This window comes from Melitaea cinxia, chromosome 1 (assembly GCF_905220565.1).
Source record: "Melitaea cinxia chromosome 1, ilMelCinx1.1, whole genome shotgun sequence".
Taxonomy (NCBI): Eukaryota; Metazoa; Arthropoda; class Insecta; order Lepidoptera; family Nymphalidae; genus Melitaea; species Melitaea cinxia.
Window position 1 is genome coordinate 4,560,495 of NC_059394.1, and position 72,089 is coordinate 4,632,583.

A 72,089-nucleotide genomic window follows, 5' to 3' on the forward strand; every position below is an offset into this window, starting at 1 on the left:
GGGGAGGAACTTCCACCAGTATTACTTATCACTCAACATAATATACCATTTATTTATAAATGTATTCATACCATTTCTACCCTTTGGTATAAAAAAAATTAATGAAATAAAATAAAAAATTCATTCGGTATATTAGATAAATCTGAAAAAACGTTTCTGTTAAATTGCGCCTTTATTACATTCTTTTATTTTCTTATCGGTGTTCGACTTCTGAGTTCCTTCAAACGGGAGTTTCTGTAGGAACCCATTTAGAAGTCGAACATCCTGTTTATTCTATAACAAATAATATTTATACTTCAAACACAGTATAATTTGTAATGGATAGAAAAATAAAACTTCATAATTATTGTAAAATAACATCTTGTTTCGTTTTTATATTTCACAGAAGCAATTTTGCATACATACACTTATATTAGACAATACTCGTATCTAGACACGTAACATGTATACAATCACATTCATCTGGCACTCCATGTCAATTATGACATTTATGAATCACTCATGTCAAATTAATTATTACATTATTTCTTTAATTTCGGAATAAACTTGGAGTATAAAAAAGACAATATTCAATGTATACAAGTTAAATTTTATAAACAAAAGTGTGTGTGTACTTGCGTACGCACGTAAGAAGTTATACTTCATTGGCTAGCTAACTTGTCGTTGGCTAACTTCTTCTTCGTTGACTAGCTAACTACAGGATGTTTGTTTTTTTGTAACGGTGTGCGCGCGCATCGTTAAAATTTACAAAAGAAGTATAACTTCAATAATACGTAGTTTTGTCATCAATCTCCCGCGTGGTTCTACCTGCTTTAAGTTATTCAAATATCTGTCCCAATAAAAAGGGCCAGCTCATGCAATTTCATTTTCTACTAGGTCCCATAGACTTTATATATCTCTAATAGACAGTTCTGGGACATTCTCATTCATACAAACAATTTAATTTTATATTACATAACACATATGAAAATATTGTATCAATGTCAATATATATACGTTATCTAACCTTAGCTTATTATATATAGTAATACAAATATAATATGAGCTATTTAAAAAGATTATAGATATGAGGTTAAAGAATAACAACTGTTAACAAAAACGGAACAATCAAAATAAGTTACATTAATCGAATAAAATAGTCTTTGATGTATACTGTACTGTAATACTTTGGCTCAATTATTATATAATGAAATAAAGCATGCATATTATATTTATGGCGATATAATAATACGTTTTAACTAAATATTTTGCTTCGTGTAAAATATACTATATTTTAATAAACCACAATATACAAATTATTACAAAATTATTTGAGACATTATTAATTAGCTACTTATTTATACCAATTACATGATTATAATAATAGGTAGCGTATAGCGCATATTTAATTTACAAAAGACATTAATTTAATGACAACGTGTGCATGAAACCGTCCAACAAATCAAGGTTATTAGTCATTAGTACGTAAAGAAATTAAGATTGATTTACTTCGATTTACTAACCGAGATATAAAATTGATAAAATGATCAGAAGTGCGAAGCGAACTGTTGATCGATGAAGTTTTCACGCCGTTAAGGAAACCATTTTAAGTATTGAGCAAGACCGAACTATTGCCTAGATACCTATTAGTAGATTTTTAACTGTGGATAACGGTACAATATATTTACAGGGAATATTTTTAATTTGTAAGAAAGCATGGAGTTTTTATGGATTCATCTAAATATGTTATATATATAGATGGTATAGGAGACGTGCAAATATACTTTAAAAACTGTAGTATGACTTAAATAATTCAGAAAAAATAGTGATGGCAAAATTTTGTAAATAAGATAAATTGTTTTTATTTAAAAGTGAAGTTGTTACGATTTCGAAACTTAATTTTGGTTAGAATCAAATAATATTATTGCAGTAGATAATAAAAGTTGAGATAGTCTTATTGTAACGTTTAGAGTACACATAATACTTAAGGTTTGTAGTAGTACATAATATTGACAGCGCTTCTAGCGATCTATTGCGGAATCTAGAATAGAAAAACTTTAATTACGAAGATATTTATAAAGACATTTAAACTACAGTAATACAAAACACCGATTTCACGAGAAACATCAATCTTATATGTTAAAGCGCAGATAAGCGCAAAGTAATAATCAAAATCCTACCGTTTGCATGAAATGCCTAAGAGTTAAACACCCTGTATAATCCATAACGCGTTTTAAATATTTCAATAGCGTTCACAAACTATATAATGAGAACAACGCCGACGAAACGTATAATACACTAGCGTGAACAAAAATAATCTGATAAAATTATATTAACGGTCAAATTTAATATAAACATGAAATTAAAATAAATTGAAACGGGTAAAAGTTTCAACTGTTTCAGAGGTAGGATTTTGTAATAACAATTATACAAAGTTACGGACGTTCGTGAATAAGCAAACTAAAACAATAGATTTGTTTAAAATATTGCACAGAACAAGTAGGTAACGACAAAGTAAAATTATAATTCGGTATTTGCTTATCTGCAAATGTAGACAGCAGTGACGAAGTTATGAAAATATAACAAACAGGAAAAATTAACTTTCTAGAAGCATCTCTCACACTCATAACAGATATATACGAGATAGGAGATGATAAACGACGTGAACTACACATATATAAATTCGAAATCGATCAAAAACATCTACCAATTTACTAGTGACTTTCATTTCTTCACAAAATGTACACAATCGAATAGTATAGAATAAATATCCGAATTTCTTACAAGATTATCGTAATTGTGTTAAATTTAAACAAGTGACATCAAATATTTACAACATTCACTATTGATTAAATTATATAAATAACCATAATTTAATGTTTATGTATAATATTTGATTAATAGACAATTATTTCTTGTTCACGGTTTACGTCGAAATATGGCTTCGAGGGATTATTATTACGAACGACTTGTACGGCATCCTATTGATTTCCATTCATTACTAAACATAAAAGTATTTTCCTCTTTCAAATTTATTCTTATTTACACTTCGAATTTTAAAAACAATATCTTTATTAGATTTTCTTTTGTGTGTACGTGATTTGCGTTGCTTCAATTATTTTCAGAATTACACTAATATAATTCTTATGATATATTTAATAAATGTTATAATCCATTAAAGCCAAATCAACATTTAAACCGTGACTAACTACTGTTTTGGTGTTTATCCTTTTGTTGACCTGGACGGACTTGAATGTCCTCAGGAACTCTAACCTAACTTAAAATTAATTCATTCTATAACATCAATACATTTAAACTATTAAATGCATTATTTTGGTTTATTTGTTTCATTTAAATTAATTCCGTTTGCATCGACTTTGTATGTACATCATCTTATGTAGTAGCATAGTTTAGTTCATTTACTTAAAGGAATACAATGTGTTCATTATTTACACTTACATTTATAATTAATTTCAATTCATATTCATGAAATATATTTCATATATTTTGATCTTTCAAATGTTCATTAATATTATTTTGCTTTTGTTCCTGTTATTTATTTTCAGTTACTCCATTACGATGTAAAAACAAAATGTTTTTATTTATATTTAATGGTTATCAGAATTCTAAGAATTCTGTTATGTAAACATACAATTTCATATCTATCTAGCTTATTTTATAAATGTAATTATCGCTTTATACATCATATCATCTTTTATTCAAAAATATACAATTTCTTTTCTTATTTGATTATTTTCGTAGTCCTGAATTAAAAAAAAAACTAACCAAAACTATTTCGTGTCATCCTTTTTTGTTAAAACTTTAAGATATTACAATTTTTTTATTAATTATTATAAACGGGAATGATGAGTGTCACCATTATTACAAAAACAAAATGTAATCTTTGAGTTGGATCTTCAAATTAACTGTAAAATAATGTAATAGGCACATTGGTATCATTAAGTAAGGTAATAAAAGCAATAGAAAGATTGGATTGAAACTTTTGAAAATTTTCTGTCAAGAAGAAAAGGTAAGAAAAGGTTTTAATACAAAGATCAATGGAACTTTCCGTACTCGTACATGACTTTTATTATAATATATAAACTAATCAGTTATAGTGTGCGTAAGTATTTTGGGCATCTTATAGTATTTTATAAGTATATCAAATAGAGCTTAATATTCGAACTCTACCCAATTTCAAGTATCTCTTAAATGAAATGGATGATAGTTTAGAGGTTTTGAATTTAGTACTTAGTATATAGTTTAGTTTGATTGTGACCTAAAATTGGGTAACGTTTATGAGTTTGGTAGTAAGTGTTTTAAATATAAGTGCTAAGTGCTTGTCTGAAGTCATGCAGTGCTGCTAAAAGTTGAGGGGCGGTCGGTCGAGCTGGAGCTGAAGTGGCCCAACACCAAGACATTAGGCCGTACCTGATGTATTAGATTTTAGACCAGATTTATTGCCATTTCTTAAACATGTAAATACTTGTAATAAATAAAAGCGTTTGTGACTTTGATGAATAGAAATATTTTATGTAAAATCGAAGGATAGTCTTTGATTTCGTAAAATTGGAATTACTTACAAAAGTATTGATAATAATTGGCCATCCAATTAGGATAGTAGTAAAGATTTGAATTTGTCCATATTTAACTGCTGATAAGAATTCCGAACAAGTTAATAGGCTACCAGATCTTGTTAACCATAAATCTTAATTTTAGACATAATAATACATAAACATTTATAAATATGAATTAAACCGTAAAACTCTTAATCATTGGGCAAAGTAAAAATTTTAAGAAATTGAGGGTAGTTTAATTTTTCTACTTACAATTCATCAGGACAGTTGTGCGGTTGTGATGGCCTGTAACCGCCGTTAAGGAAGGCGCCCACATCCGCTGCGTCTAGTTCTGCTAAAGGTGATGCACCGAGCGTTGCCAACTCCCATAGCGTTATACCTAATGACCACTGTTTAGAAATAATAAATATTAATCGTAACTGTTAACCTTTACTGATAGGGGTTTAAGGTGGATCTGTTAAAACCTCGTTATAATTTGCAAAATTAGTTATGGCTGCGTCTAGTTCGACTAAAGAAAACCTTGCGAGCGTTGCCAATTTCCACCGTTTTAAACCTAATTAGCCACTGTTTAAGGATAAATATTAATTTATTTTCGTTCACTTTTCTTCGAGATATTAAGAGTATATTTGTTAAAGTCTAGTTGTAATTTGCAACATTATTCATTTTAGAGATAGATATTTTTTATTTATTTATTTGTACAAAAAAAATTGAATCGGAAAGTTTTCGTGTTTGGATCGATGGTATATCTAGACAAATAAAATATCATACAAGACATTAAAAGTCTGTAATTAGAACTTGTTATATTATTAAGGGAATCAACACACAAAATTAATTGTGTAGAAGAATCATTAGTATATAATTATCCTAATAATGTCAGTTTTATGACTATATTTCGATAGTATATCTACATAAATAAAATACCAAACAAGATTACTAAACTGAGTAATTAGCCTCTTTTACACGAAAGAAAACAACAGAAGCTAACACTGTCAGTTTTATTGGAATCATGAATCATTATAATTAATATTACCGATAATTAACATTTTGATTTGTGAAATGACGATTCGAAGGCGCTTTTGAAGTTTATTTGAATAAAGCTATTTTTGATTTTAATTTTGATTCTTACCACATCAGATGCTGTCGTGTACTGGTTCTGCAGTAAAGATTCTGGAGCCATCCATTTTACAGGTCTATTTTCATTATCACCTAAACAATGGTAGTCGTCAGGGAAGAGATCGCGTGACAAACCATTGTCAGTCACCTTCAGTCTCAACTTCTCGTCCACTCTAGATATATTGATAAATATTACTTTTATATTTTAAAAATAAAAATATTTAAGCTTGTTTTTTTTTTTTTTTATTTAATGATAAGCGTCGCTAGTAACATTATGAAAATAGAATCAGAGTATTATTGTAAGAAAAAAACTGAAAATTTGTATCTTTCTTATCATAGTTCGAATAATAATTTCAAACAAATAAAGAAAAACACCTGAAAAAATTAAAAAACAAAGCAAAGACAAGACCTATGGATATTGCTATGCTCAAACAAATTTTGTGGACTAAAACTCCTTAAAAAAAAAAAAAAAAAAAACCATTTCGCAACATACTTGACACTATTGTTTACCATTCAGTTAAATGTCTTCGTCTACTTACATACAATTCCTGGCCGCTATATCCGCGTGTATGACTCGTTGTACGTGCAAGTACGCGAGACCGCAAGCTACTTGAGCGCCTAAATCCACTAGCTCTCTAGTTGCTGGGGCCGCTTGGTGACCGAGACGACACGATGTTAGGAACCTATTTTATAAATAATTTATTATTAAGTAAAACTTCTATACGCACGCTTGACTTGGGGAGTAAGCTGGTGAATGAGTAATGAGAGCGTTACGAAAAGTGTGATCGGATAAGGCGAACGGAAGTTGAAAGGGAGATATAAGTTAGTGAAGATATAAAGAGAGATAGTTACGTTTCGTATGTTTTATTTCAGTTGTGTGGTTTAAACCACATTCGTTTTTTTTTTATTTACGTAGATATTTATTTTTTTTAATTTATATAGAGCAACTTTCAAAACGTAAAATATATTGAAATTACAATCATGTGTTACGATTGTGTGCTGAGTGTTGTTTTACTTACAAGTTGGTATGGTTATAAATTTATTAGTTAGTGTGAAAATACTCGTATTATTGTTGAAATTTTATCATATTGAAAATAATCTAATTCAGTTGCGTCAAATAAGGAATTTTAAAGCTATTTTTTAAATATTTTATTTATTTATGTAACGTAATTATTATTTATCATACAAAACATAACGCAAAATATTAATTGTGTATCATTAATAGAAAATCATATCAAAATGATAATTATGATTTCTTTCTAATCAATGAAAAGTTAAAAAAAATAAGATGTAAACGCTTATTGACAACGGACATTATGGATCTGTTGCTAAGCCTGATTAAAAAAGTAATTTAAACAAAGTTACCAAACAACTGCTACTGTATTCAAATACACTTCTTAGTAATAAATATTTTAAAATAAAATCAATCTAAAAATATACAATAAAATAGTAATTTTTTTATTGTAATAATTGACAACACATATTCAATCCAATTTTGTGGACAGATGAGAATCGTGTATTTGATAATTTAACAGAAAATACATTCAATGCGTATGTGTTATAAACGAAAAACAACCGCACTGTAACCACAACTAAAAATTAATTTTGCTCTAGTTTATAATTGCATTTTTATTTCATATTGATTATAATATTATATTATTAGTACACACATCCGGCTATATTTTATAAAGAACAAATAAATCTAGGAACTTCATTTAAAATATCATTACAATTTTAGATTAAATTAATATTTAGTTAAATGTATTATTTGGGTAAAACATGCTTTCAATATTACAAACCAGTATTCTACAATTAATAAATCGATAAATTCAATTATAAAATTAATGAACACAAAAAATGCGATAAGTTTAGATAATTGTTATAAATGCGAAAAGTTGCGAATGGATTTTCATTAATGTTTTACGCAAAAAATACTCGAATAATAATAATCAAACCTGGTACGTAGATAGCTGGAAAACTAGATTAACGTACAGATTACTTTTTATTCCGACATTTCCACTGGATTGGAAATTACCGGAACACAACTGTACCTTAAACCGCGAGGCGCAGCTATGTGTAACTAGTAATCCTTAGAAATTACAAAAAAGTGAAAATTTTGTCTGAAAATGTATTTACCTATTTTTTTTTTAAATAAGACTTACCGTTTAAGATTAGAAGAATGTGAAACACAACAGTACACTAGCAATGGTTTCCTAGCTTCCTCAGCGCAAGCCGCCATCGGAGCCAGTACATTACCATGTACAAGGCCGCATAGTCTTAATCCTTCAGCTACTAACAAAGCCGCTTGCATCGCTGATGCTGCTTCTAATGTATTAGAATTACAAAGATTATCATAATAATAAAATAGTTTTGCATCTAAATAATATTTTATTTTAAAATTGCTAAATTTTATGTTGAACTATCCGCTTTAAGGATATATTTTATAATAGTAAGGCATCGCTAAAACTAAGCTTAGACACGGCCTTTGACAATAAATTAAAACGCTGTGTTTGTATTGACCAGTTGATTGGCTATACCATTCAGACTGGCGACAGACGATGACTCACTATTTTCTTATCGCAAATAAAGTTTTTTTATTAACAAATTAAAATTTTCACTACAGCAAGACGTGTTAAATACTATACGTCTATTTTTTATTGAATAATATAAAACTTACTTTATTAAATAGATTACCTGAAACAGTCTTCACAAGCACTTCCTCATACGTGTCCCCTCGTTTGAATACACCTTTATAGATCCGTCCAAAGGTACCCTCATGAACTAAAATTTCTAGACGTATGTTTGAACGCGGTGTCGTCAGATGACGCAATTGTTCTGCTGGGTCCGTTATACGATCTTTTGTGATTGTTTGCTGTTGGGTATAAAAAAAAATTTCAATCCTTACACGCAAATAAGTCAGTGAAATACTTATATGCTAGTAAATAAATGTACAAAATCAGGTCTTAGTGGTCATGTATGCCCGTGCGATAAAAACTAACATAACTTTATCGGTAGTAGATTTAATATTTTTAATAAATAAATTATAATAATAAACCATAAAACCAAGAAATTTTATGGGTATTTAATTTATAGTAGTAATGTAAAATAGGCTAATATTGAAGTATAATTATGGTATTTGTAAGATTTAATTATAAGCTGGTGTAAATGTGCTTTTGAAGCAAACTTTAAGATTTTGGTAATTTGAGATTTGAGACGTGTGAGAAATATCTAAACTTTTTGTTGCGTTATTTACGGCGAATGGCCACTAAAGCATATTATGTAAAATGTGTTTCTATATATTACCATTGTAAACCACTTGTAAAATTTATTTTAACCAGGATTTTTTTCCAAGGTGTACTCGTTCGTCTAACCTCATTTGATTGTATAGTTACAATTAGGTTACAATGGGACTGGCACATGCCAGTTATGTGTAAAACTTATGTATAAAAGTCTCTATAAACAAAAACAAAAAAAAAAACAAAAAACTAGTATTTACATTTACATAAAATTAAAAGCTACAGTAGAATTTACTCGAAGTTAATTTACCCCAGGTGGTACGGAGGAATTCTTCATAACGATTTCCGCCTTCGTTAGCGCCTTACCTATAGGACACTAATTCATATTTCCTACTAAAGACTTTCAACGTTGCGATAAATTCATGAACAAAGGGGGTTGCAAATTAAAAACTCCGTTCCGTGCCAAGGCTTGTAATCTAAAGATATGCTAAACTAGATGCGGCAAGTTGTAAATACGAGAACTTCAGTAGGACAATAAAACTTAGCTGTTAATTGTTCTGAAACTTAACTCTATATACGAGTAACTATTGACAAATTACTTAATAACGAAGTTAGTGTTATGCAATTACTCTCACGTTTGAGTCATATTTTTTTCATTAAAAATTTAGAGTAAAATAAGAAATATCAATTTTCTTAAGAAAAAATCCAAGAACTAGTTTGTAAGTTTGTATTCAAATGCAAAGTTACAAATAACTTTAGATTTTTTAAATTTGTTTATATGCTGACTGATACCAAAATTGCTGAAATTCAAAAACCAATTTTCAAAATAAGTAAAGGTTTATTGACCTACCACAAAAAATTGATAAAGTGTATTTTTCGTTTGTTCACCAAATGAAAAGTTATTATTCATGAGTGTTAGAATACAGTGTACATGTGTACACTATGCGCGTTCCGTGTTGATGAGATCAAGAAACACCTTAAAAGTAGTTGAGTGAAAAGAAGTTTAAGTGAGTTGAAGATTATATACAAAATTGAGGTCAGCGATAGTACTTCCAGCAAAACACGAGACATGGAGGCCAAGGAGATCACTAATTGCATTACGTTTGTATCACCTGAAGGGATGTCTGCAGCTCGCTTAAATTGGATCCTTAATGAGGTAAAGGGCTCATTTTCTGCGCAATTAAATCTTTCTAGGATGCTCAAAAAGTTTGAAGAAAGTGGCTCTTATTAGATAACGGTTACAAAGCTGACAATATTTGATTATAAAACATATTTAAAATATGCAGCTAATAAAATTTCAATATACTAGACTTTGCTGTGCTTAGAAAATGTTGAAATTAAAACCTTGGTTTTTTTCTATGCATTGTTAAGTGATAATTTCTACTATCTTTGATTTGATATGAAATTTCGTACGAATTGCTTCCAAGTTCAATATGAAGTAAGTCAAATTAAAAATGGATAGATTATTGTAATCGCTTCGAATAGAATAAAAATTATAAAATATAGGTATAAAATATGAGTTAGGTTTTTTATAATTATATAGTTGATGAAAACTACGACCCATTTTATTAGAAATTACGAGGTAAGCTCGACAATTCAAGGAGTATTTTTCCAGAAAAAACTTGCGTTAGTTGGATGGACAAAGGTTGAAGGAATTTATTGCTTACTAGCTTCTTGGAAACAATTCTCTGTTACAAAATAGGTCTCTATTTCTCAAGTTTGTAAACACTTTGTTTATTTACTATCGTATACCTAAATTAATTAAAGTCTTAGTAAACTATATACGTTCACTCGTGTCAAAATTTTATTTTCATAATAATTTATCAGTTCATTAATGATGATCTATAATTTATGTTAAGGTCTTGCTTTGTTTAATAAATGTCCACATACATTTTTTGTTTTATATTTTAGTCCAACGAGATGTATGAGCGTAGTTTTTCATTTTATTACTTCTTTTTGCTTAAAATAATCACTCATCATCACTTCAGCCTATCGCAGTCCACTGCTGGACATAGGCCTCCACAAGTTTGCGCAAAAATGGCGTGAACTCTTGTGTGTTGCCCATAGTCACCACGCTGGACCCGTCAAAGCCAGCAGTTGGATGGCTACCCCACCATCGGTCGGACTTTTAAGTTCCAAGGTGATAGTGGAACTGTGTTATCCCTTAGTCGCCTCTTACGACACCCACGGGAAGAATGGGGGTGGCTATATTGTTTGCTGCCGTAACCACATAGCACATAATCCTTAAAATAATACGTGTATATAAATGATAATACATCAAACGAAACAACGCTGTGTTTGATGATGTATTTTATGAATGTGCGTGTTTCGATGTGTTCGTCCAAAATTAAAAAGCAATAAATCATATCGTTATAATTAATCAAAACATTCAAATTAGCGGTGAAGAAAAACCTTAATGGAAAACTAAGTAAGCGGATATATCGTAAAATTTGTGTTAATAATTCAAGATAGTGTAGAAGATAAGATACGATAATAATTAAAGTAGAATTTGTAGGTCTTAATTGTAAGAAAGTCCGTGTAGAAGTATAAATGATTGGCTTAACCATTTTACCAACTGAGGTACAGCAGAAAATATCCTGCTCAAAATGTGGATCAGCCCTACTGGGAAAGTGCCTCAATCATACAGAAGATCACAGCTAAATAATACTGCTTTTAACCAGTTTTGTGTTCTTGTGGTGAGGTGACCAGAGCTCCTGGGACTTAGAGTAACTTGCGGTGATTTCTGCTTCAGGTGTTGCAGGTGTTAATCTAGGGTTAATGGCTTACCATCAGGTGAGCCGTACGCTCGCTAGTTATATATAAAAACTTGGTGTGTACTCTAGCTTTTCTTTCTACAATCAAAGCCACTTATTTTACATACTAATGTTTGAAATAAAATAAAAAAAAAAACTCAAAGCGTTACATTTGGATTACAATCGAGTTGTAATAGTTGACAAAGAAAATTCATTATGCAAGATTTTGCATTTGTACTTCACTGGTACGTAATCAGGACATACTTTTGTCATGATTAATATTACAATAAAAATTGTAGAAGCATAGTAATATCTTGCAAAACAATTATTTCAAAGCTATCGATCGACCACTACTCTACTACTGACATACAGTTGTAACAATGGAATTTTCTTCCATGCTTAGATAGAAGGCAGTAACCATTTTTTTACTCGAAGAATAGAACAGAAAGGATTAGTAAGACAACAATTGTAGAATGTTGATTTGAAACCATTGAACTTAATTTATTTTATCTACATTGATATTATAAAAACGGTTTATTTATTTTCTTGTTACAAACACATAATATGAATCAACATTTAAAATAAAAGTTTTCGCTATTATTTTATTGGTTTTATTATTTACTTCAAACAAATACAAAATTGAACTGAATTTTTCAGATATTGATATTTATGCTTTACTGCCTTTTACCTAAAGACTGCAGTATTGGTAATGTAAATCCTTACCTGTGAAACGTGCGTGAGGTTGGACGCAGCGTAGTATGAGACTCGGGATTCCGGCTTAGCGTAGATATGTTCGCCTATGTGTGTCGTCGCGTAAGGAGAAGGGGAGCGTCTACTACCTATGTAGAGGTTTTTCAATTTAAAAATTTATTTTCCTTAGGGAGATACGATGTTAGGACAAAGAAATGATAACGGTAATCAAGAAAGGTTTTACTATATTATTGAATGAAATAAGTATGACTATATTAAACAACTTTAGTTTTTTTTTGTGCTTTAACCAATAAAATAATTTTATTTTAATACATCAAAAGGATAAATGTTATAGTACCAACGAATAATACTATTAACCAATATCCAATGGATGAATTTTATTCTAAAAATAAAATAACCTTAATACAATAAAATGATGTTTTTGGTTTAAATTTTTTGACTATTGTTAAGCTTGTTGGTATTACGCGCTCACGTTAGTATTATAAACGCAGTCGTTTTAACAATTTAAAACATATTGATGAACTGCATTCTACCGAAATCGGACAAAAGAACCACAGACGAATGCAAATTGATTAATTCGTTTGAAAATGTTCTCATTCAATAATACGATGTATTGTTGGCTGCTGAAAGCGATAAAGGATGGCATTTAAACTTAATTCGCAACGATTTCCAATAGTCATAGTCATTAATGAATTATTAGAAATCGATTTATATGGCCGATTTTTAATTAATTTGTTCCTTTTATATTTACACGTGAACACAAATCATGAAAAAATATGTATATTGAAGTACAAAATAGAAACTACAAGTAATTTTAAGTTTTTGTAAATGTACAGTCATTTATTACTATAGTTTAACAACATACATTAAATCTTAAATAAGAAAAAGTAAACTAAATGTGTATAAAGAAACATAAAGTAAATATATAATTATATTAAAACTATAGTTAAAGAATATAAAATCTATCTATGAAAATCATATCAGTTTTCTTACCAAAAGGAAACTTATGTAAGCTAGCAATAGTTGCATATGAGCCAGTTGAGCTGGGAGGTCGACCGAGGTTGTCCAGACGTAGCAACACGTTTTGGTGGCTACCATACGCTGCAGTGGTGTATGAGGTACTGAAATATGATATATCGCTTAACATGGGTGGATATAGCTACAAATTATATAGCTGAGTCACGTACGGAGACTAAGTGATTGGGTTTTACAGCACCTTTTTAGCTTGGTTGGGGTAGGGTCAAGCAGGTTTCAATCTTGTTTAAATCATGTTTGAAATTCGAAGCAGGACTGTACGCTTGTTCAACACATTTGTGATATAAAAAAATATGTAACCGGCTACTCTTAAATGGTTATGGCAATTACGCAAATATTACATGACCTATCTTTTTGTTGACATAAAATATCTTTGGGAGGTCTAAGGCTAACAATATGATCTATACATAAAAGTTTCACCCCAAAAAATACTTTGTTTTTTATTAGAGGAAAATAAATAACAGACAACCCTAACTTAACAAATATACTAGTATTAATAAACTTCGAAAAACACTTCGACTTCGATGGTATATTAACGAAAAACACATACATAAATAATTTACGTAACTGTGAAAAAGTCGAAGAACTTAAATCTTAATATGAGTTGAAAAAAAAATACATCTATTTCAGTTAGTTGAGTGAAAAGTATCGCAAAATAGAAAGTAAGTAAATCGCTAATAGGAATGCGATATGGGAAACCGTTCAAGTCGAACGGTACAATTTCAAATCCAGACAAGCCGCTTGAGGTTTGTTCTATCACATCTAGAGAGAAAACAATATTCCGAAGTAGATTTTTTTCACGTTTGATTATTTATAAAAAGAACGTGAGATAAAGTATAAAATTTATCTTTTTTAACTTTCTCATTAAAGAAAACTTAGTAATTGTTTAACTATATATATTCGCTTAACAACTACCGAAAACTTTTAAATAAACTAATGTTGCGTAAACTGCAGTGGAACACCACACAACAGATGAGCTTCAACCCTTTTCTTGAAGTAAAGGGGAAGTTATATAAACAGCAACGTATGTTTTAAAACCTATATATGGAAATAGGTTCTAAGAGATTTTACATAATAACATCACTCTTATCTCGATGAAACGGATCATTAAAATTAAATTTTATCAAGCCGGGTGAATTCCATCAGTACGCACAAATAGAAATTGTTATTTCAACAAAATAATAATAATTATTTGAATCATAGAAAATCGCCTTAAATATTTAATTAATATCTCACAAATAAGTCGATTGATTTTCGTGTTTTAGCCTTTATTTACTTCTATTCTGAGAATAAATCTTACATAAGTTTGATTCCTTCCCTCAGTTACTGACTATGTATCTTATCTGCCATCTACGTAAAACCATTTTTCATTTACAACACAGCCGAAGCGCAATTAAACGTCGCGGTATAATTTATTATCTACCGATAAAATCGGGATCATCTATCAAGAAGACTCCCCTAACAACACGTATGTTGAAAGACAGGGTAAGAATGATAGTCTAATAGTTTAAAATATTAAATAAAACGTTTAACTTTAATCAAATTCTCTAATATTTATTTAATTATTCTTTACTATACAACACTATAATATTAATTACTACACACTCCTAAAAATTTGATCAAGTTTATTTTAAGAGCGTTATACTTTCCATGCATTAAACGGTTTTGTATGTACAGAAATTAAAAGAATATTTTGTTTATGACGATCTCCTATCATATATATTCATTATGTAGACCTTTAATCGTGATAAATAAGTATTTAATAATCGCTTCAGCCTGTCATATCCCACTGCTGGGCCTATGCCCAGGTCTCTAAAGAGGTCTATCCTCTTTCCCGATGTAGGAGAAGGATTAGTTCTTAATCCACCACGCTGCTCCAATAAGGGTTGGCGGATATATTCCCTACTATGAGTAACGATTGTTATCAGGTGTACAAGATAACAACCGGGACCGATGGCTTAACGTGCTCTCCGAGGCACGATGGAGAGCACGAGACACACAAGGACTGCACAAACACACAGACCACGGAAAACATCTTTATTGCCAACACAAATCTTTGTTACGTGCAGGGATCCAACCCGCAATCGCCAGCGCAACAGCCTCAAACTAGTTCTGTGACCGTTACGCCAACGCCTCGTCAAGTATTTAATAATATCTGGGTGTTATTTCCGGGTCCTGCAACAGAATCAACATACTAGTAGATCCGTTAAATGTGAGACATCCATTTATGTGCTTGTGTAGATACATATTCTAATTTTATTCACAATTATCACATTTACTTGGTCAGTGTTTTTTTTATCAAAAAAGTAACACATTTTAATGGACTGTACTGCTTTCATTTTTTATTCCATACAAACTCTATACTGTAATCTAGGGATGAACATTTAAAGTATTTTTCTTTAATTTAGTTTTGTGTTTGGTATACATTTTATTCTTAAGTTTTACCTGGTACTAGCGGTCGCCCGCGACTTCATACGCGAGGAGTTAGTTATTTGCACAAAATGTTTTAATTATATTCAAAAAAGCTTTTAACTCCAAAAGGGGGTTGATTTCTAAAGATACATTATTAATACACCTTCACACCATCTATAGAGCATATATTTTAAATTTCAAGTCTTTTACTCCAAAAACATAGGACTTCCATACAAATTTCCGACCCCCGTTTTACCTCCTTAGGGGTGGAGTTTCGTAAAATCCGTTCTTAGCGGTTGTCTACACCCTATAAAGAACTCACCTGCCAAATTCCAAGTTTGTAGGTGTTATAATTTCTAAGATTTCATAATCATGAGTAATCAATCAGTGTATTTCGTTTTTATATATCGACCCGCCCCGGCTTCGCACAGATTACTAAATATAACATAAAATATAAAGTAAATATTTGCAATATAAGTTAAAAAAAAAAAGTTTTTTACGACATCACATTCAGTCACATCAGTGTTCCTCTACTATATTATACATGTATTATACATATAAACCTTTCTCTGCAATCACTCTATTTACTAAAGGAAACCACATCAAAATCCGTTGGGTAGTTTTAAAGATCTAAGCATACAGACAGCGGGGAGCGATTTTGTTTTATGTAATCATGTAAATTGTTATCACGAATCGAATCGTCACAAAAATTTTGGAAACAATTCATTAATTTAGCAGAATAGCTCGTTAATCATTTTACATCACAGATTTTTTTTTAAGGGAGTTATATTTTTCCAATGTAATTAATAAGCTATTTGACAGCTCCTCATTACGGAAATAATAAAATTTTCAACGAACTTTCACAATTAATTAGTTAAAAGCTGAAAAGTGAGATAACTCTATTTGAAACTCGCCGTTTTCTCATTTTCTTCAGGAACAACGTTTAACTCCTTCTAAATTACATTCTAATAGCCGCCGAGATACTACGAAACCCATTAAAATTTTAATGTTAGATAAATAAGAAAAGTTTTTGAGCGCTGATATTTTTATTTTAATAGCTTGTCTGGTACGCATAGTGTTGTTATTATTAAGTGATTACGTGGATTTTTTAAATCGTTTTTAGACTTTTATTATTATCTCAAATAAAATAAAAGTCGATATAATGTTTAATTTATTTTACTATTATATTGTATTTTTAAATTACGAAATTTATTACATTATTACGTATTTGTATGGTTTATTTGTGGGTGTTTGATTAAAATGTTGAAAAGTTGGAGGATTTTACTTTTGTTCTTCTTTGAAGATGATTTTCTTAAACCCGACGGAATAAACGTTGCTGCCAGGAGTCACTCGCAATCATTCTTAATTTTTTTTATAACGGTTTATTACACAACTAAGCGGGTGGCATGCCATTCGCGTGCGGAGTCTTTTTTCATATATTTTTCAACACAAACTGATACCCAATAGTTCACGAGTCGACGCGAGCGTCGTCGACTAATCATTATCTGTTGTCCTTTACTTCCCTCGGGCGGAGGTACAGGAGAGGAGGATAAGGGAATCTGGGTTTCGAATAATAAATATTAATAAAAAAACAAAGAGACCATGCAATGTGGCGTCAATAGTTATGAACAGAAAAAAATTCCATTTATAAAATTTTAATTGTGATTATATCTATTATGAAATCTCGTAAAACTTATAAATATTTATACCCTTTATTTTAAAGGAAAAGGTGATAGTATTTTTTTATTTACTTACTATTTGCTTATGAACTTTCAAGAGAAACCTAAAAATTATGAGACATTCGATTAACCGGCAAAGTAAAACTAATACTTTTAACACCGTAAAAAATATGAAATAATAAATAAATCCTTCATTTAGAATTAGAATAACAATTTATAATCGCCTACAAAAAAGGACGAGGTTACACAATTCGGCCGTATAATTTTTTTTAATGTATGTTCGGGGATAATAACTTCTTCGTTTATGAACCGATTTTGATAATTCTTTTTTGTTGAAGATATCCTAAGGGTACCATGGTAAGGAAACCAGGATCTGATAATGGAATCCCAGAAAAATCGAGGGAACCCTCGAAAATTGTAGTGACGACTAGTGCGTTTGTTAATTTTTTTCGTCTACTTACGTTGTATTATTTGTCGATGTAATTTAAATCGGTTTTTTCATTTGCGATCAAACAGGATTATATTCACTAGTAACATAAAAATAATACATCTGTCTACTTATCAAGTAAATGTAAAACTAACAATGTATACAAGATACGAAAAAATAATTCGATTACCCGTCAACGTAAAACTAATACTTTTACCGCGTTAAAACAATCATAATTACTTACTGTATAGAGTCGTGATGCCTAGCCTTATTCCCTCGCTTGTACAACGTCCCTGCTGCTGCAACACCTGCGAGTAACGCTAATGCTGCTGCTGCACAACCCCCAGCCGCGAACAACACTCCACCAGATCCTCGATTTGTGTCTCCAGCGAGTCTTGCTGTTTCGTTTTGAGTTACGATTGTTGATAAGCCTGTAGCGAAAATTAAAATATGATATATTTTGTTATTTTAATGATTCTTTGATGTCGCTTTATATTTTTATAATAATTATATGTGTATTTTCAATAAACAATCTAAATTGATGTGTTCTTTATAGGTATTAGTAATATAATATGTTATATTAATAATATAAAAAACAAGTATTTTATTCGTGCTATGGAATAATGAATTAAATTATTAACGAACATAATATCAAAAAGGAAGATGATGTTCCATTTATCTAAATTAAATTAAATTTAAATAATATATTCATTAATACATAGTATCGTTACGACTCATCAACATTTATCTAGAAGTATTCAATGACTAATCCATTGAAGAATATTACTTGGAACCCACTCAATAAAATATTAGGAATAATAGAAGAACTTTCAAGAAATGGGGATAGAAAAAGGCGATGAGCGAATATAATCTACAAAGCCACACACAGCATGTCTCGTCTCACACTTCAGTTATTTAACATTCTTAAATAAAAATAAGGATGCTATGCTTTTGTTAACTTTTACATTACATTTATAACAATGGTACATATTATAATTATTTACAAGGAAAGAATAAAACTTAAGCGTCGTCATCTTATCATGTCTTTTAAATATTATAACAATGTTTTAGAAATAAGTCCTTTATGTTAGGACTTGCTTCGACTTAAGAGGTGGACTTAAAAAATATTGAGTGATTTAAGTTTTTTAGTACCAATGATACCTTTTTTTTAAGCAAAATAATCTTTACAAAAGTGCTACATAAAGTTTTCGTCGCAAAAATATATCTATGCATATATTTGTCCTTTTTTAATTCTCTATTGTTCCTAAAAATAGTATGTATACTATATTTTCCTTAATTCGAATTACATTTCCATGGTTAATATATTTTGTTATTACATTTAAAATAACACACTAAAAAGAGTCCAGAAGTCTCAAGGGATGATATACTCGGATCGAAATAGGTTGTCTTGGTTTTAAAATTATTGACCACTGCTGAATTTAAAAGGCCCTGAATTCATGTTTAAAATTTATTTCGTACTCGACGAAGAACATATCGTGCTGAAATTTTTAATACATCTAGAGAATTCTCAAACACGTGTACATTCATCCGGAAGCGTCAGAAGTCAGCAGTAGAGCAGCAAAGTAAACTAAGCACCTAAGTCCTTTTTTTTCAATGTTACACACATCAAAAAGGTATAAAATTTAAATTCCAAATTTAAAATACAATGATAATAATATTGAACAAATAATAATTAGAATATATACAACTCAAAAGCTGAAAACAAACAAGGCAACATAACACAGATAAACGATAATATAAGCATTACATCTATTAATATTTCAAAAAAAAACAAAGATATCTATTTTAATGGAGTAGTCGCGTGGTGTGTAATTTACTGCTAAAGGCAAAACGTATCTAAACGTATCTAACAGGGCGGTAAAAATAGTTCCCATTGAAACGCATGCTCTTGACAAATTTGTTAGTTATAAAACAAACTTTTGGCGCCGTTGGCAAAATTCTCATACACCAAAAACTATCTTAAGACATGTTTAACTGTTGAATCGGAGTTTAATCATATGATGTAAGCGTATAATGTGTAATGGAAGTAAAACAATAATTATCAAAATATTGCTGGAAATTTTCACATTAGAGAAAGTTAGATAATTTAGCAAATTAAATTTAAACGAAGCTAAACTGTAATTAAAACATTTTGCACGTATTACGATTTTAACTTTACACGTTAATTTTAAATAGTCACAACATTTTACCTAACTAATAAAACTGGTTTGCATTTCAAGTTACTACTTCTATCGAAAATCGCCCATCTACATACTATAGTTTCTCTGTCCATAGGAATAACGTTTTTATTAATTTTGATTTATTAATACTTTCTGATATATATATACTAATAATATAATATTATTATTTCAAGACTATTTTATATAATTTTATTAATTAAACTTGTAATATTTTTTATTTCCATTGCATTAAGAAACGTACTGTTCCACTATTTTATCACTGTACCGATTGGATTTTTTTATTAAATTGCATACATTCGAAATTCAAAACACATCTAAAGCTAAATTCATGAAAACGTATTAAAAATCTAGTATATTATAAATTTAATTGCTGCATTTCATGAGCCTGGCCGAGAAAAATAAGCAAGCGTGTTAAAAGAACAAGGATTCAAAACTAAGTGTGCACTTAACCCATATTTCCCGTGGCTTGATTTGAAAAAAAAAATGTGATTACTATATTGTTTTGCTTATAGTGCCATTAGTATATTGACTTATGAATTTAATATTAAAAAAATTCCAAACTACAATATATTAGTTAAAGAAAAATATTGTCTTACTGTTCCTAGAAGCTAAATTCCAAAATATTTCTGATACATAATAATAATATACTTTGCTAAAATATAAGTAATAAATACGTCTGTGTGTATATATGAGTAAATCGACAAAGATTTGGTAATTATGTTAATGTTGGCTATTCTGATATAAAATTTAAACGGAAAACTTATTCAGACAACAGACATCCAATCATTTCCCAATTTGCTTACAATTACCGACATTCGAATCGCGAATTTGATAAAACGCACAATAAACTTGACATAGGGAACATAAAATTTCCAAGTCAAATAAAAGTACAATAGAACAATCGATACTTCCTTGTAAACACATTAAAGAGGGGTTCGAGTACCGCCCCTCATAATACGTCTTCATCCCTCGCAAAATATCCTGTTGCGTCTACTGATTCGTCTACACGCTAATAAAGAATGCGAGGGAGTGATTTGTGGAGTGAACTTGTATCCGTTCGAGTGTAAGAGTGAAATGATTTTGTAGCTCCTTAGACGGTATCCGTTGTAAAAGAAACTTGATTACCTTTTAGGGATCACTTATCTTATTCATTTTAAATCAATTTCTTTGAAAACGCTTTTACAGGTATAATTGGTGTTATTTGTTTTATCATCTATGTTTGTACGGTGCATGAAGCTAATTCAAAGAATAATTTTGTTTTTCATACGATTTAAAATATTTTAGACTTAATATATTTTATATAGGTATTTTTTTATACAGGTAAATCTAAAACGGAGTTTGTATGAACGAGTTGTTCGGTTTATATAAAATTTATTATTATAATAAATAAATTTACTCAAAAAAAACAAGTGTTATATTTATTTGACAGAATGCAAAACTCGAAGAAATCAATGTATCCAGATAATTATTTTCCGCGTTGACTGGAAGAAATAATGCTGGCAGCATTTCGGCTTCGAATCAAAATTCCAACTGTCACCAGAGGAGGCCTTGATTCGTGGAATTCCACTTTATTAAGTAATTTAAAATGTTATTATTCTATGTCCTAATGTTTTGACTTCAAACGCACGAAATTATGTATATTCTCGTTATTCAGTCTATTCAGTTTGCATTATTGGAGCCTTTGACACCGTCATTCTAATACGAGACAAATCCAGATAGTTAACGCAGACTAGATCCCACGTAAGTATCCGTCACCCTTGCCAAGAAACCAGAATTTACCAATCAGCTTTCTTACCATCATCGCCACAATAGAATAAATTTCATGTCTAGACGTTTTTACTAGGAGTAGTTCCAGGAAATTACAACCAAATCAACTATAAAGTTTATGTATTAAGTAGCTGTAAAGGTCCTGTAGCGAACTACTAAAGAATCAAGTAATTTCCTTGTTCTTACCACTAATACTACGAAAATTAAAAAAAAGTTATGTCCATAATTTGCTATAATATGCATACATCAAGGTACGTGACTAGACCTACAAATAATATTTCATTGCTTAAAATTTTACCTGATTTTATAACAACTGTTGTTGAAATAAGTGCAATTGTTATGGTAATACGATGTCAAACCATCAAATGCTTATCTGAGCCGAATTATTCGCTTTATCGATAATGAAATGCGAAGTCAAAATATTTCGAGATAAATATCCAGATATTGAAGTGATATTTACTTGAAGTTTAAATTAGAATACGTTGATGATAAAATTATTTCATAAATAAATAAATAAATCACGTTCGTGATAACGACTCTAGGCTTATGGGAGCGAACATCTTTAATGTTTAAATGATACATTATGATAAACAATTAATTATGTAGATTATTTAATTGTCCTACTACTACTCTAAAAATAGCTATAAATTATTTACTCTGTTAACTCTATTAAAAGACAAGAAAAAATGGTGCTAGAGTAATAAGTGTGTTCTTGTTTTCTTCTATAAATTATGACAATTTATTGTCCTCCTACAATAATACCTACAAAAGAAAGAAAACTAAACTTTTTTCCATTAAGCTCAATTTTTATTTTCTTTATACTATTGAAGTACGTATTCAGCCATTACAGTGGATTGCACGACAGCTATTCTGAATAAACACAGGATGATAGAAACCCCCTCTTCGAAAGGCGGTCGGAGTCGACAAATTTATTGTTATTATTATTGCCACAGACAAAGTGTTCGAGAAACTCCAGTTTTATAATACTTTATGTGTTTTTAGTGTATCTATTGGTTGTTATAAAGAGATCGGAGGGGAGGATATGGTGTAAGTTTCACTATTTTTCATATAACTTTTATAAGAGGTATATTTTATCCATTGAATATTATCATTATGGACTTGAAATGTATACGATATTTATTCAGTAATAGCTTTACGAGATAAATTCAATTGAATCCTTTTGGAATTGGGTTTTAGTTTAACTACTTTTTTACGTAATCAAATATTTCAGTAGTTTTCATTTATATGCTAAGAAGAGAAACAGATGTGTTTGTGTGTTGTTTATGTTTCCGGGCCTACAAAACGGGTGTTAATTTTACTGGAGGCATTATTTACATTAACCTATAAATTTTATGTTATATAAAATCTATGACTATGTCTAAAAACAAAAAAGGTAAAAAATCTCGAGAACAGTCAAAAAACAAGGAAATATATTACATTTACATTTTACCTAATAAATTACGGTGCACAAATCTTACCTTTCAAACAAATCTTGTTCCTTTTGAAAGTGAGCCGCACGTCTTTATGAGCGCGGTCCGGCGCCGAAATGTTCAATTGCATCGTCACCAGTATTTCTGCACTTCTTGATCCCGTACACGGTAATCGAACCCTAGATTGAAAGCATATTTTTTTATAATTAATGAAATAATAATTTTAGCATATCCTATAATTATATTAAGCTTGTAATTTTAAAGAATACTAAACATAAATAAGACTCAAAACTCGAAAACAGCAGAACTTTAAACTCTTGGTTTTAATGGTCAAGTGTTATTTAGTTTCTTCTGAAACCAATTAAAATAGCTATGAAGTATACACAGAAAACGTTTTCTTGGGATAAACATGTCCTTCATATTTGTATTTCAATGTCATGTATATTTCTAAACTAATGTATATATGTATCACACGTGTAACGGGTATGTAATCTAACGTATACGTAAACGAATAATAAAATATTGCTGTGTGCGTCTTTAATATGACAAACAAAAACGATACAAAAATACATTGTTTCAGGAGTATGTGGCGTTTAACCTTAAATAAAATATACATTGTATGTAGTTATACAGATGAACAAATTTTATTTACTTTGATATATGCGTAGAATATTACAATACAATAACAATATTATATTTTATTTAAATATTTAAGGGTAAGGTTTTGTGGTAGGTTATATTTTTAGTGGATTTGTACAATACATGTATATTGATGACAGAACTTATATCCTGCTATACCAGTCCAGTAACTCGTAATTTATGTGGTTTATGTAAGCCTAATTTTTACAATTTCAATGTATACCTTAAATATTCCATCAAGTAACTAAAAGAAATAACAAAAGAGATTCACATGAAACCGGTCCTAAAACAATATATACTTGAAACACATTTAATAAGATAAAATAAATACCACCAGCAATATCACGGATATAAAAAAAACTTCAGAAACAATAACAGTTACGCCAAAGCTCCCGGATATCACGAGGGAAAACTTTGACCTTGAGCCGAGCTACCTACCTAAACGTCTGCAGCGTGGTAGGCACGTAGCCTCGCTCGGATATATTGACTTGCGGCGGCAGCATGGCGCCTCTGCTATCGTAGTCTATACCCATCACGTACGGCAACTGCAAACAACACTTGTATGAATAATGAATGGTTCTTATCATATTATGATAGTATTTGATATATGATATACAATTATATTTTATTAATAATAATTAAGACGTGATTCAGTAGAGCTTTTCACATGTTATTCTAATAATTTAAAATAACAGTGTAAGTAAAATTTAACTATTATTATTACATTATAACTAACCTATTACATACATTAAATATTGTTAAGAGACGTAGTTATTGTCGCATTTATAAGTCATCTTATAAAAATTATAAAAAAAGGAGAAAAATAGAACGCAACGTAACGAAGTTATAAAATCGTTAGTAAAGTATTAGACTTTGTAATTAAGTCTTCTCTACATTCATCTATATGCATAGGATTATAAACAACGTAGATAAATATTTTTACACGTTTTATAACATTGCTGACATATTTGAACGAAAAATATATTTTCATTGCACGTTTCAATTTAATATAGTGAAGTATAACTCGAGAAGCAATATTGCTTTTATGTGTGGAACAACCAGAATGGCGTTCACTTAAGAAATTTCATTTAGAATAATCAACTTTTCTGATAACATTCTATGCAAGTCAACTAGGCCACATTAAATTAATACTAGATTTACGTAGCGGTTTTACTTGCATTCAGTTTTAGTACATTGACATTAAACGTTTATATTGCCTGTTTCAGTCTTTATATAAATTAAGTAAACAATATTTTCTAGAAAAACAATATTATTATATATATCGTATTCGGACGTATAATATAACGCTTGTTAAAAACGTGTATCTCTATATATTTGCGTAGAAACTACTGAAGAGATTGTAATGTAATCAGTTTCGCATCCGAGCTTGTAGTATAAAATCGATTTTATACCAAGAAACGAAGTTTTTGGAATGTTATCATAAAACTATAGCTCCGTAACAATATAAATTTTACCACATGTATGGGTACTTATTTGTATACGTTTTTACGTGTAGTAAAAAAGGCACACAAGTTAATGAAAATATAAAAAGAACTGATTTATGACGTTATTTTCTAGTGAAAAAAGTGTTGTTTAAATAACTTTGTCTCGTTCCATATATGCCATATGTGTCATGAATAGCAAACATTTATGAAAAGCGTTTTGATCTAATAAATTCGTAGCCAGACTATAAACTGCAGTATTCAGACTGCGACTATCACGAAAAGCAAGTGCGCAGAATTTAAAATGTCGCAATGAACTAGCAAGAAGTGGTTCCATTAAAAGTGAGAAATACTGTTTTCTTTTCAAATTGGGTTTCAAATAAAACAGTCTAAATGACTTATGTACGTCATTATATAGTTTTAAAATACTTTTTTGTGAAAATTTTAAAGTTACAATATTTGAAAATACGAATTTATGCTTGCTTAAATTTACTAACTATTACTAACTCTCTTTATTTCATACTTAAGCGAATTATAACTAAAAACACAATATATAAGACACAAAAGTAACAGAAAGGCGACAAATTGATGAATACAATTAAATTTCAAACGCTTTTAACGAATTACTTATAACGTCTATTAAATAAATCGTACAACGAACACTCGCGACGGAACACGGTTCAGAATTTCAATGAAAAACGAGGACATAATCCGGTCTTTTGTTTCGTAAAATTAAGCGATTTAAAGCCAAATTTGAAAGTGGGGAAACAACATCGGAACAATTAATGTTGCTATACGAAACAGTGATGCAAGGAAGACTAATTCAAAACTGTTAAGGCGGGTATTGAGCGTTAATTACGGACCCATATATTCTCCTTCAAGTTATTTGCAATGAAAATTTAATCTTGCATTGATTCGGAGAGACAATATTAAAACACATTATTATTTAATACGAATACATATCCTCATTATACTTTACGTATTCTTATTTGAAATATATTATATAGATAATTAAATGTAACATTTTCGTAAAACCGGCTTTACATTTTTCATTTGTTAAAATTGTAATTTTAGTTTTGAGAGGTTACTTTTATCGAAATAAAACATCAGCGACGACACAAAATTATAATGTTATGTGAACGATAAAAACTTCAGAATTATTTTAAAATTACCTTAAAAGTCTAAATTTACATGTAATTTTTACCATTTTTTAATGTATTAGTATATAATAACTATTTTCAACTCTCTAAGGCAATTTACTTTATATAACCTTGGATTTTATACATACGTTAAATACGTAAATATAATGAAATAACCTTTGAATTCTGAACTTTACAGAACAAAAAAAAATTACTAGATTACTAGATTGTTAATTTTAATATAGTGATGTTGAAACGATTATAGTAAAATGTATATTTTCTCTTTATTTCAGCACTGTATCTATAATATCGCTTGTATTACTACTACAATAGGGAGATCAACACATGAACAGTGCGGAAAAAATTACTAACAACTACCCGCCCAGAATACTGCAATACAAAATAAATAGTTTGTTACGTTTTGTATTTTAATTTGAAACTAGAACAGGTTTTTAGTTTTTCAAGATTTAATCATTTTTCGCCGTTTCCTATACTCTGTAAGAGTACCGTAATTTATAAATTGTTTTTTTTTTACAAAAGAAAACTGCAAAAAAATCTGGTACATAATCTTTTACCAACCGGTCGCTTCCCTAGCGCCTGCCACATAAACTCCAAATCCGCAATATGCGCTGGCACCGGCACTATGAAGCCTGTCGCGTATGTATTAACCACACCCTCCCTGACGTAGAATAATTCAGCGTCTAAGCCTGGAACAAATAACAGTTTGTTAGGAAGAAATTTGCAAGTCACTTTTGTTATCAAAATTAACGATAGTTTATTCCTATTAATCTAGTAGTTTAAGCTGTTTACTTTTGGTATCCTTTGAACAGACTGTTAAAGAAAAAGGCCCTACATCGAGGAAATCTACTACCCCCTTGTCGCAGTTTGTGACAAGCCCGTTGGTGCAATTTGTAGTGATCTTGTATTCCGCTTCGCGGGTTCAATTCTGGTGTTCACTATAGGAACAGACGACCATGTGTCTATGTTATAGGAAAACAAAATCTGAACTTAGAAGTTGATTTACGGGCCTATCAACGCGCGATAGCCTATAATGTTTTTTTAAATATAAATTTAAAATACATCCACGGGCTTTTGAAACGACCTTTTTATTCGTTAGACATGCTATTTTTGCATCAAAGTAGGCGTTATTCAACAACATTATTGCTTAACTTAAGACTATCTTAATGTCTCTAACAGAGACGCCTATATTAAATATGATTAAATATTGAAGTATTAATTATGATTAGATATTGAAGTCGTTTATTCGTCGTTATATTAAACGAAAATATGAGTACATCGTTAAAACAAAAAAGAGTACAGTATAAAGGAGCAGCATTTCATGATAACTTCATTTTAAAAGGCCAGAGAGCAATAAATAAGTCGAATTCGCATCTCGTTCGTTTTGCTTCAGCAATTATATATTGGCATGCGCATAAATCATGCTTTCTCCCGTACCCGCTTGTAATGTTGGCATATTTGTTAAATATCGTAAATAATTTTTAGTTAGGACTGTTCATAATTATTTGATGAATTATTTTAAGAACTGATAATACCAGATTTTTATTTTTTGATATTTATTAATGAAGTACGATGGAAAACGCTTTTCTTTTCTGTTTAAAAGGAATAGATCATTCATATAGTACAAGCATATTGTAAAAAGGTAGATCTAGAACTTGTTTTAATTTAATTTTTTTTTTTATATAAGCGTGATTTCATATTTTAATAAATAAATATCTTATAACATACACACACGGGCGTCTATGCTTGAGGTAAGCAAATTAATGCTTGTGTTATGCCAACAGCCGGCTGATACAAAAAATTTTATTTTTTCATAAATATATATAGAAATAATACATATGTAAATATAAATATTATATCTTTTTAACTCAGCGTCAACAGGCTAGTCAATAAGTAGCTAATATCCTCGTGAAAGTAGACATAACTTATAGGTACTTTATAATTATATGAATCCTTAAAAAATATTTCATGAATGCACCACTCTGATAGTTTGAAAGTTTCTGTTGCAAATGTAAATAAGAGTACGAGTAATATAGAGTCTAAGTAATGCACATTTTGAGTTACTTCATCTATATTTCAGATGCACGCTCTCAAAAAATTGAATTATTCTAATTCTACAGCATGAGTGTTTAAAGTAACGAAATGGCAACTCTAACAAATATACATAAGATCTAAAATGGCAGAGATAGTCTAGAAAATTTTACCAAAAAGATAGAGACGAATGAATGCACCGAACAAATGGTGCTACCCCAGATGCTGGTTCGATTCCCGTGGGACGTAGTGCGTCAAATTATCCAACTAACTCCATTTGCAAAGCAAAAAGTCGACGGGTACCGTCGAACAATTTTGGTCCTCAAACATTTTTGTCCGATAAGATCATGTGGATTTACTTTATTTCCAGAGAAAAATGTAGCAGTAAATCTTTAACATGATTTAAAGTTTTGCAACTTCATAATAGTCGTTTTTTTATATACTCCACTTGTTTCCCTTTTGATCTTATGACTTCCGATAGTATTTAATAAAAACATTATTTAGCTATTTAAATTGATGTTTTAAACAAACTTAGCTATTTGCAACACATATGGAATATACCTACCTTGTAATACACATAATACATACCGCAATATCAGTGATATGAAATATTAAAAAAAAATTATAAAGAGGTAAAAATTTCGTCACGATTTGGTTTTTAGAGAAATTAAAACTTAATTAATTATTCGAGTTTTAGCTATCAATTTTAAGATAAAAAATATTTGACTTACGTGCAGGTTAACGGAAATATTTTTAAAACAATATTGGACCAAAATGTAGAGACTAACAAAACAAACAGTGAAATGTATCATTTTCGAGTGATGCTTGTGATATTAGCTCAGTATTGAAAACGCTAGTGCAGTTGAAAAAAAAAAGATAAAAATTAAAATGCTGGATCATCCAATCAGCGTTCATTTGGAGGCGGCAAAGCGAACGCGACATTCAAACGGACTGAATATGAAGTGGCACTTTGCACAATTGATGAATCACTACCCCTACATTGGAAATGCACATATAGATATTAGGGTTGACAAAGTGAGTGAGTTGATCTTGAAAAAGAGTTTTTTTTATGTAAGCTAAAAATTATAATAATGAAAAAATAATATAAATATTTAGTTTAAATAAATATGTTCTATTAATCAATTGATGAATCACTACCCCTACATTGGAAATGCACATATATATATTAGGGTTGACAAGGTGAGTGAGTTGATCTTGAAAAAGAGTTTTTTATGTAAGCTAAAAAATATAATAATAAAAAATAATATAAATATTTACTTTAAATAAATATGTTCTATTAATGATTCTCCTATACACATTATTATTTATGTATATGAATAAAAAATATAGTGTTATTTTCGATATTCAATAAAGGAAGCTCCAGTTTTAAATAGGTAGATTAAATAAATAAGAAGTATTTCCAATAGCAACAGCTACAAAATTTGTTATAAATTAACTACTAAACTAACAGACTATACAAGAGTAAATTTTTCAGCCAGCATTCAAATCGTATATATATTTTTTTTAACAAAATAATTATGAATTATATAAGTTAAACTTTCCAACCCTACGCCTACGCATCCCAGTCTCCCTTGCACCTTCAGACAATACAGACGTCCGACACCCTAGATATCGCCCTGTAGCCACTTTGAGTGCCTCATCGTGTTTATCCGTTTACTATACACATCTGTTTGTTTAGAGTTTCTCTTAAATCTTATCATTTAAAGAATTTACATTTTAAAATAATTCACATAATTATATACAGATCAGCATAATATACTGTTATGACCTATTTTCCATATAGGTAAGTATTTTAGCTTAATCCACCACGCTGCTCTACTGCGGGTTGACGGATATGTTCCCTACTAAGAATAACGATCGCTATCAGGCATTTATGATAACGACTGGAACCGATGGCTTAACGTACTCGTACTTCGTATTTATTTGTCTCCCATTTATCTATGATATTTTGACAGTATTGAAATAAATCATAGATATGATACCCAATGTATTACAAACAGATTAAAAAAGTACATGAAACATATTTTGGGCCTCTTTGTTCTATCTTAAAAATACATGTACCTATGTGAGTAGTTTTAAATATTGTTACGTGGCACGGAAACCTTCGTGTGCAAGTCTTACTTGAAATGCACCAGGTTATTTATTTCTGCAATTGATTTAAAATATGACTTTAGTATTTATTGATTTGAACGTACTTTTGTTGTGATTATTTTAAAATAATAGACAAAAAAAAAACAATCAACGGATTACGCTCAAGCTCCGGCTAGGATTTACTCCTATGTCGAGGGTCCTGGAACACACCCAATACGCTCAAACCACGGCAAAAATCTGTCTGTGTGGCCAACATAAATGTATGGCATGTGTATGGTTTAAACCCACAAACCAGAGCTATGACATCGACGTGTGTGAAAATTTAAGATTATTATATTGTACCGATTATTAACATTTCGACCGAAGTTTTTTTTTATTTATTTTTTACTATTAGTGGGTACTTAAAGTACCATATTAACATAATGATAATTGAATTATATAGTCTTTGAGACAATTGTTTTCTAATTATAGAAATGTACTAACAAGCGGATGAGCCCCGCGGCGTTCGCTTTGTAACGAAGGCGTGAATGTACACGTCGTTACAAGACTCAATCTGAACTTGTTAATGAGACCACCCTATAAGGCATGAGGGTAGAAATATGCACTATGTTTCTACCCTCGTGCCTTTTGTTAACATTTTTCAGAGTCTTGTTAGCGACATATTTACTTTATCGAATCGTGTTTGTGATTTTGCATCTCTAATTAAACAATGGAAAATGAAAACTCGTTGCTCATTAGTGTGGGGTTTTCAAGTGTATTTTTTTTGTACGTTTTTTTATCTGTATGTTGATAAGCTACTAGATCTCTCATCTTATATATAAAATTCTCGTATCGTGGTGTTTGTAGTTAAACTCTTCCGAAACGGCTTGACCGATTCTCTTGAAATTTTGAAAAAATTGGTCTCAGAATCGAACAACATCTATTTTTTATCTCCCTAAATGTTAAGGTGTGCAGTCTTTGTGGGTCTCCCCACTGTGCCTCGGAGAGCATGTTAAGCTATCGGTCCCGGTTGTCATCATGTACACCTGATAGCGATCTTTACTCATAGTAGGAAATATATCCGCCAACCCGCATTGGTCAGCGTGGTGGATTAAGCTTTGATCCTTATCCTACATGGGGAAAGAGGCCTATGCCCAATAGTGGGATATTACAGGCAAAACTAAAATAAACATTTTTTATCTGTGTATGGTGTGACAGTGCTTACAGATGAATAATAGTTTCGTTTTTTAACAGATATAAAATAAATATTATGTTTGTTAAAGAGAAAAAATAAAAATAACAATTAAATTAATTACCATTACCACTCATTTTTTTATAGGTCCAATATTTTTTATTTCGTAACCTGCAATTAAATTTCCATAACTTACGATTAGTAGTTCTTATGTTAGTAGGTAATGTTTAAATGGACAGTTTGTGGATGGCCTAGTAAAAAAAAAAAATAATTTATTTGTAAGACGCTTTAATCAAATTATCATGAAATAGCTAACGTGTCATTATAAAGGATTTTAAAGACCTGCAAACACCATAGTGTCCATATAAAATGTAACAGCCAACGACACGCACTCTGATTTCAACGTATAATGACTCATTACACGTAATTATGGATAGTGTGACTCCATTGAGCTTGTAATTTGCATCATTTTACTTACACTGTACCAGGACTTCATAGTTATAACTTTTAAACAAACATTTTTTACAGTAAAACATAAGTTGATATGATTTAATATATATACATATGTATTTTGTTGTGAGTCTGAGTAATATCTTTATATAACAATTGTAGAGCACGACTAAGGACACTCAACGATTTTTTTTTTCTCACTTCAAATTTATAATTATTCATTCACAATACACACTTTTACCACATTTAATACGTTATCACACTAATCGCTTATACGCCGCTTATCGAGTAGCAACGTTAGCCGCACAATAATTAAATTATAACTTCTCTTTCCAATAGATTACGAAATGGTGACTGACCAATCATAAAATTAGTAATAACTATTCGGAAGACGGCTCTTCTGGTACTTCAACAAATAACAATTACAGTAAGAACACTACAATCTAATGAACTTACAATCAATACAATCTTATAAAATTATTAGAAGCAATAATTTGAATTATAAACGTATTTATTGTGTAACAACCCTACAAAACAGATAATAAAGAAAGCAACTGATTAATCGTAAATTAATATTAACCATTCGGAAGATGGTGTCGACATCTTTGTACTCGTATCAATACAAAATCCAATATTTTAATAATTGTTAGAATTACACAATGGACAAAGTACTCGTACATTGTTTGCAGACCCGAGCGTGGTTGAATAGCTACGTCACGTAAGTAATGATCCTACCGGTTATTTCTAGTCACTACCTCCCAAAACAAAAACCTCCAAACAAAAGTGACAAAGAGACACTTATTTCAGCAGAAATGACGGATTAACTTCTAACTCAAAGCAACTAATAGTGCATGCAATGATGCTTTTTGTAATTAGAAAACAACTTTATTCGACAATCGTTGCATGGATTTTTTTTGTTTTTGTAACAAAAAAAATATGGTAACGGTGTGGTGGCGTGACGGTGGGGTTTAGCGATTTCTAGGCAAGGAACTTATAGCCAACCGTAGGAACCCTTTAGGAACTGATAAATACAAGTTCCTTGTTTCTAGGCGTTACTATCCAACGCGTTTAAGTTTTTGTATAATTAATTTAGTGATATCACAACAAATATAAACCCACAAATAGCTGTGTCTATCATTACCTCACACACAACAATTTGTTATAAATAAAGTATACATTAAAACAACGACTAAGAGGGTACATGGAAATTAAAATTAACAAGAAACGTAAATTTTCATGTAATTAGTGGTTTGTTTATTCTCACTTGTCCGAGGACCATATATTGTATAATGCCACTTGGGATGGAAACTCAAGGAACATTGATCTATGCTGTTGAGATTACAGTGTCAACTTAACATTCAAGTAAATTATAGTACGATTGCCGATTCACTGGTAATATAATGACCAAATATTCTATCTATATATCTAACTTGATAGTTATTGTTCGTTTTTTAATGTACGTGTTTTATACACAAACGCTTTTCGTTTCTCTTTCATTATAATATAGATTAACGGTGTGTCATACAAAATAATTTCTTTGCTACTTACATTAGGTTTATCATAATAAATAAAGTAGTAGTGTAGGACCACAAATAACTTAAGTTGTTACTTAATAAAGAATTAAAAATTAGGTAAAGCTTTAGATTAGGAAAAACCGAATTTCGGGACCGTGGGGGGAAGGGGGGAGGGGGGAACGCTACCCCTGGTGCCACTGTCACACCTCAGAACCCCATGGTTATGGAGATATCCATGGTTAAAGTTTTGAGGTTAGAAGAAGAATTTCGTAGCTTTCACACGTTTTTTTCACATTTCACACGCGTTTTTTCAAATTAATCTACCACCTTTAAAGTTAGAGGAACGCTTGGCTTCGGCGCTGCGGGAAGTGTAGCCCTTCCGCCCTTGCGTGCGAAAGCACGCTCACTCATGCTCCGTTCCGCAGCGCAGCCGCTCCTCTACGCATTCGTTCGCGCGCTTTCGCACGGCGGGCAAGGGCTGCCCTCCCTCCGCGCCTCCGCGGCATAAAAAAAAACACTCTAGGGGTAGGACAGACCAAGACCACGTGGACAGTGAGATGCTCCGATTCGGTTTTGGGTATTTTTAGAATTTCTAAACCTATATTCTAGCACGCAATGTTACTAATTTTATTAGAATATTATGTCTGACGCGTTATTTTGTTTAAAAGTGTCGATTTGTCACACAATGCAAAAGCTTTAAATTCTTCTTCTAACCTCAAAACTTTAACCATGGATATCTCCATAACCATGGGGTTTTGAGGTGTGACAATGTTACCTTGTATAGATTCCCCTACACCCTCCGTCCTCCACACCCAAAAACCCCATAATTCGGTTTTTCCTAGTCTAGATCTTAGCCAAAAATTAAAATAAATATGAAGGTCAGTCTTTCCTGTGGCATTATGAAAAGTGACTCAATAAAAGGATTCTTTGAAATCTACGCATGATAATGTATTTAAGACGTTTAATAGCTGTAATAATAAAAAATTAAGTTAGTTTTGTTTAAAGCATACGTTTACGTATACCTAGTACTAAAATTGTTAAGGGTATAAAAAAAAATTCGGAATAATTAAATAGAAGGACAAATTTCAAACAACATTGTGATAAAATGGTAAATGTAAGTCACAAGTTTATAACAAAAATAAATCTTACTTAGCCTTAAAAAAATAAACATGGCATTGATGGATACTGATGTATTACTTTTTGGCAGTTGAAATGACGATGTAAGATGTTTTTAAATATTTTTATTATCTATTCAACATATAAAAAAAAAAAAAATATTTTATTATTTGTGAAAAAATGTCATAATTTTAGCGTAACATAGTAAACACTAAGTAGTACTTCATAATATTTACCCATAAACTTGTAATTGGGTCGTTAAATTTCTTTGATCACTCCTTAAAAGCCTTTTAAGACTGACAGAGTGTTTTATACCTCTGAAACTCGTTATTTCTTAGCTGAGGTTATTTTTTATCGTTCAGTTCCTTCGCCATCTTTTGATATTTTGGCTTAAAACATTATCGTTATTTTATTAATAAAACTTTCTTTGATCAATTAACTAGTATTAATAATAACACTAGATGAATAACGACGGGTCTTGTACAATATAGTTTAATATAGATGTAATTACTAGGCAATGAATTTAATAGGACACGCCTATTTAGTTTCAAACAACCGTATATGAAATATCAGATTTACAAAAATTAGAACTGTAAAAAATTAAGAAATTTTCTACTCTTGGGGATGACGTTAGTCAATGTTTGGTAGCATATAAACATAATATTATTTAATGGCAGCTACTGTCCGAAATAGCAGAATTTCTTATAATACCCATAATATTAAGAAACTCTTCAAAATAAAACTGCTGATATAAACAAATATGACAGAAAATCTCAGACTTTTGGACTGAATTCAAAAAATCTTTTCCCAAATACCAAAGGATATTTAACACTGCTGAATGACTCAGAACAAATAGTTCAGCCATTTATCTTTTGTTATATTTACTTTGTAATTTTTGTGGAAATAAAAGACGCTCTAAGTTTGACTTTGATTTAGAGGTCGTGACTGTTGACACACATAAATCAACATTAAAAATTAATTATCTTCCTAAAATTTGACAACTAGGCTACAAGACAAGTAGACTAAAAATAATTGCAAAATAATAGCAAGAATACTTCTCAAGCTTAATAATCAAAAATAACTTCTCAAGTTTAATAAATCTAACTTCTAATTAACATTTGTAAATTCGTATCTCACAGAGTAAAACTTTTCAAAAGGCATTCCAGACATCATATACAACTGTATCTGTGTGCAGTATTCAAAGATAAGCCTTTATAGCCTTGTTAGTTTATTTATTCAGCAAAGTTTCACGGACATTTATTAAAATGGCGATAACCGTGTATTTATTGTTTAGTCGTTTGTTACACACGCAAGCGACAATGCTCAGGGCATTTGAATGTACTACGGATTATGTAACTTTGTTGTTGAGTATTTTCGAGGACAAAAAAATTAATACGAGTAAATTAATTTTGAATGATTTTACGTTATGAATTTGAAGGGTATTTGCTTGTTTTTGAATGTTAAATGAATTTCCTCGATTTAACTTTGCTTTTGATAGCCTAAAATAATAATTCATCACGAACCGATATCTTGATAATCGTAGCGTGAATAATTAACTTCAAAGTAAATAACGATGAAGTAGCCTAGTAAGATTTAGTAATATTTAAACGGAAATTAATATAATAATAAAATAGAATACTACGTGGTTTTAAATTACTATACGACGTAAGTTAAACTGCGAAAATTTATATGGATGTTGTTTAACACACATGCTGCTTTTATTTAATTTATTTTATCCAGACATTACTTCGGATATCTGAAAATTTAAATATAATTATATATTACTAGTCGTCAAGTCGTCGAAATTTGACCATAATTAATTTATATCATAAATTTAAATATTTTTAAGGTTCAACGCTAACAATTATTTGTTTCACTTAGCCTGTAATATCCTACTACTGGGCATAGGCCTCTTTCTCCATGTAGGAGAAGGATCAGAGCTTAATCCACCACGCTGCTCCACTGCGGGTTGGCAGATATATTCTCTACTATGAGTAACGATCTGTTAGGAGCCTCAAGGCGAGAGTCTTTTTAAAAAAAGGAAACAAAATTAATTTTTAAAGCACACGTCTAGCGCGGATGGAAGATGGGAATGAGACTGACTGTAGCGGATAAGTAATAACACCTGCTAAAGGATAGAAATGCTGAATAGGCAGAATAGGAGTGCTAAATAGGGAATAAGGGTAACTAATCAGGGTTATAACAGATCGCTATCAGGTGTACATTATAAACACCGGGACCGACGGCTTAACGTGTTCTCCGAGGCACGGTGGGGAGACCCACAAGGACTGCACAAACACCCAGACCACGGCAAACACCTGTATGGCCAATACAAATGTTTGTCATGTGCGGAGATCGATCCCGCAACCGCCAGCGCAACAGGTACAATCCATGGATGTAACCGTTGCGCCAACGCGGCGTCATTTATTTATGGCGGTTATTTGCTTCACGTATCAATAAATAGATATTTATATTTTAGAACTGCACATTTGCATTGCATTAAATTAACGAGTTTAACTAATGTAATATAGCTGTTAAAAGAGTTTATTTATATGTCATTACTTATTTATATGTAACTTTTCTGCATATATTTTGGTCGCCACCCTCTTTTTGTCTCTTTCTACTTCTACTTCTGGAAATATAAATCAAGCTCGTCTTCTTATCGTTATCTCGGCGTACCAAGGCGCTTCTTCTTATTAACTTAAAACCATTCTGCGACAGTTTTCACAGATAATTTTCAAGTTATGTATGGACTTTAGCGCTTTAAAATACGCTTAATCTAGCGTTAAGTTCACGTATCATTGTGTTATACTCCGAGGCTCTATTTTAGTTTCCGATAAAGTTCATCTCGCTTAATAATATAAATTATCACTTCGAACTATAACAAGAAAAAGTGTGTACCTATCTACGTGTTTTACTTCCAAAGGACTGCACTATAATGGGTAATATTTTTTAATTTTTTTTCGCTATTATCAGGAGTCCATTAGCATAAAAGAAAATTAACAAAAAAGTGCGATCGCTCTTCCATACAAACGTTTTTTTTCCTTGTTACGGATGTGTTTTTTCAGTTTATTATTATTATTTTTATATTTAATTTCATGATATAATAAACAATTTTTTTTTTGATACTGATATACGTCAAAGTTTATTTACGATAAAACCAACGATACAACCCACAATATGTAAGTATAAATAAATTTATTATATTATTTAAATAAGTATTTACTATATGTATCTATATGTATATAATATTAATACGTGAAGCAAAAACTTTGTACTCCTTTCTACGAAAATTGCGAGAACGAAGGAGAATAAAATTACCCACACACAGTTTATATAGAGAAGGTATGTAGAAAGGTAATATATATTTTTAATTATGAATAAAAACTACATTAAATTAATAAAAAATGTTACAACCATGTATTTGACACAAACACGCATATATACTATCTATTTTGTTTAATGTTCAAACTTGTAATTTAAATCAATTATGGTCGAATCTCAACCACTGGACGACAACTAGTTATATATTATTAAACTAATGGAGTAACATCCAACAAAATAATTATATCGATATTGTTATCGTTAATTATATTATATTGTAAATGATTACAGCTAAAAATGTAATAGGTACGTATGTTAACCACAATTTTGAAAAACAACGCTGTCTAAATATAAATAATTATTATCCTAAGTACATTTTAACCCTTACAAAAAAGGTCGTAAAAAAGTAAAAGGCTCAGATTTTATCAAAGTATATGAAGCTTACAAAATTTATGTAGCCTTCCAAAGTCAGTTATCATAGCAATAAATTTCAATTTGTTCCTAACCTAATTTTCGGAGATAAATCCTTTCATTCTGTACCTTCTCGGAAGCTGTAATTGAAAATTACTACAGAATACAACTAAACAAGAAAAATAGACTATAAAATCCAAGAAATATAATAATGAAAATATAAAAACGAAAAATAAATTATTATTTTATTATAGATATTAAATAATGTCAAGGATAATCTTATTCAAAAATAAATACTTGTTATAAATAACGTATTTATTTGGAAAAGTATTTATACCAGGTCTATTAAATCACCTTCGCAAATAATTAATTACTAAAGATATCTCAAATATTTGTTCCAATTTTTTTTTCAATTAGGTACTTTATATATTTCGAAAAATTGTACTAAAAAGCGAAGGCCATTAAAGTTTATGTTGCGACTTAAAGTAATGACAATAGTTACAAAATATTAACGTGAGCGAAACTTCTTATATTTCGATTATATGTATCGTATTGTAACAGCCTATCAAATTATAAAAAAAAGCTGGACATTGATTACTGATAGTATTTTGTCAATTCAATGAACAGCTACATAACACAATAAATATATATTACTTATGCATATGTGTTAAAATAGTATGATACATTAACTTCATAGATTATAATGAAACCTGTCAAGGATGTCGGAAGTATGAAAGCGGCTGACAAGCCGTGAATTTTCATGTAATATTCATACCGTTGATTTTATGCTTTCTTTTAATTTCTTAAATGACTCAACATTTTCCAGGTGCTAGTTTTTCAACGTTACAGCTTTCGTAAGTAATTAGATTTTGTTTTAATTTCCTGATGAAATAGGTATTATATCCTTGGATTTCGTTCATTATTTTTCGTTTGAATAATTAAGTACGGTTAAATTACTATAAATTCAAAAACTTGTCGTATATATGGGTTAATAATAAATACAATAAGCACAAAAAGCTTACATAACAAGCGCGTGTAATTAAATGTAAGCTTAGTCATAATATTTTTTGAAGCATGTGTAAGATTAAAATGACAATTTCTCCGTCCCGTTTAACCCATTATTGTCTTTACAAAAACCATTTCAATTTGTCGCGCAAACCCTCCAGACACTCGCTCAAAACTGTACAAATGGTCTCATAAAAATTAAAATTAAACTCGTTTGAAAAGCACGTATTACAAGAAGAGACATTAAATTACATCCCTCACAAAGAGCCCGTGGGAAGCGCGGTGTGTTCGCGACAAGAGCACCATTAGTCAAATCTTGTGACCGAGCAAAAACATTATTAGAACCCGCCTTAATGCTGCAATTGTTGTCATGTAGCTTTTAATGTAGAATCGTTTAGTTGGAACGCTGTCTGTGTTTTGAGTAGATTAAATGCGACCCGAGGTTTCGTCGCTCTTTGAACTGTCCAGACGTAATTAAAAAACATGCCTCAATATCTTTTTCAAAAGATAAGTGATCTTTCATACTTAAGTTAGGCGAAGTATTTTTAAAAAAATGAAAGTGCCGGGTCGCTTAGACCAAATATAAAATCATCATATCGAAAATTTCGATCTAGCAGGGCACATCGTTCCATAGCTTGATTGGCTAGAGCACCGACACGGTCAGTCAGAGATGCAGGTTCGATCCCCGCTGGAATGAGTGATTTTTGAAATGATATTAAAAAATGCTTAGAATTTCCTAATGTGTGGGTAACACAAAAATAAAATCGTACAAAATAATGAAAGTAAAAGTAAATATTAGTATGTTAAATATAATATCAAAATATTCGCAAAACTGTGTTTATCCAGTTCTGTGCTTTTTAGATTAAATTTTATTTCGTATCCAGCGGTAAAGACAAATACATATTATATCATAACAATTCGGTAGAATAATGTGTGATATATGTATAGGTATTTGGTGGTTGAGCAAGGTTGATTAGGCTTTTACCCAGGTGTGAAGCATTTTCTGTTTAATATAGAAAGCGATTAATAGTAAAGTAAATTTTATTTATTAATTACAATAATCAAACTCATAACATTAAAAGTCAATAGGAATTGAGTAAAGATGTACATTCATAATCTCTAAATAAACAATTGCCTACCATTTATTATTAGGTTCGAACGATAAACGTGTTCCACTAGATCGTCGTATGTCAATTCGTAATTTATCATTTTTCGACCTCGACATTTACGATCCGAAGTCATAATAATCTATCAATATTATCCAATATGGGCATTCGAGATTTCCGCTTAATTTGTTAATAAAAGAACTCGTTCCGGCTTTGCGGACAACAATGTCATTATTCCAGGGCTAAGTGGATTTGCACGCACGTACGACTATTTGCAACAAGTGGTCGTAACTAATAATTAAAGAGAATTATTCTTTTTTCCTATTGAAATTATATTAATATCGATGCGTGTATACGCTTTAACTTATATTTAGTAAATAAAATGATACGTCCAATATTTATTTATTTAGTCGAACGTTGTTAGTGTGACCAAACTATTCACATTTCAATTTTATTCCTCTAATAGTTTCATATTTGTAGTTGCTAAAAGCGATTAAACGAAAACTATTTTTTATTTACTTGAAAATTAAATAAGCAGTCCAAAGTTAATTCATTAATTATTAATGATGTTGTATCCAAACATCCATTAATTGATCACCGTTGCTTTTAGTCTGACTAGACTGAATAAAAAACTACCATAACAGACTACGAAAACCAGAATTAATACTTTCAATGTTCATATCACATAATTATGTGTAGGTGTGGTAGCTTTCACCATTACGTTTCTAACTACAAATACACATGGTAACAAAACACAAATAGGTGATATATCTATCAAACGCAAGCACTTTCAGACAACCGCAAATAACCTTCCGTGCGATACTTATAAGGTGCAAATGTAAACTGTTCACACTTCCTTTTACGCGGCTCTAAATATTACATTTAGGAAATGGATATTGAAAGGCACAAAATAACTAGTTATTACTGGTAATGGTTAGAAAAAAAAACAAACAATTTTTCAAATTTCTTACAAATATTAAATTGTAACCTGGAAACGTATACATAGTAAGAGATATCCATATTAAACGGAAAATATCGTTTTGCTTTCAACAAGCGCTACTCTCCTTAAACGTTCCTATTACCTATATGTAAAATATCATTCACATACATATAACAAAAAAGAGAGTATTTTCGACATTTTTATTCACAATTGTATTTTCAAGTGTTAAAATAATGCTATTCAAAGAAGCTTAGCTTAGCTTAACACACTGAAACAGCATTGGAGCTAATTTCAGTTATATGGCTTAATGAATAGCTATTATTGTTCTTTGTGACTTATATGTAAAGTAGGATAAATATTATGTTTCTCTATAGTTATTTTGAGTTTCCGATACTTTGACACTATTGCAAGCGCCATTGTCATCATAGGAGCTGTGGTAAACATACCTTTATTAGCAATATTAATTACTTAGAAAACTTGCTTTGACATGACCTCTATTTAATGCAAACCGTCCATTTCTTAGCTAGCGCTAAAATTTCGATAATTATTTTAAATTATTTTTCAGACGTAGTTTAAATAAATCTAAAATTAGCTAAGCTCGTATCCGATGTTCACATTGAAATATGAAATTAGAATATTTTCAAAAGATATAAATTTGTACAAAAAGCAATAATAAATTTCTGTTTGTAATTACTATATTGATTATAACAATATTGAAATAATTATTATAATTGACATACATATCAAATGTATTATATATACATACAAAATTTATAAATTCAGAAAAATATAAAACGATAATGTAAAATAAATAGTTTTTACAAATTGTGGGACAAACTGGACATACTGGTGTTTTAAACGATATTTTAACAAAATGGTCTTTTGCGGTCCTTGTACGCATGTACCTTTAATGTTTTTAACCATTAGTCCGTGAAAATGAGTACTGAAAAGTAATGAATATTATCCTTGTTAAAAGTAAAACACAAATTATAAATTTGTTTTGCATTTCATAATGTTAAGAACGTCAATAAAAACGGAGATTATTTCTAAAATGAAAAACTATAAAAGGATTATATTTTATTACTACTGGATGTTCGATCTCATCTGTGTTGTACAATTATTTTTCTTAAATACTTAATATCATCATTACAGCCTATACAGTCCACTGCTGGACATAGGCCTCCACAAGTTTACGCCAAAAATAACGTGAACTCATGTGTTTTGCCCATAGCCACCACGCTGGGCAGGCGGGTTGGTGACCGCAGTAACTGGCTTTGTCGCACCGAAGACGCTGCTGCTCGTCTTCGGCCTGTGTATTTCAAAGCCAGCAGTTAGATGGTTATCCCGCCATCAGTCGGCTTCTTAAGTTCCAAGGTGGTTGTGGAACCTTGTTATCCCTTAGTCGACTCTTACGACACCCACGGGAAGAGAGGGGGTGGCTAAATTATTTAGTGCCGTAGCCACACAGCACAAATACTAATATAATATAAATACTTAATATAATAATAGTCAATATATTGTTATCTTATACTTAACTATAATTAAATTATTATTTACTAGCAGCATTCTGTAAATATTCAAATTCGTTTGATAAAAAAATCTATATAAATAAATAAAATTGGAGTGTCTGTTTATAATATTAAAATAACCCCTTTTTACTAAATTAATATGGATAGTTGATGTAATAAGAAGTAATTTGGGCTACTTTTATTTTAGAAATTTATTTATTTTATAACTCTGCGAACTAAAAAATAACTTTATTGTTAAATTCTATGCGGACGAAGTCGCGGGCACAGCTAGTATTAAATAATATTAATATTACAAGTAAACACTGATTACTTATTTGTGTAATTTACCCGTAAAACCTTGTAGAAATCAGTGATATGCCATTCCTGAATAGGTTCTATATTTACGTTATTGTATCGATGAAACATAAAGTCTTGAAAAATTAAGTCAATAATTAAATATATAAAACACTCAAATCAATAAAAGTATAAAAGTATGTTTGCTCATTGTGTAGTATTATAGCCTAAGTCTTAATCGATGCAATAACATAACAAATAGAAATTTATTTAAAAAAAAAATCAAATTTTGGAATGCTTTTTATACAAAATTGAAATGCAATACATTCCAAAACATGGACTGTTGCAATGTTTTGTCGAAAACCAAGCGAACGTCGTGATAGCTCGCGATGTCAAAACGAATCACCCCCAGTGGACAAGGTGGGCCCAAAAATGATAAGCGATAAATGCATTGGTATATTTTCACACACGTATCCCTATACTGTTATGCTGTTTTTGCTAACGAAACCCCACAGGGGTGTTATCTCTACTGATTAATGTGTCGCGAATTACGGTTTACGTTTAAATTATTATCCGTAAATAAATTTAATAATACCGGTTTTATGTATTAGGGTATATCGTTTATTACAGGAAAGACGATAATTATATTTTTATGTTCTCACACTCAAGTAAAACAATAATCCATTAACGTTCCATTTAGGGAGAGATTATTACATAGATAATAAATACACGCTTCTATATTGTAGTGGTTATATTTTCTTTACGTTACATAATTTTTATTGATGGCAAATATACATAACAATACAATACTACATATATATACAAACAATATAATTACATACAATATAATTACATTATTTTATTGAATATACTGTTATCCAATCTTTATAATAATTTGTCATACCGAAAATATTCATCTGAAAATATGAACCCCCCACACCCGACTACTATAAAAAACGCCAGCTGTCACAACACGAGACATTACAAATCACGTCGAGTGTGTTAATGAAGTAACCTAGAGTCACCAATTTGTATCGACTACGCACACACTCGATCATACGTGATGATGAATCATCCTAGCAGTTCGGGTGTCAGTCCAATTAAAAAGCAAGGGAATACGTGCTAAATTGTCAAGCATTATTAAAAATTGTCATGTCACTTTGTAACAGGTACTGAAATATGGTTTGAGATGTTGATTTGTTCATTGTTATTGTTTTTTTATTCCGAACATCGTAAATAATGTACGCGTTTTTTAAAACTCGCTTCCACCGTATGATTTGGAGTGCCTGAACAAATTATTTGATGGTAGTTCACAGAGTTGACATGAAAATAGATCGTTATCGCTTGTTTGAAGTGTCAAAGTTTATATGCATTTTTAATGAAATAATTTAAGGGTACATGTGTAGTAAGTTCGTGTTTGTGTTACGGGAAAATTGATAAATTGATTTCGCTTTAATTATTACGTCGGTATCGTCAGTATAGTTTACATACCAACGTAACTAAAGTACGGTATGAATCAAGCATCCATAATATTACTAGATACGATTACTAAGCTTAATGTACTAATATATTACTTCCATAACACGGTTTGTGTGAATAAAGTAAAAATAAATGATATTCAATAAAACATGAACTGCTGTGTGTACATTTTATTTACAATTCTATCGATACTCCTTATATTATAATCGTTGGTATTAAAAAACTTTTTCCCGCAGCTCCATCGATACGACTCCGATAAGGATCTGGACGTTAGGTCATATTATTACTCGACCGCAACAAGTGGTGTTTCCTGCTGGGAAATAGGCCAATAAGTTATACACAAGCTAACCAACATATTAAGTTCGGTTCGACTTAATCTTATTTACGTTTCAACTATTAATTACTTACCGGAATATATGCCATTAGGTACTTTTCTATATACTTATAGAAGAGAAATCATTAGATTGTTCGTCATTTTGTTATATAGCATAAGAATTAGGGGGTTTAACGACGTTTTTGATTAATGCTCCCAGGTGGTTCAATTTAAACCAACATTTTAACAATTATCGTCATGGTTTATCAATTTACTGAATTAATAAATTATTGTCCTAAAAATTCCTCGTGTCTTATGAAAGTAACATAAAATCCGTTCAGTAATTTTGGAGTTTATTGCGAATAGAGAAAGAAAAATGACGAAGGAGTTTATTTTTAATGTGTTTAATGTGTTATGTGTGTGCCATATTTGAAACAAGATTTTTTTTGCAACTATTTTTTTGAACTTTGAATTATAGTGCTATGTAGTTGTCGGTCTCACTAATAATATGACAAAGTTCTTAGTAATTCTGTGACCATTAGATTCAAATGTTTTATTTATCGACTTTTATTCTATTAATTGTTAATATTTAAAATTAATATCGCTTAAGTAACACGAAAACAAAACAAAAAGAAAGTAATAAAAATTATTTTATTTAAGAAATTAAATAAGTAATTTTAAAATTGTTAACTCATTTACACTTCATATAAAAAGATTTTTATTCTATTTTTTAAATTGAGCAATTTTAAAATTTTGTTCTTTTATTTTCTTCATTTATAATTTACGTTACAGTACTGTATTTATACATAGATATCTAGTTACTCGTAGTTTATTCTAACGTAATAAAGCCTAATCAAAGACCAATCAAACACATTACATAAATGTAAGCATTATTCAATTAAGATAAAGATAAATAACCTAGGTAAGAAGTTATAAAAAATAAAATAAAAATAGAACGACTATAAAATGTTTGAAAACATGATAAATTTAACGACTTACAAAACAGGCAACACGGAAGACCTATAAATTACTATGAAATATATTTATAGCCTTTATATTCCCAATTACACTAACAATTTCAGGTAATATTACATTTAGAAATAGTAAAGCGGGTAATTTTAAATAAAGTTATTGTTTCAATTTATACTAATATTATGAAGCGTACGTGTGCGTGTAATCAAGTTAATTTATGCATATAAAGATAACCTAAGTTGGCTATTAGAAAACGTGAATTGTAGCAGACGATCGTGGATCCAAGTATAGAACAGACACCATAAATTTTAGACAAAATTCGCTTGATAATAATCGGAGGGAGAACGCCTGCATACGCCGAGCTATGTCAACGTGTGTGCACATTCATTAATCCGCAGTAGTGTGGTGAATTAAGCTTCAATCTTTCCCCTTAGGGAAAAGTCTTTACATTGAGACATTTACAATACAGTACTGATCGGATTATAAAAATTCTATGATGTAATGTACTATGGAATTTTGGACTGAGCGCAGGAGACATCATCATACAACATACTTAACGCATGTATTTTTTTATTAAGAATAGCGTGTTTCAGTATATTGTACAAAACAATTTAATTCAGAAATACATTTTACATCACTAAAAACATACCGTTGTCCCTGACAAGGACTGAACGTTGTATGTTATACAAGGACAGCCACGTCCACAACTTCATTCGCTTGTACACTGAATATGGAAATTCAGTTTTTCAGCTACCTGTCCCTTTGTTTCTTAAAATAAATACGCATTATATAAAATCTACAATGTAAGTTACTACAATATCCAATAAATGTTTTTCAGTTTTAATAGTAACAAAATGGCAATTTAATAAATTGTAGTTGTAGTTAATGTTATTTGCGCTTTCTATTAGTACATAGGTATTGTACGTAGCGGTAGCACCCCACACTGCCGTCCCGCGATAAGACTCAACTGAATTGATGTTTGAACTACCATTAATCCAGCAGCCGACAGATGTCGCTTTAGTCTATTATTTTTGACTCATACACCGTCACTTGTCGTCGGAACGATTTATAATTAACTTTCCTTACATATTCGCTGTGAATAATTCTTTGAATTTCCCCTTTTCATTTCATTCTAGACTAAATTTCATTTACCTAACATTGAATATTTATAGCGGCCTTTCGGCAATCGCTTGAGGATACGTTTTACAAAGTTCTTGTACGTTAAAAATTATGTAAGTACTTACTGTAGCCTTATGGTTAATTATTTATTAATGAGTATGGATGTGAGAATACTTAGTAAATATTGATATTAACTATGTAAGTAGCAATGTTAAAGTTTTAGTATGTGTATGTTATTTTAATATATTTTTTACAATATTTCGATCTGCCGTGTGCTTATTTTTATTATTATTTCAATACAATTGTATTCTTCATTACAAGAAAGTTGTTTTTAGATGAACGCCTCTATTTAATATTTCGTTCAAAGTATCTTAAATAATCACAATCGTACAAACGTTTAAGCAAATTTCTACCGAGCGTGATACAATACACAAGAAATATTACTTCTGTATTTATGACGTTAATATAAACAAGATACTTGACTACATTTAAAATAAGATAATAACATTATATTCTAAGTTAAAATGGAGAAATTTGAGAAAAATTGAACTTCGCTGGCAGATGTTACATTACACGAATTATTTTTTTCCCATATCTCATCTCATTTATCTTGACACGATAGTTTATAGCGGGTTCAGTATGCATTGCGCGGTGGCAAGTTTTCTTTTATCTCTAATAAGATCCCAATTCGAATGTCGCGGTCTCCCTAAAGTAATAAACTACTAGTACGCAGTGGTTTCATCTCCATTGTTTATTGCGACACGACTGTGATAAATGACGTGGAAAAGTTTTAGCCTCTAACTGCTAAAAGGTGTGTTTGTTTAAAAGTAATCTTACTTTGGGTCCTTATTGCTGTTTTCTTTTTTCGTATGATATGTGTTATGTAATAATATGTTTAATTAAACATACATTTATAAAGCTGTTTACGATCTAAGTAGAAGTTGTATTTTACATTACGTTTCGATATTTGTAAGTCTGATTAACATTCACATTAAATTCATACTAATTTTAAGACGTTCTTACTTAAGAAATAGCAATAAAAGAACTATATTAACACCTTAACGCAAGATTATTATGAAAAGATTCTTAATTTATTTTTATTGTGAATCTCATCGCGTGTATAATAAATAATAAAATACTTTAGAAAAAAATATAACATTCCGAAGCTATCGTAAAGTGTCGAAAATGTTATCATTCCTATCACAATGTATTCATGACAGTCAAGATGTCGTATCGTGTGACATTGGATATAGTCACAATTGCGTATAGGAAATACGTCGAATTTGTAGAACAAATATAAATGGTTGAGGGTAGATCGAGGGTAGATAATTACATTTTTTGATCTTCGACAACGGGGAATGACGTCAGTGCCACAGTATATTGTGATGGAGGTGTTTTGATAGTGTCAAAGATACAGAATATGAGTAAATAACTTATTATTTGGTTGTATTTGCCCATCCATTGAGTATCGCGTGCGGATTTGTGGGGTTCTTCGGCTTCTTTATATGTTTATATATTCTATACATAAGTATACCTACATTTAGAGGAACTTAATTAAGATAAGTTATAATTATGACAACTTTCTTAAAATCTTAGCAGTAGCTATGAGTTTCGTTAGTTATAATAAATATGATATAGTTTGAATATATTTCTTTCCTTTTTATTTTAGTACAAGAGGATTTTTAAAATATTGGTATTTATATATACTTCAAATGTTCCAACTAAGATTTATTACACTTTAACTTATACTAATATATGTTTTATGTTACGTTATTTGGTTAAACGCACTAATCTTAGAAAACTGGTGGTTCAAATTGATTTTTTTTTGGTATTAAATAGCTGATTTGATACGTATATTGAAGAATGAATAACATAATAATAGTTAATAACACGCTACAACTAATATGTGCGGAGCATCAGTGAATAATGTTACAAAAACTAAAAAAAATCTACCAAATTTTTTTGAAAGTATAATCATTTTTATTAAAAAAAAACGAAGTCATGGGCAATATGTAGTCATAAAAATAGACTAGAGTACTGGACAGTTGGTGTATTACTACAGTGACCCTATATTCATATATATAAAGAATGTTTATTATATGATGTACTGATGGTACGTAAGTTTCCGAGAATATATTTAGATGATACGATAGCAAAATATATAATTTTCTTTAATTTTACTTACATTATTTACTAACTCATACCCGCAGCTTCATCTTCGTTGCTTATTATGTAACCAATGACAACCCAAAAGAAGGACAGACAAGATTTCTTGCAAATAAAATAGCTCAAAAAGTACGAGAACGATTTAAAAAAAAAAAAAACGTTTACTAGGTGAAAATTACGTTATCTATGAGTAATATTAAAGTAAGCCCCTGGACGAAAATATAGTTATGCTATATTTCTGTAACAGACTATAATACGGTTGTCAGTTTCATATCAATACAAATATACCATGTTATTTATTCAGACGAAAATATCATTATATTAAATTAGTAGTAATAATATCTAAGCCAAACGTATTATGTATCAAAACATTATTTATTCCACAAACAAAGTAATTGTAGGCGTAAATAAATTTATAGTGACTGCTGTAGATAGGAAAACAAATTCAGACTGATATTTTAACAACAGCTTGGGGCAATAGTCAATAATCAGTGTTGATCCTTGTTTGTGACAAATATTCGTCTAGACTAAACTCAGACCAAGTAGGAGTCTAGGCGTTTGTGTATACCTAGGCCGCCAATAAATAGGATTCCATCCTAGTGTCTTTTACTGTTCATTAAGTATAAGCCATTTTACTATGCCGTTGACGCAGCGTAAAGTGACTTGATTTATAAATTTGAAGTAACTAATATTTTAAGACGAGACAATCTTTCAAATGCAACCTTACACTTCAGCCTGTAATATTCCACTGCTGGGCATAGGCTCTCTTTCCCCAGGTAGGAGAAGGATCAGAGCTTAATCCACCACGCTGCGCTAATGCGGGTTGGCGGATATATTTCATATTATGAGTAACGATCGCTGTAAGGTGTACATGATAACAACCGGAACCGACGTCTTAACATGCTCTCCGAGGCACGCCAGCGCAACAGCCACAAACCAGTGCTGTCGCCGTTGTGCCAACGCGTCGTCGCAACCAACAAAAAATGCAACCTCGCTGATTCAAAAATAGTAAATGAATAATTTTAACATACACCTTAGCCTTATGCATGTATTTTAGGTAATATCCGGTTGATATAGAGCTATAATATAACTAAGAATATTGAAAAACATTATTTCACCAAATATTAGGGCTGAATTTCATGACGACTGAATTACACTTTCTAGACCAGAACTCCAGAATACTAGAACATAAAAAATTTCATTATAGTATTCTAATAGAACATATCTGGAAGAGTTTGTCTAGGTAGCGTGTTGAACACCCTACTTACCTACACGGGCCGTAGCGAGAAACCAGTTGAACATAGCTCGTGCCAACGATGTATATGGTAAGAGAACGGCCGGTTAGATAGTCCCTCGATTAATAAATCTACTAGCACCACATTTAATTATAATATCTACATTGAAACCCTCAATGTGTACGACATACAACAAAATTTAACACTTAACAGATCAGAAGTGGATGGAATATGCATGGGTAAGTATATATGTAAATTAAAACTTAAAAACTAAAATTGCTTAACCAGAAACATGTTTTAAAAGTTTGGTTTATCAACACAAGTACTGACAATCTCGTTGTACTGGCGAACAGACATCATAAACCTTCGAAATAATATAGGCTCCGAAATACGTGCCTACATACATGCCTTATCTAGGCTTATTAAAAAGATAGGAATCCTAGACAAAGCTGCGGGCATAGCTAGTCGTTATTAATGTAACATTTATTGAATAAATATACATTTCACCGATTTCTGATCATTTTAAAATCTTCTCATATCAATATTTAAACTAAATATTCCCATCGTACATCATTATTCCTTTTAAATAATTATTTTCAGTTAATTTATAGCTAGAATACTACTGCAGTGAGTCGTAGCTTGATATTAAACGGCTTGTTTCTTCCGTATAATATATGTATATACGAAGATTTTGAAGGTTACAATAACATCAGAGTTTTATGTATGAGAAGCAAACATATACGTTTTATTAATAGTATATATACATATAATATTTCTCTCCGTGTTCCCAAATGCTTAGATATAATATTATATATAACATTATGCAGTATTATATTTGCATATTTTAAAAATAAAGGTAAAACTTACCTAACAATTTCATAACTTCAGCCTGGCTGATGAGCACGTTGAGATGGCCCGTTGCCAGGGGCAACGCGAGCCAGACCGCCCAAACGATAACGAGCCTTTTTGACGCCATTTCAAATAATTCACTGTTCGATTCGTTTCAGTTTCACTCGTGAATACATTGTTACACTGTCCAGTGTCGAAAACTATGTAGTATCCATTTTGTTACATTAAGTACCTATACAATTTTTTTTTATATCAAGTGTCCTGATAACGACTGTTATCTGTTCAGACTGAAATTATGTTAAAGATTAAAAAGAATATTATAATTATAAGTGAACTGAAAATACACGTCTATAGAAATAATATTTGAATAATACAAACATGATAAAAATTAATTTCACTAAGTAGTTGTTGTTAAAAGTAAAGTACAAAAAAATTTTAGACGAAACAAATAACAGAAAGAAAAAAAAGCAAATATTAAAGAAAATTTTATTAGTCGAACTTTATACAAATCAAGCGCCGCCGATATTCGAATTCGGAATCGTTCGGAAATCAAAACTCGGAACAGTTACGCGCTGGGCGTCAGACCGCGCCGCACTGCCGTGCCGGTCGGATACCGCGAGCCAACAAGTTACTCGCTGACATGCGCGCTTAACCCCTCACACTCAAGTGTCATTTGCACTGGACCACTACTGTTACTAGATAGACACTATCTTATTGTGTTCTGTTAACCTTTTAGTTAATGAGCAATTAATTGAAATATCTCTTAATGACGTAACACGTGAAAAGTTCTTATTTTCAGGAGACAAAATATATTAATAATTACTTGTTGAACTTCTAATATACATTCCGAGTGATATTAATTCGCCTACACTATCTTACTTTACAAGAGAAAAACACTTCTTTTTTACTCACACACAGATTCACACAGCAAAATTCAGAATAATCCTGTTTTCTCTAACAACCGATATACTGAAATTATGTTATTTTTTGTTAATTTGTATATTGTATATACATAGTATTTATCAGATAAGTTAATACTAGTGGAAACTGGGATCCTTAGGGACTACTATTCCCGATAGAAAAGAAAAATTATATAATGTATGTTGTAAAATGTATGTTACTCCATATTAATAAATTAAGTATAGTAGTATTTCCTAAGATTTTTTTTTAGCTAGGTATATATTTATTAAGAACTTTATTATATTGCCGTTCGAAATTAAAAAAAAAAGCTTTTATTGAGTTAAATGTAAATAGCAACATTAATATAACAATATTTAAAAATATATATATTTTTGAAAATAGTGTTTTATAATTCAATTTTGAAGACGTGTGGCGCAGTGATTCTCAGGTTTCATACCCAGATCCTGACAAATGACAAACAAGATGAATTATTATAATACAGACGTTTGTAAACGTGCTTCCGAACGTCTGACACAGGCTGTTGCGTGTGAAACGCTTATTTATTTTTAATTATCTGCTAATTAATCATTAACTTTATACTTAACCTTTAAAACCTTTATTATTAAATTGAACAAGAACATTAATGTTTATAGCTTATTTTTTATAAGAAAGATTTTATTATATATTATTTCAAAAAATTACGTAAGTATATAAAATACTTCATTACCATCATTGTTTTATATAATATTGTTGTTTATGCGCTAATTGTCGAAGAATTGTTAGAATTTTGTTTGTTAATTTTTTTTTTTTTTTTTTTTTTATAAATTTTGATCCACGGGCTCAAAATGCCCGTGCCTTTGTTTATCATGCATGCCTTATAATACTACAGGCGATTTTTCTACTTATTATACTACAGATCGACAGTCCTGTGACTGCCTAGTAAAACTAGGACGTGGTCCGACGCCGACGGTTTTTTTTTTTTTTTTTTCCTTACTAAATACTGTTTATGCAGAAGTATACACATAATTGCTTTCTAATTTCTAACATTATTATTTTTCTTATCTATGTCTATATTTACACTTATTTGCCTAGTTATCATATATGTACACTTATTTCCTAGTTACCATATATGTACACTTATGTTCTACTTACAATGTACACTTAACCTATGTTACTGTTAGTAAGGTTTTTTTTTCTTATATATATATATATATATATATATATATATATATATATATATATTTTTTTTTATATAGTTATTATTTGTTTATCTATGTATAAGTTATCTATTTCTGTTATTTACTTAAATTTCACTACATAATTATTTATTTATCTATTTATTTATTTTATTTTATAGGTACATCCACAAAATACATATGGAACATTATATATAATTCACTATTACATTATTATCTAATATGTATCCCATCACGGGGTACACAACATTCCACAATATATTAATGCCGTGTAGCGTGTAAAAGTAAAGATACTACTTGTTAATAATAAAATTCATTTAAAAAGGTCATCAATCAAATTTATATAAAGTGTAAAGTTGAGATAATATTAATAATCTAACTTAGCTTAACTAAAATTTAAATAAATATATCAACATGGAAAATAACTGCTATTTGTAACTATTTGATAAACCATGTTTGTTAATGTTAGAAGGTTATGGTTACAAACAAAAATTTCTTTCTACTTAATAATGTTTGACAGGTCTTGGAGTGGAGACTGCGTCTTAGCAAACGCAGTGTGGGACGTCCTCCGGTCCGTTGGACCGACAATCTACGTAAGATTTCCGGTGTAGACTGGATGAGGATTGCGTAAAACCGGGAAGTCTGGCGCGAACTTGAGGAGGCCTATGTTCAGCAGTGGACTGCAATAGGCTGAACTGACTGATAACTGACTGAATACAAAACTATGTATAAAGAGGCTTACTATTTTTAACTGTCTAAATAATTGTACAAGAAATGTTATTATCAATAAAGGTCGTATTGCGACTTTCAATTGGAGCGAAAGTGCGTTTAAAAACGAAAGCCTTTCCAGCGACGCCCAAAGGGAATTAATTGAGTTTCTCTCGAGGGAGTGGTGTTTCCGTTTTGCATTAGGCCCATTCGCGCATCACTAATCAAATTATTTTCTCTTTTACTCAAATATCTTGTGAAAATCAATTTATGGTACGAATTTGTTTTTATTTTTTTGACATTTTTTTTTTATTTTGATCTTTGAAGTGTGATTTGTGTCGATTTTGAATAGGTGATTTTAATGTGATTTTATTCGCTTTTTTAATCCTGTTCAAAATATTATGACGTGAATTTGCGGATTCGTTTGTTGATATATGTATACGAACATATTTATGTTGGTAAATGTTGTTTGTTTGGAGTTTCCTTTCATCAATCAGTTTATTTTACTCTAATTTTCAACATTTACTTTTTAAAATAAATTAGAAAATCTTCAATATCTTAGAAAGTACCTATCCCAACTAGCTTTATAAAATAAAGACTAAATAAAAGAATATTTTACCTAATGCTCAAATAAAAATTAAAAAATTAATTTAAGCGTTTTACTTTTAATAAATGTAAAATTAAAAAAAAATAAGTTAATTATATAATATTTAACTTCTTTAAGTCGCGAGTGTATATATATATATATATATATATATATGTATATATATATGTATATATATATATATATAGATATATAGATGACCCCGCAAACGTTTTTTTGCCATATATTTTATTAACCTTCTCAACCCCCCTCCCCCTACCCCGAAAAATAGACGTTGGCCGATTATCAGACCTACCCGATATGTACACAAAATTTTCATAATATTTAATTAACCCTCTTAACCCCTCCCCCCCTTAACTTAGGAGTATGAAAAATAGATGTTGTTCGATTCTCAGATCTACCCGATATGCACACTAAATTTCATGAGAATCGGTCAAGCCGTTTCGGAGGAGTTTAACTACAAACACCGCGACACGAGAATTTTATATATTAGATATTTGTATAAATACAAATATTTGACTCGAGCGAGAATCGAAGCCGCGAGCTGGATTAAGCTTAGCACTTTATATTCTTTCTCTTTCTCTATCGTCTCGCTAATTATGCTCTTATTTTAAATAAAAAAAAAAACAAGGTTATGGGAGATGAAAAAAAAAAACAATAAAAACGCTACATAAGTATTTGTAAATCTATTTCTTATACCAATACAATATGCCAAGTCTTAACAGAATAGTAAAATATATTTTCATTTTCCTAATACATCAAACAAGTTACGGAACGCGATTACCCGCCTGTGGCGAATATATAAATAATTAAGTACACGATGGCACTGATGGATGAACTGGCTTAATAAACAGGAATATACCGTTTCATTATCCATTTTACACTACCGGGTAATGAGATAGAGGAAACAATGGATTTCGTTCGAAAAACTTTTAGTGGAATTAAATCTGGAAACCGTTTGAAATAGTTATTAGAAGTCGTTATACCTATCTATAACAATAATATCTTTATAGCCACAAATATTATAAATAGTAATTTAGTTCATGAATTATTAAAGTATGTATTGTAGTGTGTGTGTGTGTTGAGGGTGCTATGTAAGTGTATACACTTTTTTGAGACTTTATTGAGTTTGCTGTAAACTATGTTAACTCTATTTGTATATTTGCTGTGGTAAATTCTGAAAATGTTCAGTGCTAAGCTTGCTGAGCCTATGCTTCAGCACTTTGTTGGCGTTGTGGTGAGGCAAGAAAGGTTAAGCAAGTGAATTGGTAAATTGTTAATTTTAATTTTTAATTTAAGTGTACTAACGTAGTTGTAAGTTACTAATGTTACTAACAAGTGGACTGTAAGTCTTAATTAAATAAAATTATTATTATTATTATTATTAAATTATTATTAAATTGTCTTTCCCCTCAATGTTTTAACAAGTTTTATTGTGGTATAATTGAAACATTTTTTTTGGGTCCTAGTAGTAGGTTAAATATTTCGAAAAATTGTATTTCTATTATTTACGCGTAGACTATATTTATTTAGAATAATTGTATTTTGAGTATTTATTAAATTTTGTTCCTTTTGTTCTTAGAAACAATGTCTTTGATTTGTGAAATTCATTATTGAAATAAATAGAAAATCCTTCTTTGTTGTTTTTTTTTTTGCTTCTTTTGTTCTCTTTATGGCATATACTAATATAAATGAAACCTACGACCGCGAGTCAGTTACTGTAACCACTACACTAACGTTTTGTCGAGTTGTATCTTCTTTTATTGTAACTGTAAGCATTTTAACCACAAAATAAAACAAAAAAGTGAAAAATACTATATTTTAAAATCATGTTAAATAAGAAAATATGATTATATTTCTAATAACACGACAATTACTATTTTTAGCTTCTGAAACACTAGCGTATGTATTTGCAGTTGCTCAGTACTACAAAGGTGACAATCGCTTGACAGATTAATCGCTTCACGATTGCATTTCACTGTAGGTACTTTGCACCGTCACCCTAGTGTCTTTGACCTCTGACATTGCGTACTATTTGTCATACATTTTTAGAATGAACTTCTAGACCGTATTAGTATTTCACAAATTTCTGCTTTGGCTTTAATGGTTTATCAACGTTCCACCACGTTCCCAAAAATACCATTCAAATTCATTCACCCAACAAAAGATCTTTTGATTTAATGTTTTTAACAATCCAGGCACTCAACACTATATACTATCTGTTAATAAGCTTAAATAAACTAAATACTGATACATTAAACCAGAGACAAAAACGCGCTTACCTGTTTCTTTTTTTTTTTCGTTCAACCCAAGGAAATTCACAACCTTTTACTCAGCGCTACGTCGCTTTTATTGTACAAATATAAATAAAAGAAAACGTCTTTAAGAAACCTTAGAATGTACACAGTTTTATTCATAACATTTCAAACACTCTGCAATTCATATTGAATTCAATTCCCTCATAAACATAATTACTACCATATTTTGTATTTTGTAGACTCGCCTAGGATGCACCTATATTTAGTGTGGCAATGCTTACGGCATTTCATGGATGTCTTATTTGATATAAAATATTTTTTAATTCGAAATCCTAATGCTAAAAGATTACTACATACATTTTAGTTATAAATAAAAATAATCAATATATTGAACTTAATTATGGTTTAAAAGTTTTTGAATACTTTGATCGACAAAATATTGTTTTTGTAAGATAATAGAGCTGCACTACAATCAAAATTTCTATTGAAAAGTTGTTTAAATTTATAATCAAAGGCCCTATCAACTTGTTAATACATTAAATTAACACTGCATTTAATAATAAATGTGTATAAAATGTTAAATAACATTCATCAATACCTTTTTTTTTAATTGTTGTAAACTAAATGCTTTTTAAAACGAATTTTGATTGAGGAGTAAGAATATTCAAAGTAAATGGTAACCCTACTCACGTTTTAAAGCGCGCTCTGACGGAAAATTGTAGAAACTCACACGGGCGTGGAGTATGCACGTCGTCGCAAACTTTCCGCTTGCTTATTTTTTTATTTTCGAAAAAGGAACGTCTATTGAATAATGAAGTTGTGACGTTGAGTTTCGCGCTCGACTGGCTACAAATTTTTTGAATTCAAAATAGTTATTTTTATTGCGCTGTATTTCAATGTTGAACCACTTTCAACGTGATGCTATTGTAGTTGTACATGTTATATACCTACATATCCTCGGTATTGTGTGTTATTACCAGACTTGGGGCGGAGAACAAACCCATAATAATGAAGCAGGTAACCAGAGTCCCTGACAACTGCACGAATGGGCCAGTTTCCAAAATAATATTTTCAACACAGTCTCTAAATAGACAAAAAACGTAAACTATAGGTACTAACTGTTCCGTACCCACATGGCTGGGTGTCAAAACTTTTTTCATTGCGAGTTATATAGTAATAAATGGCCATCAAGATAATTCTTGGTGGCCAAGTTATTCATTTCTTCAAAAATTAAAGTTCAGTGTATGAAAAATACATACGAATTACTTGACATGTATACTATTACTGTTATGGATTGCTTGTAATCATTTTTATTTTCTCGGTGAAAACGTGTTAGTACGCTAATAAAATTTGGATTATGTGACTTAAGGGTAATGTTGCGAATTTCTGAAAATAGTTTCAAACATTTAGATTTTATCAAAATAGATATATATATATGATCTCGCAAGCTCTTGTTCATGTTGAAGACTCACATTTTTGTTACAGATTATGTTAACGTGTCACTTAACTTTACGTCAGCGTAAGCGATTTTTCTTCCGACTAGTTTTAGATATTAAAGTTTATCGGACTAAAAATTTACAACTAAATGAAATGTCGTCTTATACCCAAAAGTAATGTCGTTTTCTTGTGGTGAGAGAATTTCCAAAATAAGTCTAGCTACTCCAAAGACTAACTCTTTCTAGCTCAAACTAACTCTTTCACTCTCTCTCTGTCTAACAAGTAGACTGTACTCTATACCAAAACCTTTAAGTAAATACATAGTTGTAACATTTCGTTAATATCGTCCAGTCGTATATAAAACCGCATATTGAACAAAACAAACTCATAAGCCATGCAATTTGCTTTGTGAACGTAACAACGGACAATATTGAGTTTGGTCCGTTTTTTGCACTCGGCGACTTTTAATAAACGCTTATTTATTGTCAGTGTTAAGTACTCATGCATCTGTCGTATGGAATATACAAATATACATATGAATACCCTATGCTGCTATGCTTATGTAAAAGGCAGTAAAACGTGAATATCAAACCCTAATAAAATTGAATTTAAGGTTTTGAGTTAGAAACAAAATAAATTGTAGCATAATATTAACACAAGTTTAATAAACAATGTCAAATAGTATTGGTAATAAATATAATACAAAGTAATAAATACAAATAGTATAGGTGATTTTTTTAATTATGATCTTAAAATAAATTTAATCACATCAAATTTTTCAAAAGCAGTAAATAGTCTAGTTTAGTTTAATTGATTATAACTTTTGGTAATTTTTTGCATGCTAAAAAATTTTTCTAGACGTCATCCTGGAGCAAATGAGCATTATATTTTGGTATAGGAGCTTTACCTCTATTTAATATGTATTTGAACTGGTTGACTAGACTAAAGTGACGGCTTTTACCTAAGAACGGCAGTTTGGTGCTTCACCTATTTTGACGAAAATAGAAATAAAATCGCGTTTTTACTGAATGACTATGACTGATTTGTGTTTTACGATCACATTACCTAGTTACAGCGTGTTGCACCGCTAAGATACATTCATCACAAGACTACCAGATATAGGACTGAGGTAGAGGGAGACCAAAAATAAAAAGGTCTATACACAGTTTTGATCGTTGAGTGCCTTCCAAAAAAAAGCTAAAAATATCATCGACAAAGTGATTATTGTTCATTTATAATAAAAAAGTAAATGTAAGAATACTAGATGTGACCCGCGACTTTAATTTGAGGAAATAAATACCTTGTTCAATAAATGGGCCAACACAAAAAAAATCAAATTCAAACTTGTAGTTCGTGATATTAGCACATTTGTACAAACAAAAACTTTTCAATTTTATAATATTAGTATAGATAATCATAGTATTACGTTACAATAATGTACAGGTAATAAAACACTTTTCACACTTAGAATTCTTTGCGTTTACTCAGCCATACATATAAACATTGTAACACATTATCGAAAATCCTTATGTTAATTTCCGTGCGCAACATTTATTCAGAATGGATGAGGAGCAGATTGGTTTCGATATTCGTGTAACACGCTTTTTATGATAAAATTTGTGGATTATGTTCCTTGCAATCATTCTTTAAGTGATATCGGTGGATATGAGGGAAGTAATGTTTCTTTTTATTATAACCTTGATATTAAAAGCCCTTTGTGTTATATTGTTACAATTTTAAACATAGACTAGCTCGTTGGCGCAGTTTGTAATGGCCCTGCTTTCTGTTCCGCGGGTTGCGGGTTCGATCCCTACTTGAGTCTGGGTGTAATCTTTGTATTTATAATTTATTAATGTATTATTTCTATGAATATATATTTTTGTAAAAACTAGCGACCCGCCCCGGCTTCTCACGGATGCAATGCTGATACTAAATATACTACAGAATGTCTTTATTTATAGTGTGAAGCTATCTTATAGCATGGTTATTAACATAATAACAACAACATTCAAATACGCGTCGTTAGATTACACGTTGTTACAGAATGCGTTGAAGAAATAAAGGTTCATTGCTCGTTCCCCGTAGGTGATAGCGTGATAATATGTAGCCTATATGTTGACCCGACTTCTTTAGTAATTATTCGTGCCAAATTTGAAGTAAATCCATGCAGTACTTTTTGAGTTTATCCTGGACATACATACAGACAAACAGACAAACAGACAAAAAATCTAAAAACTATATTTTTGGCTTCGGTATCGCTTGTAAATCACACCCCAAGTATTCTTTTTTAAAAAAAAATATTTAATGTACAGTTTTGACTTTTGTACCATTTTATTATACACAAAACTTACATTTTACTGTTACTTTAACACAAGCATTAAGTTACTTTAGAAAAAGGCGAGCGTGTGCGTGTATGTGTATAAAAAAATATCTGAGCTGAGAAGGTTCATCTTACAGACCTGCCACTAAAGCCATAAAGAAAATTTTTTTTTACTGGAAAATAAAAGTTTATTTTTATTATTTTATTAATAAATCAAAATGGAAGGAAGGGTATAAGTATCCTAAAAATACAAACGCGAAACCGTCTAAACCACTAGTAAACCTAGTCAAATAAAGAAGAAATTTTAGACCTTTAATGTTATCTTTGATATTTCAATTCAAACACATTATCTAACATTTCGCCCGGCCCGGGTAAATATTGGGCATTGCCCTAAATCTCTTGTTGCCGGGTACTTCGCTCAGATAGAATTACGGGCTAAATAAACGGATAGCCACATACCGAGCCATGAAACGGATAAGGTGATTTCGCTTTCAAATGTTTTTCAGATACGGAAACGAATCAAAACGAGATTTGCTTTTCGTTAAAATTCGAGTGCCCTATTTGAAAGCCACTTTAGATAAAATATTTTTGAATTAATAATGAGAATATTTGTACTCTTGTATAAAGAACAATATTTTATTTTTCTAAAAATTAATACGTCATTTTTCTTTTATTAAAATCACAATTATACGTAATTCTACATATTTTGTTGGGATTTTATTTATTCTAGTACATACACAATAATTGTATATGTACCGTCGGCTAAGAAAGTCGTGTACCACCCTAAGGTTGAATGCCACTTGCAGATTAATAGGTGATAAAGATTAGTTTCGCTTGCAGATCGATGTGACAACTTCTAGTGCCGTCTTTATCTGATTATTGATAACGATATTATTTTTACCTAATAGAGTTTAAATTTTCATGTATAATAATGACGTATAATACTTATCAATTAATTAATTATAATCATTATATATCAATTAATTATTAATTAACGTCATTATTATACGTCTCTTTCAGTAATATCTTTTAATAACGGACCTTGTTGTAATTTTCGATGACCAGGAAACTGAATCAAAACTGGTACACTTGGCCGACCGTACAAAAATAAACAGAATTCGTTCAAACAAAATTGCAAAGTTGGGTAATCGAAATCTGAATAGTTCCTTGATTACAAATATCAAATGTACCCTAGCAGTGAAATATATATATATATCAGGGAATTTCTCTATACCGGGCAAATTTAAGCTTATTTTTTTTTCTCAACAAACAGTCCCCTGGTTAGTTTTTCCATAGGTTAATTTTGTATTATTATTATTTTTATTGGTTAAACTTAAAAAGCATACGAAACACTTCGTAGATAAAGATTAATTGCAATTAATGTTATTATTATGTTTGCAATTAAGTCAGTTTTGAATAAGAGTTAGGTGGCTGTGCGTATAATTACTGACAAAATTAAAATAGTTTTTAGGTGTATCATTTATAAAAAATAAATACCTCTGCTATTGATAGTAAAATGTATATTAGATGTTGATGGTTCGACTGTAAAAGTATCATAGTTACTTGAAATTGGAACATCAAATCTTGATAAACTTTTTTTTTATATCACATCTATACCTATAATTATAAAATATATACTAAAAATACAAGTTAATTCAAATTAATAAAATGGTGTTACTAATAATATTACCATCATGGCATTGACAAAGATGGTAATTCTAGAGTTTTAGCTTCAACCACCTTTGTATATTTATAAAATATAAAGCGACAAAGTCGGAGAGCTCGTTAATTAGATGCAAATCATTATAAACTCATTCAATATTCCGTTTAGACGCGTTGCCGCAAAATGCAATCAGATTTAGGTAACCACTCTGCTAGTGACGGAAGCCGAATTACGTTGCCGATCGGTAGCCGATTACGCGGGAATTTAATTTTGCCACGTTCACATAATATTCAAATTTAATATTCTCGTTTATATTATAAAACAATTTTAATTACAGTCTCTATATTGTAAAGGATAGTGACGTTTAGAGATATAGTTAATTATTATAGTTGAAAAAGTTTTTTGTTACGTAGGATACACAATTAGTCACCAACCCGCCTGCCCAGCGTGGTGACTATGGGCAACACACAGGAGTTCACGCCATTTCGCGAACTTGTGGAGGCCTTTGTCCAGCAGTGGACTGCGATAGGCTGAAGTGACGATGATGATGATGATGATGATCCATAAGGCCTGTAACATCTTGACAGATGATTTAATCAGTGTCTGTGTAATTTATGCGACAACGCCGTTCGTGGCTGAATAAGCCAATCCGTGAACGACACATTCGTCCACACTTTGGACACACATATTGGGGATTCATCAGTGGAGGAGCCCCCTCGCAATTGTGTCTCTTGGCACGCTTTTGAGCCAGGTCTTCGAACCAGGTGCTATCGTGGGTTCTGCAACCCGTGAAGATGGTCTTATACACACACACATACACAATTTGTTTCTAGTAATACACATATGTCTTTGATTTATATTACACGTTTAAATAATGTGCAAAGTACTAATATTATGAAAAGAAATATATTGCTCGTTTAATTTAAATGGACGAACTGAAATGAAATGAATTCATATCAACATTATTTTATTAGAATCTTACCGAGAAGTAACATTATTCCTATTATAAACATAACATATACGTAATCAAAACAAGTAAAACAGCGAGGACATTTATAACTATTTCACCTATAAAGAGGAAGAGTCAGTTTATGTACGAAAACATACTATATTTATTTATACGACTAGCCCGTTGGCGCAGTTTGTAGTGACCCTGCTTTCTGTCTGGGTGTAATATATATTTATTTATATATGTAATATCTATATGTAAGTTTATAAAAAAAATATGTCGCTATACCAGTCGGCTGTTACCTATTACACAAGAATTAAGTTGCTTACTTTAGAAACAGATGACCGTGTGTGTATGTTATAAATATTTATTTATTATTTTTTTTTATTTAGTCGCAGTGAATAAAGCCAAATAACTAAGCTGTTGTCATTACCGCGCTACGAAGTGTCTACAAGTCTGTTTGTAGCGCTTGCTCGTCAGATAAGGCTCGGCTTTATAACTTGCCCTTTATGGGTATGTCTAGTCTTCTGCCTTGCATATATATTTTATTAAAACAGACAATTATTTATTTAGTTTAAACAAATATAAATTGCAAAGTAAAAATAAACGAAATGCATACCGGTTGGTTTGTATTTTTATACCAATACAATATACGTATAGGTGTGATTAAAAGTTTTGTCGAGTCTACTCGTACATCAGAAAGGAACATAAATATAAAAACAAATTCAAAACAAATCTGACTTGAACGAAAGTTTCACCTCAGAACTCGGCACAAAGCAACGCATCATGTATCGTGGTTTGGCTAAAACAAACCAATTTCAGTTTCCTCCTATCTGCATTGTTTTCCTTTTCAACAGACGAAGTTTTCCGAGTGTTCCCGAAGTTTGCAGTTCCCTAATCGACAACTTCGACCTCGATAGTTGACTTGCAGAGATAAGTGCATAGTGATGCGGTCACAAAACTGCTGCGGGCACAATTGAGGCTTATATTAAATACGCTAGACATTCTTAGTTTTAATATAACTATTTGGTCCTATTATTAAATCGAGGAAGAGAATAAATTGAGGATTTTTATGTATATACGAGGGTGAAATTAAGGAATCTTATTATTAAAGTCTATGAAGTCTCTGAAAATCCGAATAAGCCAAATACTACGAACTAAAATGGTAAAAATATTGTCTTTAAGTTCATTATATAACCAATATTTAAAATGTGTTCTTCATACCTGCTATATAATCTTCGAGTTCGACTGGGTCCACTGGATGGTAAGAGGTTATCGTATCCTGTAGACGCCTGAAACACTATAAGCATCACTGACCCTACCAGAGCTCTGGCCACCTTACCATAGAAACACAAAATTGCTTGGAAGCAGTTTTCAGATAAAACTGACTTCTAAGGGGATCAAAAGGGCTACGACGAACTAATAAGTAAAACGTAAATGTTTACCAATGATTTTTTTTTTTCAGTATTTGTAGACGCAGTTTGAGCCATGCAGGTCGGTTTGTATATCCTGTAAACGTGGAAAGATTCCGTAGTGTACGCTAAGCTTAAGTTACTTCAACTTGTCAAGAGCACGCAAGGCACGTATTCACAATAAAGCGGACTTGTCGAATGCGGATAGAAGTAATAGTTACGTTAACATTGTAGCCACCAAGACGAGATTTTATCTAGGTTTTAGATTAAACACTTAACTTGGAACACACGGACCAAAGTAATGTCTATTAGAAAGTAATTGTGAAGTATGTGAAGCTATAGTCAACTTGGATTTTCTTTTAGGAAAGAAGTTTTATAGTTTGCGTGTTTTAGGTTTCAAGTCGTATTCCATACTTGAGTGCTAAAGCGGGATTTCCACTCCGTATTTAGTAATTGGATATTTCTAAAAGTTCATTAGTTGTCCATTCATCTTTTTGAAACAATACCGTAATCTGGCTTCATATTTCAGATTCTTAAAATATTTTTAACAGGTTTAATCTTTACTTTACGCTTAGTGTTCATTTTTGTAGTCACTCTTATGAAAAAAAAAAATAGCTGTGCCCGCGACTTTGTCCGTGTGGAATTTAACAAATAAGTTATTGTTCAGTTCGCAGAATTATAAAATAAATAAACTTATGAAATAAAAGTAGCCTAAGTTACTCCTTAGTACATCAGTTATCTGCTAGTGAAAGTCCCATCAAATTCGGCCCAGCCGTTTCAATGATTTGCCGGAACAAACAGACAGACAAAAATTGTTATTTTGGTATATGTACCTTGTTTGCACCCATATGCATTTAGTAAAAAGCGGTTATTTTAATATTACAAAGAGACACTCCAATTTTTTTTTGCATAGATTATAATAACGTCAAAACATAAAGGAGTTCTCTATATGAGAAATTTTATTTTTATAAGTCTTCGTGTGTTCTACTCTCTAACCAGTTTTTACAAATTTAGATATGACTGACAAAAGAGATTATAGCTACCAAAGAGTTTAGAAGCCGATATTTTTCACAAAAATCCTTTGTTATAACGTGAGTGAGCTATAAGCTATAAAAATGAAGTAGTAGTAGTCAAGAAATTCAAGTGTATTATCATATACATTAATACGCTAAGGTTAAGATGTTTGTTTCAATTTTTAGATAAATTATATATCAGTTTATATATAATTGCTTGCTCTACCGGCATCAACAACAAACAAAAATATAATTGCTTTTGTTTTTGTAAATTAATTAATTAATAACATTATATATACGACGGCTTTAATTTTGAAACAACGTCAACATGATTGATGGTCGGTAAATTTTTTCTTCTATTTCAAATCAAATAAATACTTTTTTGTAATTTTGTAAATTGATAATTATTATAATTATTTAGTGCGAATTATTCGCACGGGTATAGCTAGTTATCTATAATGTTAGAAAAGCGATTGAGGTTTTAATAAACGAAAGTATTTTATCAGAAACAAAATTAAGCCCAAAATTCTCTAAATCCGGATACAGTAAGTAATATTCTTAAATAATCGAGTTCTGTTAAATAATTGTGAAATATTTGGGACCATATTTCATCGTCAAGCGCGTCGTTATAAAGTCGTAAACCTAGATATTCGAATTAGTATTGGCAATTATGTTGTGGTCCAAAACGTAGCTTTTTTTAGAAAAAAAAAATTCTTTGTACTTTATTTTAGCAAATTAATTATTTCTACATGGAGACATATGCCCATCGGTGAGATGTTAGAGACTACATCAAGAAATCAATAAATTAAATTAAAAACATGTCTTATATTTTAAGACACTACGTTTAAATTTTTATGATATTAATAGATCAATATATCAATGACTCACCAAGAGTTATATAGTTCAAAAAATTGTTGGTCGTTTTTGATCCAAGGAAATAGAATAGTCATGAGCTGGCGGAGTATTGCAGCGTTAGGACTCGCCTAAAAGATGGATATAGTATTTGAAAAATATCTCGTTTGTAACGCACCGCTAGACCGTGATAAATCGGGACTTATGCAGAATGTTCAGCAGTAAATGAGAAACAGCGGCTATGCTATTAGGCATATCTGAGTAAAAGGTGTCTGGCTCTTTGTTGAAACTTAGAACAAAATAAATTATTGCATTGCTTATATAGCTATACATTTCATAATTATTTGATACCGTCTCTAAAAAGTCCCATCGTCCTTAATAGCTTTTCGGTCCTCAAAATGCTATTTAGTTATCGATTATATTTATAAGTTGTGTTTTTATAGGCTTGAATTTGTGTAGAATAACGCTTTACTATAGTCACAATAAATAGTTTTCAATTGTTTTTGTCTCATTTATTTTAGGCTATTATATCATTAAATAACAGTAATTTAAATATTTAAAAAATTAGCCCTCATAAAAAACTACTCTACTGTATTCTAAGGGACTAAATTATATTTCAAGATTAAATAAATAATTTAGATGGATAATGTTGGTCTACCAATTATTATAATATTCAGAATCCAATACTGTTAAAATATAAAACCGCTAAAATCATGTAAAATGTACCACTCACAGTTTTCATCAAACGATGTACCGTCATGCAAGTGGACATTGGTCACCGCTGTGGCATGCTCTAGACACATAAACCCTTTATTTTGTTACACAAACGTCACGTCTACCGCTACTAAAATAATAATAATTTTCCATAGCTCTAAATGTTATCCGACCTAATTGTTTAAGTATTTTTCATAATAAATAAATAAAGAAAGTTTTGAATTAATATTTTTATGACACTTGTTATTCATTAAAAAAAATTATACAACTAGGTCGGTAAACAAGATTACGGCTTACCTCATGGTAAGCGATTACCGTAGCCTATAGTCCTCTGCAACACGAGAAGCATCGCAGGCGCGTTGCCGACCCTCAAATATCCCCCTATCCCCAAAGGAGCTCTAATCATACACACACTTACTCACCACAGGAACACAACACTGCATGAAAGCAGTATTATTTAACTGTGATCTTCTGCAAGATCGAGGGACTTCCAGTCGGGCTGCTCCAGATTTTGAGTATTCTCAATTTGTTGTTACTTAATAATTTCTAAATGTAAAACACAACTATCAACATTATTACTTTTTTCCAAATCCGCTACTAAACTGTTATATTAAGAGACTTAATAATATAAATTAAAATGTGTAATTATAAAATAAAAAAGTTTTTATATTACCTTAAAATTAAACATAACCATCACAATATTCTCGAAAATTCTAGAACTTTTTCAGTTTAAGTTGCCAACGGTGACGTTCTAATCTAATTGCTAAAGTCCAATGCTCAGAATGCTCACAGACTCACACTCAAGTGTTATCGCACTTCGTGACTAGGGACGAACTTTAAAGAACAAAATGACTATATAAGATTGGCGAAAGTATAAATTGCACATACAAGTGAGCGGAACAATCCTCGTGTGTTTTGATAGCGAGTTTCGTTGGACTTATAGAACGTTAAACGGAAATCCGACTTTAGTTTAACAGTTATGTTTATTTAAAAATAGTATATATGCCATTTCGTTAGTTTTGAGTGCCGTGAACTAAAGGAAATTATATTGTTATTTTCTCTCGTATCTTTTGATGTGACTAGAATTTTATTTTTAAGTAATTTATTCATAAAATTTAATATGAGCTACAGTGCGTACTTTAGGATTTTTTTTTTCATAAATTGATCTTAGCAAATAAAAATTTAACTTTTATGATAAAATTTATTTTTTCACAGAAAAAAAAAACATCGAAAATTCTTATCAAAACTTCCAATAAAATTTTAATATTTTAGTGTCAGTTATTTTTTTACAAATAATTCACTCTTTCTTAGGACAAGATATAATTAAGATTTACTAAGCTTAACAAAAACAGGTGATGTACTAGCATTACGGTCAGCCATAGCGGCTACATAAATAGCGCTATAAATTAGGCTTTACTTAGTAACTTATGCTATTACCGCTTTTAAGCCCGACTTAGCTAACACTCTTGCTTCTGTTACTTAAGTGGATGACAAACATTGTAATGAATACATTTAAAAAAAATAGAACGCCAAAATGTAAGAAGACAAGATATGTGCAAAAAACTTAATTAAATAACATTTTGCTAATAACGCTTTATTTTCATCGAGGAATTTAAACATTAAAAATGTAGAGTCTATATATTTTGAAATTAATTATTCTTCTTCATTCTCATAAACAAAACATTCTTCTCTGTCAAAACATCTCAAATTAACAAATTATCTTTCTCATTTATAATACAAAATATAAAAAAATTAAAAAAAAAAATAAGTTGAATACGGGTATTAAGTATTCATGTACGTGATGTTTACTCTCTGGTCGTAACATTATCCTCTGAGTCGAGAGTAAAGATATTCACAAACTGCAGTCGCTCGGGATGATTCCCACTTTAAAATTTTTCCTCATGTATTAATGGTATCCGACTCAACGGTGTAGAAAAGTGCAAACATTCCCAACACTACTAACTTATATCATCAGTCTATCGTATAAACTTACAGCGTCAACTAATAAATTGTAATTTAGTAATGACGATTTAATTTCACTTAAACAGTTTCCCTCCGTTTATTTATTTCCAATTGCATTTATTATTAAAGAAGACTCGCAAGCGTAAATACGTAATAGAGTTAACCTACTTGAATGTTTATGGGTGCTCCTTTGTCCTTTGGAGTACTATGATGATTTGGTTTTTTATATTTTGCTGTTATTTTCTATACTACGCCTACTATCAACAATATATTTTTTTAGCTCAAATAAAGTTAAAGTCGGATCAAAATATCATGTGCACACTTCTCGGATTTATAAACATATGGAACTAAATTTTAAAGTAGGATATTAATTTTATTTATTGAAATATTCGTAGAAAAACGTAACTGAAATATTAGGTTTAATAATGTCTGATGAGTAATGTTGAATTATGAAATATCAAGTTTAAGGCATATTAATACTTTAAGATCCTATGTAAATAGATACATTTAACATTTTGATTATGTTTGTCACTTAGACCGAAGGAAAGATATCTAGCGACAAGCAAATATTCCAACGGATATGTTGTTTGATCGGCGAGACAGGTTTACCGACAAATATCGAGCAAAAAACTCTTTGCTAACACGCCCGTAAGAATACGGAAAAGGAATGTTTAATATATTTCTGTGTGGGACGGGATATCATCGAATAAATCAGAAACTTGTGTAGTAAATCCTTTGTTTTGTATTTCTGCCATTGTGGTCTATTTTTTTTTACAGGTTAATTCTTAAGCGTTCACTCCTTGCTGTAATATGTTTGTGTAATTAAACTGCGTTGCGTATAGGAAGTACTTTCTTTAGTGCTGTAAAATTGTATGGTATTGCGTGTATGTGTATTACGCTCGAAAACAGTTTTAAGCAATAAAACATCAGACGACATAATTATAATAAACAAAAGAAAAAATTGAGAAAAATTAAAAATGGCTGAAATTTAATTACTAATAATTAATGTTTATGCATGATGAAAATATTTAAAAACCTAAATGAAACATTCATTTTACCTCAAAAAAAACAATTTGTGTTACATTTTGTTTTGATAATTATCATTCTCAATTCATATTACGAACAACGTGATGACAATTAATGATATAACTTTTGTTATACGAGACTAAAAATTTAATAAAAAATAAAGTAATAGCTCACACTCAACGGCCCCCAGTAGGATTTACTCCTATGTCCAGTAATACATAAGCACAAGCACTCAGACCACGGCCAACATCTATATGGGTAATACAAATGTATGCGTGCGGAGATCGAACCCGCAAATGCTAGCGCAACAGCCAGTTCTCTCACCGCTGCTTGCTTATTTTAAAACTAGAAAAAAAAATACAAGAGTTGACAAATGCTCGTTATGAAATTACATTCATAAATAATAATTTATTTACGTAACACAATACATCCAGCCGACGCAGCCTCTTGGCCTACATAGCCATGATTGCAGACCTGGCACCGTTTCAAATACGATGACACGCCGTAACTCGAAGCAGGAAACCTGTTTAATGCTCTTACAGTTGCACTGATATGCTTTATACCTGTATTTACATTATTTTATACACCAAATAGTGCGAAAAACATTTTTAATTCAATCAATAATTGAAGTCCCAGATAACATTTTTGCGTACGATTTTTTTTATTTGAGGGTAATTTATTATTTTAATCAAGTTCTGATATACTGTGATTTAATATATATTCATTATATAACTTGCTTGAAAATAGCAAAACTTTTAATTCTTCATGTGTGTTCTGAAAAAAATTCCGAGACAGGCATAAATGAGATTATTTTTCTGTGAATAACATAAAATTTTAATGCTTCTCTTTGATAGAAAAATCATTATATATTACATAGTTTTGATTTATATTTAATACGGGATCTTTACGACGTTTGATATCGGTTATTTTTAGTTCCCAATATTGCAGAGTGCAATAATGACTATGATTCTTGCAATAGTGCCAAAATATTAGATATAATATAAGCTGTAAAACAATAAAAGTACTTCAAAATAAATAAATAAAACGTATGCGTCAACTCCGAAACGCGACTGATGTATAATCCTTTGACGATAACTATGAAATTTAAGACTGAAGTAGGGCAGAGGAGAAAATTTGCTGCTCAAAATATAAAGTATGGATAAGCCTAACTGGGGTAGTACCTTGACTCTACAGAATATCACAGCTATAAAATACTATTTTCAAGGAGTGTTGTGTTTCTGTTGATGAGTAAGTGATGAGTGAGTTGGAAATAGGGTCAGCAGCCCGCTTGCGGTGCTTGTGTTGTTGCAGACGTCTATAAGTTACGGTAATAGCCTACCATCAGGTGAGCCGTACGCTTGTTTTGCTGACCTAGCTAGTTATATGAGAAAAAAAATTGTGC

General features: G+C 30.5%; 1 protein-coding gene across 1 annotated transcript; it reads right to left on the bottom strand.

Moving 5' to 3' along the window:
* Positions 1–4,298: 4,298 nt before the first annotated feature.
* On the bottom strand, positions 4,299–51,800 carry LOC123667435 (tyrosine-protein kinase Drl). The gene is made up of 13 exons (XM_045601356.1): positions 51,692–51,800; positions 27,120–27,247; positions 24,398–24,504; positions 23,369–23,499; positions 18,167–18,353; positions 13,363–13,508; positions 12,382–12,497; positions 8,364–8,541; positions 7,832–7,994; positions 6,209–6,352; positions 5,683–5,842; positions 4,809–4,945; positions 4,299–4,410 (listed from the first exon to the last, which is right to left on the bottom strand). The coding sequence occupies exons 1-13, from the start codon at positions 51,798–51,800 to the stop codon at positions 4,299–4,301; spliced, it is 1,818 nt and encodes a 605-aa protein (XP_045457312.1).
* Positions 51,801–72,089: the final 20,289 nt, after the last annotated feature.

Bases quoted from the DNA above. Each gene is read 5' to 3' on its own strand.
- LOC123667435 (XM_045601356.1), bottom strand. From the start codon at position 51,800: ATGGCGTCAAAAAGGCTCGTTATCGTTTGGGCGGTCTGGCTCGCGTTG. The intron at 12,498-13,362 runs GTAAGAAAACTG...ACCTCTACATAG, and splicing joins CTTACATAAGTTTCCTTTTG to GTAGTAGACGCTCCCCTTCT. The intron at 4,946-5,682 runs GTAAGAATCAAA...ATTTCTAAACAG, and splicing joins ACACGACAGCATCTGATGTG to TGGTCATTAGGTATAACGCT.